This window comes from Peromyscus californicus, unplaced genomic scaffold, assembly GCF_007827085.1.
Source record: "Peromyscus californicus insignis strain IS unplaced genomic scaffold, ASM782708v3 Scaffold_7__1_contigs__length_154581171, whole genome shotgun sequence".
Lineage (NCBI taxonomy): Eukaryota > Metazoa > Chordata > Mammalia > Rodentia > Cricetidae > Peromyscus > Peromyscus californicus.
In genome coordinates, this window is record NW_026294595.1 from 122,156,889 (window position 1) to 122,228,977 (window position 72,089).

The following is a 72,089-nucleotide window of genomic DNA, read 5'->3' on the forward strand; positions in this document are numbered from 1 at the left end:
AATGAGGCCTCTGCAAGTGGCACATTAAGCTACATTGTGGATTTAGCCTTTGCTAGTACAAAACAAAAAAAGAGGTTTCTGGGCTACACGCTGCTTGGCTAAAAGCATAGACCCCCGATAGCTCCCAGAGCTGGCGGTAAACCATGGCCATGTTGGGAAGCTGAGGTGGGTGGAGCTAGCAGCCACAGCTGCTGCAGTTTAAGGCAATAGATTCACAATAAGACAGATTCAGATGTAATAGTTTACAATGTGTGTAAAAGATACGTAGGCTTGAAAGAGACAAAAAAGGTGATATATAGAGTTATAGAAACAAATACATAGTTTTAAAAAAAAAGTCTTTAAAGAGACAGTAAAATTAATATAGAAAATAAGCCACGTAAGATGAATATTACACAGAGAATCTGGATTGTGTTGTCTTTGGGATTTTTAACTGCAGAAAAACATTTGATTGTAAAAGCTGTTGAGTTATGCCGAAATGTATATTTTAAAGGTACCTTGACTTCAAAATTTGGATATAAGGATATGTTGCTTTGGAAAAGAGTCTCTGCTTTTGTTTCCACAGAAAGCCAGAGGCTATGGATTTGCTCAAGATTAAGACACATCAGGTTTGACCAGCCAAGACCACCTGAAAGGTCTCCGATGACACCATGGCCCAGATGATCCAACATCCAGAACCGTTTCAAGGCAACTGGCTCAGATGATACAGCCTCACGGACTACTCCATGATCCTAAAATTTTCTTTGTTTCCCCAGAAGATACAGCGCCCCCCTCCAGCAGGAAGTAGTAAGAGAAGCTACGCCCAAATTCCCAAATATACCAAGCTGACTTTGGAGATGTGTAAAGGTTAAAACCTTCCTTTTTAAGAAAAGAAAAGGGGAGGTGCTGTGGGATGGTCTGTATGTCAAATGTGTTGCTGATTGGTCAATGAATAAATCACTGATTGGCAGTGGCCAGGCAGGAAGTATAGGCGGGACTAACAGAGAGGAAAATTGAGAGAACAGGAAGCTGGGAGGGAGACACTGCCAGCCGCCATCAGGACAAGGAAGATGTAAAGTACCGGTAAGCCACAAGCCACGTGGCAAGGTATAGATTAATAGAAATGGATTAATTTAAGCTGCAAGAACAGTTAGCAAGAAGCCTGCCACGGCCATACAGTTTGTAACCAAAATAAGTCTCTGTGTTTACTTGATCGGGTTTGAGCAGCTTGGGACTGGCGGGTGAGAGAGATTTGCCCTGACTGTGGGCCAGGCAGAAAAACTCTAGCTACAATGGTATTTGTAGTGGTTTGTTGAAAGATGCACACACTCAGCAGTTGTCTTATTATTTACACCAAGAAAATATTTGTTCGCATATATAAAGTGGCCATCTTTCCATTTTTGACAAAACATCTGAAATAATCTACTTAGAAGGAAGAAGGAAGAAATCCTTATTTTGGCTCACTGTTTTGCAGGTTTTAGTTCAGGATGAGTGCTCAGCAGTTTGAGGGTTGTAGTGTTGGGGGTACCATAGTGAGAGTGTTTTCTAAAGGAGTGATGGGAGAATGTCTTTCTGTATGCTGAGAATATGTGTTGCTCTGATTGGTTGATAAATAAAGCCATTTGGCCTATGGCAAGGCAGCTTAGAGGCAGGCAGGAAATTCAAAGAGAGAGACAGGAAGAAGGTGGGGAGAGGTGCCAGCGAGCCACCCAAGGAGCAACATGTAATGGGATGCAGGTAAATCCATGGAACATGTGGCAATATATAGATTAATAGTTATGGGCTAATTTAAGATATAAGAGCTAGCTAGCTAAAAGCTGGAGCCATGGCCATGCAGTTATAATTAATATAAGCCTCTGTGTGTTTACTTGGGGGACACAAGTGGGAGAGATTTGTCCCGACCTCCAGCAGGCCAAGACACAGGAAATCTTCTGGCTACAAAGGAAACTTGGCATCTCATAATGCCCAGGAAGTAATATAGACAGGAAGGGCCAGGGTCCCAGAACCTCCTTTTAGGGCACCTCCCCCAGTGACCTTCCCACCTTCTATAGGTTCCACCACCTCCCAATAACACCACAGGCCGGAGACTAAGTCGGAACTGGAAAGGGCCTTTGAGAACATTCAAGATCTACAGTACAGTAATTCACAAGGAATTACTTGTGTAAAAGGAAGTCCATTATGGCAATATCTAGAATAATATTAAATAGAGACACCTAATTATCTATAAAAGGGTAACAGAAAAATAAACCAATACTGTCCATACAATGGAATACTCTACAGTATTTTTAAAAGAATGAGGCAGGTTGTGAGTAGAAACAGGAAAGGTTTTTGACACATCCTTGAATGAGAAAAGCAATTTTGAAACATTATATCCTGGATGGAAACATTATTAGAAGACACAACCCCCTTCACCAATGTACAAAGCACCTTTACCAGGTGTGTGTGTATGTATGTGTGTGTTTGTGCATGTGCGTGTGCACATGCATGTGTGCCTGAGGTTGTCCCTGGGTGTCTTCCTCAATTACTTTTCACTCTGGTTTTTCTGAGATATATATAAAATATCACCACAGTCTTTCACTAAATCCAGAACTTGGAAATTCTGCTGGACTGGCCAGCAAGCTCCAAGGATCCGTGTGCATGTTTCAATGTCCCAGGGCTGGGATTACAGGTGCACACTGCTGTGCTAGCTGGCTGGCTTGCTTTCCTTTTTAAAAATACCTTTCTTTCTTAAAATATTTTCATTTTATGCCTAAGAGTGTTTTGCTATTTGTACCATGTGCATGCAGTACCTGAAGAGTCCAGTAGAGGGCATAAGATCCCCTGAAACTGTTGTTAAAGGTGGTTTTGAGCAGCCATGTCCCCAGACTTGCTGGCAATTGAACTCTCTGGAAGAGCAGCCAGCTTTCTTAACTGTTGAGCTTTTCTCTAGTCTCTCTCTCTCTCTCTTTTTTTTCCCTATGGGTGTTGTTGAGAGAACTCAGGTCCTCATATTTGGTACCAAACGCTCTATCACCTGAGCTTTCTCTCCAACCCTTAATTGTATGTGATTTCTAAGGGTGTATAATTCACAGAAAATGTTCTTTTTTTCCATAAGTTTTTAAAAAATTGATTCTTTGGGAATTTCACATCATGCATCCCAATCCCACTCATTTCCCAGTCCTTCCATGTCCTCCCTCCTCCCCTGTAGCACCCCCACAAAAGAAAAAATTCTCTCCTCAGTCTTTCCTACCTCTCCATCACATTTGCATTTGTCTTCGTGGCACTGGGAGCTGCGGTGTGCTGTGCAGAGGGCTTTCGAATGTCAGGGACAGCTTTCCCATGCACATGCTATTGGGGTTAGTTCTGGGGGGCTTGGGGGGGAGCTCTCCCTCTGAGGAAGCTTGTGAGGGGTGCCCCGGCCACCAGAGCCACACAGAAATCATTCTTAAGAATAAGCCCCTAATGACAGTAGCTTGTCTAGGTAGGGGAAGAGCAAACAAAATGGTTTATTCAAAGAGGCCTTTAAACCTTTTCCGCAATGCTGGCAGTTTTGATTTTGTTTTTGATATCCAGTGAGGAAGCATCACACATGTCTTGCTTGTATAGAAACTGAATTTTTTTTTTCTCTGAAATACTTGGAACTGGAGCTTTGGATTTCAAAAAATCTTGGAATTTGTTTATAGATAACAGGAAATTCTGGGGATAGGACCCCAGTCTAACAGTAACTTCATTTATCTTTCCTTTCTACCTTACACACACAGGCTGGAGGTCACTCATGCAACGTTCTTAATACATCTTCATTTTGATGGTGACTTGTTACATGAGGTCAGAGGGAAGGAATGCTCAAAAGCTGTAAGATTTGGGGGCATTTCATACCTTGGGTTTTCAGACTGAGGGTGGTGTGGTGGTATTGTGTTCTCCGAAATATTGTGCACCCTAATAAACTTACCTGGGGTCAGAGAACAGAACACCCACAATATTAAACATAGAGGATAGGCAGTGGTAGCATTCCACTAGCATTCCCGAGGCAGAGATCTACCTGGGTCTCTGTGTGTTCAAGGATACAGCCAAGCATGGTGACTCGCTTTTAATCCCAGAAAGTGAGCCTTTAATCCCAGGGAGTGATGGCAGATGGCAGAAAGGTGTGTAAGGCGTGAAGACCAGAAACTAGAAGCTTTTAGCTGGTTAAGCTTTCAGGCTTTGGAGCAGCAGTTCAGCTGAGATTCATTCTGGATGAGGACTCAGAGGTTTCCAGTCTGAGGAAACAGGATCAGCTGAGGAACTGGCGAGGTGAGGTTAGCTGTGACTTGTTCTGCTTCTCTGATCTTCCAGCATTCACCACAATAACTGGCCTTAGGTTTGCTTTTATTAATAAGTACCTTTAAGATTCATGCTACAGGGTGGGTCATCTCCCGCAGCTGTGCCTGTGAGAACCAAGTCTAGGGAAGTTGGAGGAGCAGGGGAGATGGTACCCGGTACAGGCCAAGGCTAGGGGCAAGGCTCCCCAACAGCCAGTGTGACAAGTGATAGGTCTACTTTACCATTGGATCAGGCTGTGCCAGGCCTTGGGGTCCTTGGCCCCGCCACCTCTTAGGAGGTGAGAGGAGATCAAGTTTCAGAATCAAGCCACTTGGGTCTCAGACCCTTCACACACTCCGTCTGTGCTCCAATGGATATGATTCAACTTCTCAGTGCTTTAGCCCCCTCTAGTGGAACATGGCTGTCACAACATGGAATGCTGTGAGGATGAAATGAACTCACCCAATAAAGTCTAGGAGTGTCTCCTGACACAGAAGGATCACCGTGGGAACGTTATAACAACATCATAAACCCTCTGGTTCTCTCCCATCTAGAAGATTTCCCAGCCTCCGAGGTGGTAATCACCATCAAGATATCGCTAGTGTTTGTGGTTTCTGACGGCAGGCTTAGCATTTTCAGTGCTCTAGAGCCTCTTCTTTATTTCAGACCCTTGGTAAGGGAGGTCGCAGGCAGAATTACAAGTGCGGAGAGGAACATTTCGTTGTATAAATGGCGAAATTGAGGCTCGGAAAGGAGAGTCATGTGGTTTGTCGCACCATGACGCTGGCAGCAGAGCCAGCTCCGATTCCCTGTTAGCTCTTCTGAGTCTTCTCAGAGGTCTCTTCTCTTCTGTCTCTTCACACACACCTCGGGCAGAAGAGGGAAAGTGGGGATGGCCTGCAGGACAGCAGAACTGGAAGCGTTGTCAAAAGACTAACTTGCTCCAGTTAGAAAACGTGTTTTCGCCGGGCGGTGGTGGCGCACGCCTTTAATCCCAGCACTCGGGAGGCAGAGCCAGGCGGATCTCTGTGAGTTCGAGGCCAGCCTGGGCTACCAAGCGAGTCCCAGGAAAGGCGCAAAGCTACAAGAGAAACCCTGTCTCGAAAAACCAAAAAAAAAAAAAAAAAAAAAAAAAAGAAAACGTGTTTTCTATGACGTTTTAGTCAGTGGGTGAGTGTATAAATGACAGCATCACCATGAAGACCAAGGGTGGATCAACCACACCGCTGAGATTTGTTTAAATGTACTGCGATGGTGCTAATCATTTTTAAAGTGTGTGTGTGTGTGTGTGTGTGTGTGTGTGTCCGTGCACGCGCACATGTGCACACACACACACACACAGGCACACACACACCTGTGGAGAACAGATGATAACCTCAGGTGTCAATCTCAGGAGTGCTGTCTATCTTCCTTTTGAAATGTTCTCTAGGTAGCCTGGCACTCACCCATTGGGTTAGACTGCTGGACAGCAAGTTCCGGGTTCCTCTTCCTGTCCTAGTCTCCCCAGGGCTGGGATTACCGATCTATGCCACTGCACACAGCTCCTTTTGTTGGGGCACTGAACTCTGCTCCTCATGCTTGTGCGGAGAGCACTTTACCAACTGAGCTATTTCCCCATCCCCACGGCCAATCTTGATTGTTAACCTGTGGGTGTGTAGAGCCACACCTTTGGGCGTATCTGTTATGGTGTTTTCAGAAAAGTTTGTCTGAGATGGGAAGACCCGCTCTGGATGTGGATGGCATCATTTCATGGCTGAGGTTCCAGACTGAATCAGGAGAAAGTGAGCTGAGCACCAGCATTCATTTCTTTCTGCTCCCTGGCTGCAGACCCAACTTGACCGTGCTTTTGTGGCCATGCCTCCCCTGACTCAATGAATTGTCCCCTCAGACTATAAGACTTTCTTTATGTTGCTTTTGCTGAATACTTAGTCACAGCAGTGAGAAAATGAACTGAGACCTCAAACAGCCTGTGATGTTTTCACAAGGACACCAGGTCTACCAACAAATTTCCCAGAACTGATCTTTAAGTGACACACGGCTCTGGAAACACCCCCACATTCTATGGAGGCCACAGTAGAGACACAGATAAGCTTGGCTTTGAGTGGATGCCACAGGACAGGGGCCGTTGAAGCCCAAAGAGCAACAGAAAGGAGACACCTGTGCAGGAGGCTGGAGACGGAGACACGATTTTGAGGCAGGCAGCTGCCCTCCCTCACATGGAAACAGCCCCCACTCTTCTTCAATATTGACCTGCAGAGAAAGAAAAAAAAAAACATCTTAATACTTTTTCAGTGGATCATGAAGCGGTTTATTTAATATTATTTGGATAACAAGCCGCCGCATGAATGGGATTCGAATGTCAATTGTCTTAGGGGAAAAAAGATTTATTGGTTGGTAAATATTGAGAAAGGAAAGCTGATAAAGACCAGCTTCAGCTGCGGCCTCTGCTGGGAACGGGAGAACAGGCCTGTGTTGTATTTTGGGGCCCTGGGAAGGCAAAAACTGGTGAATGTCTGCCTTTGTTGGTGGGTGTAAAAGTGGAGCCCACCACAAATAATTTCTTATTTCTGTTCACATAGATTTTAAATTATGTAGCTCCCCTACCTTGTTAAGTATTAAAGCAGTCTTGTTTAAGGAAAAGGCATTCCAATAATGAAGCTTATGTAGCTTGTTTCCAGACATCAATATCTGGCTTTGAGTGGCACAAAGAGATAAAGGAATGTGGATTCACAGCTCCCTAGGATGTTTGGCAATTCTAATTCAACCCGGCTGCAAATGGACACAAGACTGTTGTGACTTCTCCTGAAGAGAAAGAAGGCTGGGTGAGCACGTGGTTTGGGGAAATTGTATTCTCTTCTTCGAATTCTTCTGTTTCCGAACATTTAATCCTACTGTTCTCCTCTCCGATGAAGGTCTCTTTGGTAAAGAATCTCTTTCCTGAAATGGCTGAGAGTGACTGAAGCTGGATTCAGAAGCTCACAGAGCTGGGGAATGAGAGCTGCAGCAAGACTCGTGAAGGGAAAGGCTGCCATCTTGTGGTCAGATTGGTGCTCTGCATTCCTGCAAACAGTCTCTGCAGAAGCCCAGGAGCCTGGTGGGAAGGAGGCTGCAAGCTGGATTTCTGCAGGACAGTGTGAATGCCTGTAGGAATCACCCACACAGTGGCCAAGTGCCCTCCAAGGTAGGCTCCAGTGGGTATTTTGCATGTATATTGTCATTCGAGAGCCAAGCCTCAGACACTGTAGACTGGGCAAAAATGAGCAGAAACACTGTAAAAACAATTCCACAGTGAGAACAAACAGCCAGACACATATGTACCATGTGCTTACTGTGTTTCTGGAAGACAGCCAGGAATAGACAACCAGGTGAAGAACACCCAGGCCAAGGTAAAGAGATAAGAACTTGAATGTCAGTTTATATGGAAAGAAACAGACAGAAGAGGCCTGTAGCTTTTCATCTAGCAGGACACCTGGTCAACCCCCAGACATAGCCAAACCAGAACAGGCAAAAATCTATGGCCTTGGGATTTATTTATTTTTATAAAATTGTATAAAGATAGTTGTGAAAATGTTACACATGCTGTGAAAAAAGAAAACCAAATAGTACAGAGAGGTTTAGAGAGCAAAGGAAGATTGGAGTCGTGAATACCCTAGTCCCTTCCCGCTTGCACTTAATCAGCTTTCCAGACATCTTGCCACAAATATACTTAAGTGGAAATTCAAAACATAGTTTTATTTAAGTGTAGTCAGACCTTCCATCCCATTGGGTAGTGTTTTGTCACTTAGCACAGTGCAAGATAGAACATTCCAGGTCAATAAGAATTAAGCCAGCATTGTTTTTTTTTTTTTTTTAAATCTGTTGTATGATTAATAGCTAACAGTATTTACTAGCCACTTGGCTTCTGCTATGTGCTGGGCACTGTATTGAATGCTTGGCATAACTGATCTTCTGCAGTCTAACGACAATTGCTTCCAAGCAGAGGTGTTTGTTATGTCCTTCACAGCGACGGTGAGACTGGAGCACAGGATATTAACCAGCACTGTTCTCAGAGCCCGTGCTCTCCTTTATACACTTGTTTTAGACTGTCACACATGAGTACGAGGTTTCTGTCACTGGCATCCCTCCCGCTCTGTGCTTCAACTCCTCCTGTGGCCCTCCATCTCCCTCTCAGGTTCATGACTCCTTCTTTAATTACTGTTTTACACACACACACACACACACACACACACACACACACACACACATACACACACACACACACACACACACACACACGATGGTGCGCACATATATAAATACAGCCTGCTTAGCCCATTAGCATTGTTCATGTGTGTATTTGTTTGGAACTAACCATTTGGGATTTGATAACCATCAAGAAGACTGCCCCTGGAGAATTCTCTCTCTCTCTCTCTCTCTCTCTCTCTCTCTCTCTCTCTCTCTCTCTCTGTCTCTCTCTCTCTCTCACCATTAACATCTGGCGATATAATCTAGGAGCAGAGGCTTGTGAGATTCCCACCATCCATGTTGGCATGTGAACTGGTGTTGCTGTGGTGTTACTGTGGAGTCTTGTTTAGGTGGCCACAGTTTTAATATTGTTCAGCTTCCTTGTCATAAATAGAAGACAGGATCTCGCAGCAGACCTTCTGATTTTCCGACTCTTAAAATGTTTCTACCCCCTTTTCCACGATGTTCCCTGAACTATAGGTATGGCAGTTGTATTGTAAATGTACTAGTTGGGTTTGAACACCCCACAGTCTGCATTTTGACCAGTTGTGGGTTTCTGTTATGGTCTCTGTAAAAAGAAGCTTCTTTGATGAAGGGTGAAAGCTGCACTTACCTGTGGTTATAAGGATAAGTAATTATAGCGCAGAGAGATATTATACTATTATACATGATATAATTTATTATAAATTATATTATGGTTTGGAAAAGTGGCAGTAGTAGATTCTCCTCTAGAGTTCATGACCTTATAGGCCATGGGTAGTTGGCCAAGTTTATAGTATCAGGCATGATTTCTCTCTCGTTTTTAAAAAATTTTTTTAAATTCATTTTACATACCAACCACAGATCCCCCTCTCATCCCTCCTCCCACTCCCTCCACCTCTCCCTCACTCCTCATCCCCTCCTCCACCAGGATCAGTTCTCCCATTGGGGGGGACAGCTAAACATGATACATTTGGTTGAGGCAGGACCAAGCCTCTCCCCACTGCATCAAGGGTGAGCAAGGTGTCTGATCATAGGTAATGGGATCCAGAAAGCAAGCTCATGCATCCAGATCAACTGCCAGCTCCCCCCCACCTCAAACAGATCCAGCTACACAACTGTTTCCCATATGCACAGGGTCTAGTCCGGTCCCGTGCAGGTTCCATAGCTGTTGGTCTAAAGTTTGTGAGTTCCTTTGATCTTGCTTCAGTTGTCTCTGTAGATTTCCCCATCATGATCTTGACCCACCTTGCTCATATACGCCCTCTTCCTTCTCTTCAACTGGACTCCTGGAGCTTGTTCTGGTGCTTGGCTGTGGATCTCTACATCTGCTTCCATCAGTTACTAGATGAAGGCTCTAAGATGACAGGGTATTCACCAATCTGATTACCAGGGTAGGTCAGTTCAGGCACCCTCACAACTATTGCTAGTAGTCTAGTCTGGAGTTGTCCTTATGTGTTCCCAGGAATTTCCCTATCTCCAGGTTTCTCCCTTACCCCATAATGTCCCCTCTATGGAGACATCTCTTTCATTGCTCTCCCACTCTGTTCCTCCCCCAGCTCAACTATCCCGTTCCCTCATGTTCTCATCCCCCACCCCCTCCCCTCTATTGCTCTTTCCCTCACACCCAGTTTACTCATTGTAATCTCCTGTTTCCCCTTTCCAAGGTGATTCATACATCCCTCTTAGGGTTCTCCTTGTTTCCTAGCTTCTCTGGAGCTGTGGGATTGTAGTCTGATTATCCTTTGCCTTACATCCAGTATCCACTTACGAGTGAGTACATACCATGTTTGTCTTCCCGAGTCTGGGTTACCACACTCAGGATGATATTTTCTAGTTCCATCCATTTGCCTGCAAACCTCATGATGTCATTGTTTTTTACTGCTGAGTAGTACTCCATTGTGTATATGTGCCACATTTTCTTTATCCATTCTTTGGTTGAGGGACATCTAGGTTGTTTCCAGTTTCTGGCTATTACGAATAATGCTGTTGTGAACATAGTTGAGCAAGTGTCCTTGTGGTATGATAGAACATCCCTTGGGTAAATGCCCAAGAGTGGTATCATTGGGTCTTGAGGTATATTAATTCCCAATTTTCTGAGAAACAGCCATACTGATTTCCAAAGTGGCATAATTTCTCTCTTATTGAGTCCAATTACAAAACTATTGGTTGTCTTCAAGATATAAATGCCACTTTTGCACTATCTTGCCATACTGGTTTTTGTTGTGGTTCACAGGTTTTATGGTTAGGAACAACTATTGGTTGCTTTTATCCCTTGGGAGTTTACATAAGAGCCTGTGTTTTTGATCAGTAGGCCAGCAATGCACCATCATTCACTTAGCATGTTTCAATGATGGACATTAAATTATTTCCACATTTTCTGGTATTAAACATGAATGGACTGAAGGGTAAACTGTATGTCTCACTGGGCCACACTCCAGCTTCCAGGGCAATATTCTTCTTTTTTGTTACTTTTATTTTTGTTTTGTTTCTTTGTTTTGTTGGGTTTCTGTTTTTTTTCTTTTAAATTTGGTTTTGATTTGGTGGAGGAGGTTGGCAAGGGTGGAGGACAGATTCGAGAAGATGCGAAGATAAGTGGGGTCAGAATGCATGATGTGAAATCCACAAAGAATCAATAACAATTTTAAAAAGATAAGGCTGTAATGAAGCTGCAAGGCATAAAAGTCTTCGCACATTAGTACTCACTAGAGAGTTAATCTGAAAGTGGGGAGTGGGTAATGCACATTTTGATCAGTGCACTCTGTCGTCAGAGAACACAGGCACCATCTGTACCTGAGGAACCCCAGTGCCCATGTCATAATAGGGCATCCCATTCCCTCTCTTCTATTTAAAGAAATGGGAAGCAGAAATCAATGAAAGAGAAACACTGATCATAGGTTGTCGATGGCTGGAATTTTGTTCCCACTTAAGGCTTTTACTAGAATTCATCACATTCAATTCAATTTGTTCTAGCTCAATTAAAAACTAATTCAGGAATATGTCTGTCTAGGCCTCCTTTGTCGTGTGTCCCCTCTAGTGTCTCCTTCTGCTTTTTAGAAAATGGCCTCTGAAAATACTACAGGAACATGTACAATCTGCTCCTGTAAATGGTTCAGCTGTTACAGGTGACCAGTTGTTATCATCATCCTCAGCTGCTTCCTCTTTCTCCCTGCATTCATTTTATATCAAGCTTTAGTGTCTAATTATTCTAGTATATCTCTTAAGAACAAAGACCAGCTGCTTTATTAGTATAGGATAACCATTGTAGTGGGGGTGGGGGTGGTATAGATTTCACATTGATAAACCTAACTAAGACAATCTCCTCTCTTCTCTGGTCAGGCACATAGCCTCGTGAACCCTATGTCCTTTCTATGTCTCTGTCTCACCCCGTCTCCGCTAGACTGAAGTCTCCTTAGGAACAAGGGTTGGGTCTTATTTATGTTAAGATCTTTAGCGTGTGGGCTAGATCTGGGGCACCTGATGACATTCACATTGTTTTAAATTGAGCTAGAACAACCTGAATTGAATATGATGAATCCTAGTAAGAGCTGTAAGAAGGAGCAAAACTCCAGTCACCTACAACCTATGATCAGTGTTGCTCTTTTATTGATGACTGTCTCCCATCCCTTAATGAGAAGAGAGGGAATATAATACCCATTCTTTCCCATCAATGGCCTCATTGAAATGAAGAAGCCTCAATGAAGGGTTAAGGGACGACCCATAGGTGGCCTCAAGTACCCAGTGAGGGAGCCACAGTATGAGACACTTCCAGCAAAAATACATTTCTCAGTCCTCTTCAGTTTAAAACAGAGTTCCTTTTTAACTCCTTGAGTCATAAAAAAGTAAAACTTTAAATATCTTAAATACTATTTGCATCTATGAGATTTAGAGTAACTATTAAACTATTAGTATTAGTGAAGTAACTGATAGATCTAACAGTCAACAGATATTGAGGTTATGTTGTTAAAAACCATCAACAATGTTGATAAGAACATTTATGCCCAACAGGAATGCAAAGTGGAGCCATTGCTCTGGAAAAGGTTTGATGAGTTTTGTTTGGTTTTGAGACAGGGTCTTGCTACATAACCCTTTAACTTTGTGTGTGTGTGTGTGTGTGTGTGTGTGTACAATGTATATGCATACATTCATGATTATGAATGTGGGTGTGCATGTTTCAATAGTGCACTTGTGGATGTCAAGTGGGTATGGTCCTCACCTTCCACCTTATTTGAGACAGGGTATTTTTGTTGTTTTTTTCACTTTGTGTACTAAGCTAGCTGGCCCAGAAGAGCCAAGGGATTCTCCATCTCTGCCCCTAATCTTTCTTTCCATGGGAGTGCTGGGATTACAGATGCTCATGTTACACACCCAGCTTTCACACGGGTTCTGAGGATTTGAACTTGGTCCTCACACTTGCACAGGAAGCACTTTTATACACCAAGCCATCTCCCCAGTCCAAACCTTGGACATTTTTTTAAACTTTCATTTCCTTTATTCTTTGTCTTTTACATCATGCATCTCCATCCCATTCAATTCCCCATCCCTTCGTATCCACCCTCTGCGCTTGCACCCTCCCCCACAAAATAAAATAAAATGTAAGAGAAAAAGAAAAAAAGAGAGAACAAAGAAGGGAACCTCAATCTCTCGTCATGGAAGCTGTAGTGTGACACAGTGGGCCACACAGCAAACCCTTTTATCCACATATCTTTACTTGCAAGTGTTCATTGTAGAGTCATTGGTCTGGTTGGAGGCCTCTGGTCACAAAGGGGAGCACAAACAATGGGTTCAGAGCTTAGAAAGCGAAAGCCAACATGGGTGTGCTCTTCTGTGGAGACTCTGAATAGCTGGATAATTCTACGAGCAGTGAAAACCCAGGCTATTAAAGTTGGTTAGTAATTCAAAATTTATTAGTAATTCTTATGGTGGCCCTTTCACTTGGGGAATTCTCATTAGTTCCACTTTCCCTTTTCTTTCTCTTTCCTCCTCTTCTCTCCCTTCTTTCCCCTTCCTTCCCTCTCCTTTCATCTCTTCCTCCTCCCTTTTCATTTGTGGTTCATTTATAACTGCAAAAAATATAGGCCTCAATTAATCTCTGGGGAAGTTCAGCGTCCTCCAGTTTCTGCTGCTTCAGACTTGGTTCTTCAGGGGATATTTCAAGTCTGGGGGACATCGACAGATATCTAAGTGTTTCAGGCCAAGATTCAAAACATCAGACTCTATCTCTAGGCAAGAATATATGACTTCCTCTGGCTTCAGTTTTCATAAAACGTCAATAAGCATGTGTCCACGTGTGCTGTGAACTCCACAAACCACAGGAAATCTACAGGCTGAGAAACCTGACCACAAGTAACTCTGGAATTAGGGGTGAGAGGAAAGTCTCAGAGAAGATAGGCTAATTGAGAGTCTTTGATGAGCACTCAGGGCCCCACATCTGTGTGGTCAGGTCACAGTTTACCTTATACAACAAAGACTGGTAGGAGATGATAAGTGAGATGCATTCTGCCTGGAGAACATCTGGGCTGCCTAATGAAATAGGAGAAAAGTCACTCTGCATGGTGACATGTCTTAATCTGTGTCCCTGCCTGGCCCCCAAGAACGCTACAACTACTTCTCGCCTTCTAGTTAGGAGATATGGAGAGTATTCTTTGGGCAGTCTGAGTAACTCTAAAAGAAAGATCTCCAGGCGTTGATCTCAGTGGCTCTCCATCCAAGCGGCCAATCCCGGTGGTTCTACAGTGGGACCTGCAGGTGCCTAGCATCCTTGCACTCAGAGCATCCCCTCAGCCTTGAGTTCCTCGCAATGGAATGCAACAGACTGCAAAGAGCTACTGCCAGTATTAGTTCCTCCATGGCTTCTATAACAAATGATCACAAACTTGGTGACTTGAATCAGGATGTATTCATTCCCCTGGAGTCCTGGGGGTGAAAGTCGGTGATCAGTATCATGAGTCAAAGCCAGAGTGTTGGCTAAGTTAGTTCCTTCTGGGTGCTCTAATGAGTAAGTTTCCTTGTCTCCATCTCTAGAGGTGAGTATATTCTGGAACTTGTAACTCTATTTTCTTTCTTCAAAAGCCACCACACCAGTTTCTGCTCCTGTCGTCACATGGCTGGCTTGTCTTTTGACCTTGTCTTCTTATAGGTGGAGCCTTTACGGCTATACTTAAGATTTAATCAGGCAACCCAGGATAATCTCATCTCAAGATCCTGTAAATTCAAGGTCTGAAAAGTTCCTTGTCTTGTCTATAGTTATAGGGATTGGGGAGTGCGTTAGTCAGCCAGCTACAGTGGTCTCAGGAGTAATCAATCAGGATGTCCATCAGAGAAGTAAGCCTAAGACATCCAGAGACATGTGAGATCACATTATTAGATACTATTTGGGGGGTGGGGGGTGGGGGTTGCAATATCCAAATTATTTTCTGTGATTTTTGGTTCAAATGAAGAATGAGACCCAAATAATTCACTTTGATTAAAACACAGAGATTAAATTAATCAAATAGAGGAAGCATGGACTAGTCATGAAGAAGAAAACTTCTAAGAGGATACTATTAGTGCTTTGGGAATTAAAAAATATCCACTGCAATAATTTTAAAAAACAAGATGTTATTTAGAAAAGAGCACTTGGAGCATAAAAATGAACTCAGAAATCAAAATGGTATAGTATCAAAGAGAAACGTGAAACAAAGGGGCAAGAGAATGTGGAGCAGGAGGAAAAAGGAACAGAAATCTGGAGAAGAGAGGGAGAAAAGTTAGAAGCCAGGCCGGGAAATGCCCTGCCTGAACAACAAGTTCCAGGAGTGGGGAGCACAAAAGAGGAGAAATGATGGATCAGAAAAATTCAAAAGCTTTCCAATATTTATAGACACATGTTTCTAGAACAGAACAGTCCCTTGAACTTCCAGGAAATTGGGTGAAAATGAGCTCAGGCCATTGCACAAATCAGTGTCACCTGAGTCAAAAAGAAGATCAAGAGGATAAGAGTGGGAAAACACGACTATGGAAACAGAAAGCATTGGGTTTTCACTGTCAAGGTGAAAGCAGTGATGTGTGTGTATAAACGAGAGCCAGGCAGTGATCCCTAACTGGAACCCCTACTATAGACTGGACAACCCAGTGACCAAGGGTGAAAGACATTTGCATGGAAATAAAATTTCTAAGGTTGTCTTTGTTCCTCCCCAATTAATAAAGAATTATTTCCCTCCACCCCCCAAAAGGGGGAGGCAGGAAGTATAGGAATAAATGAACCAGACCCAGGAGGTCTTAGTGACAGTGGCCTCTAAAAAAGCTATGGCCTCTGAAAGACTGTTACCTTTAGCTGTTCAGGATCACACCACTCCACTCCAAATTCTCATCATTGTCTCTGTGAGTGGCATTGGCACAGAGAGAAATTGGACCAATTTGACTTTTCTTTCTTTTTTTATTATTATGGATTTTTTAATTCATTTTACATACCAACCACAGATCCCCCTCTCTTCCCTCCTCCTGCCCCTCAGCCTTCACCTCCAGCCCCCCCCAGCCCCTCCTCCAACAAGGAATAGCCTCCCATGGGGAGTCAGTAGAGTCTGGTATATTCAGTTGAGGCAGGTCCAAGGCCCTCCCCCTGCATCAAGGCTATGCAAAGTGTCACACCACAGGTAGTGGGCTCCAAAAAGTCTGCTCATGCATCAAGGGATGGATCCTGATCCTATTGCCAGGGGACCCCTTAAGCAAATCAAACTACACAACTCTCTCGATTATGCAGAGGGCCTAGTCCAGTCCCACGGAGGCTCCACAGCTATTGGTCTCAAGTTCATGAGTTCCCACTAGTTTGGTTTGGTTGTCTCTGTAGGTTTCCCCATCATGATCTTGATGCTCCTTGCTCATAGAATCCCTCTTGTCTTTCTTTGACTGGACTCCTGGAGCTCAGCCTGGTGTTTGGCTGTGGATCTCTGCATCTGCTTCCATCAGTTACTGGATGAAGGCTCTATGATGACAGTTAGGGTATTCACTGATCTGATTACTAGGGTAAACCAGTTCAGGCACCCTCTCCACTATTGCTAGTAGTCTAAACTGGGGTCATCCTTGGGGATTCCTGGAAACTTCCCTAGCACCCGGTTCCTCTCTATCCCCATGATGTCTCCCTCTATTATGGTATCTCTTTCATTGCTCTCCCACTCCATCCCTGTTCCAGCTCCACCATCCCATTCCCTTCTGTTCTCATCCCCCCTACCCTACCCTCCATTGCCCCCCCCAGCCCCAGTTTACTCATGGATATGTCATCTATTTCCCCTTCCCAGGGTGATCCATGTGTCCCTCTTAGGGTCCTCCTTGTTAGCTAGCTTCTCTGGAGCTGTGGGTTGTAGTCTGATTATCCTTTGCTTTACATCTAGTATCCACTTATGAGTGAGTGTTTGTTCTTCGAGTCTGGGTTACCTCACTCAGGATGATATTTTCTAGTTCTGTAGCTGGAGAATTTTCCCTCCAGGTCCCGCCAAACCCTGGCAGTCCGACAGCCCACTTATAAAATAAACACACAGACACTTATGTTATTTAAACTGATTGGCCTAATGGATCAGGCTGTTAGCTATCTAGTTCTTATATCTTAAATTAATCCATTTCTATAAATCTATACCTTGCCATGTGGCTCGTGGCTTACCGGTGTCTTCACATGCTGCTTGTCATGGTGATCCATTAGGCCAATCAGTTTAAATAACATAAGTGTCTGTGTGTTTATTTTATAAGTGGGCTGTCGGACTGCCAGGGTTTGGCAGTGTCTCCCTCCGCCTTCCTGTTCTCTCAATTCTCCTCTCTGTTAGTCCCACCTATACTTCCTGCCTGGCTACTGGCCAGTCAGTGTTTTATTTATTGACCAATCAGAGCAACACATTTGACATACAGACCATCCCACAGCATAGTTCCATCCATTTGCCTGCAAATTTCATGATGTCACTGTTTTTTACTGCTGAGTAGTACTCCATTGTGTATATGTGCCACTTTTTCTTTATCCATTCTTCGTTTGAGGGGCATGTAGGTTGTTTCCAGGTTCTGGCTATTACAAATAATGTTGCTATGAACATAATTGAGCATGTGTTCTTGTGGTTTGATTGAGCATTCCTTGCATATATACCCAAGAGTGGTATCATTGGGTCTTGAGGAAGATTGATTTCCAGTTTTCTGAGAAACCACCATACTGATTTCCTACATGGCTGTGCAAGTTTGCACTCCCATCAACAGTGGAGGAATGTTCCCCTTGCTCCACATTCTCTCCAACATAAGCTGTCATCAGTGTTTTTTATCTCAGACATTCTGATAGGTGTAAGATGGTATCTCAGAGTTGTTTTGATTTGCATTTCCCTGATGACTAAGGATGTTGAGCAATTCTTAAAATGTCTTTCAGCCATTTGAGATTCTTCTGTTGAGAATTCTCTGTTTAGCTCTGTAGCCCATTTTTAAATTGAATTGTTTGATATTTTAATGTCTAGTTTCTTGAATTCTTTATATATTTTGGATATCAGCCCTCCATCAGATGTGGGGTTGGTGAAGATCTTTTCCCATTCTGTAGGTTGTTATTTTGTCTTATTTACCATGTTCTTTGCATTACAGAAGCTTCTCAGTTTCAGGAGGTCCCATTTATTAACTGTTGTTCTTAGTGTCTGTGCTACTGGTGTTATATTTAGGAAGTAGTCTCCCGTGCCAATGTGTTAAAGACTGCTTTCTACTTTCTCTTCTATCAGGTTCAGTGTAACTGAATCTATATTGAGGTCTTTGATCAACTTAGACTTGAGTTTTGTGCATGACAATAGATATGGATCTTCTTCTACATGTTGACATCCAGTTATGCCAGCACCATTTGTTGAAAATGCTTTCTTTTTTTCCATTGTACAGTTTTGGTTTCTTTGTCAAAAATTAGGTGTTAATAGGTGTGTGGATTAATGTCAGGGTCTTCAATTTGATTCCATTGGGAAATTGGACCAATTTATAATCCTCTGAAGGCTCCCTGAAAAGTTCTTTAGGATATTGGAATCAATAGGAAACCTTATATACTGAGATTCGTTCAACTGATGAATTTTGGGAGTTAATTAATGAATAGTACATAAAGTCTAAGCAAATCTTTAAAAATGATTTAATTTTGAGGTATTGGTAACTATAAAAATTAAATTATTGTTGTTAAGCTCCAAGCATATTTACATGTTTGCAATAATTTCAGCATGAACTGCTTATCTGTATCAAATCTTGGCATGTTCATCTGGGCTGGTGGAGCTGAGATTTCAGCTAGCCTGAGCTACATATCAAGATAAACATAAACAAAAACAAACCCCACAATAACAGGCACAGTGAAAGAAACCACATGCCCTTTATCTAAAAGCACTAGAAACCAAAAGCTTGAATGGATGTTTCTTCCAGCACAGTGTTGCCTTAGTTTTTGTATCTGGGTCACATACCAGAAGGTGCTGCCCAGTCTGGGGAGAGACTTCCCTTCTCTGTTACTCCTTTCTGGAAATGCCTTCACAAGGCCTACCCAGAGAGGCCTGTCTCTCAGTTGATTCTAGGTCCTGTCAAATCTACAGAGAAAAGGAATAGTCACTCTACCTTCTAACTAATTGCCTATCTATTTCTATCTATATCTATCTATCTATCTATCTATCTATCTATCTATCTATCTATCTTCTATCTACTATCTATCTATCTATCTATCTATCTATCTATCTATCTATCTATCTATCTATCTATCCACCTATCTATCTTTGTTAAATCTCTTTGAGGTATATATACATGGGTGTAGCCCCTCTTTATCTATAAATGTTCAGTGCATCTTCTGAGACCTAAGACGTTTACTTACCTCAAAATTGGGAAAATTCACATTGGTGCAATAATACCTAATATCTGGTCTGTATTCAGATTCTCCTCTTGTGTACCAGTACTATACTTTATAACTTTTCCTGTCTTTTTTTCTTCAATATGATCCAAGATCACCTATTTCAATGGTCTCATTCTCTTTTGCTTCTAAAACATTTCTTAGGTCTTTTTCTCCTACTATACTGACAATTTTGTTAAGTCCAGGCTGTTTGCAGAATATCCTCAGTTTGTACCTCTCTTGTTGTTTCTTCATGAGTGAGTTCAAATTAATAAAACCCTAGCTTTTAAAGCCCTGTTTAAAGGCTTCAAACTTCATGAAATTCACTTCCAATTTGCTTTGACATTGTGTGTGTGTGTGTGGGGGGGGGGGTCCTATGTGGCCATGACAGTCCACTTGAGGAACAGGTTGGAGCAAAGCTAGGTAAGGCTGGCAGCTGACCCTTCAGTGGAGCCTCTGGAAGTCATTGCCACAGCCTTCCTTAAAGGTTTTATTTCCAATGCCTTCCTGGGCCTGGGCTTTGCTCTGCTCATGCTGACTGAGGGCCTCACCTCAAGGAATCACTGAGGTGGTTCCTGGACAAACAGGACAAAATGCTCATTGCCTCAGCTGCTGGAACAAAGGCCAATCTACTAGAAAAGCATGTGGAGTGGGCAAAAAGCAATTTACTGTACTAAGGGCTAGCCAGGAGCTGAGAGGGATAGCTTGCTCCTGAAGTCCCAGCATGGGGTGGGGTGGTGGCAGGAGGATCCTTGGGGCTCACTGAGCAGTCAGTCAGCCTAGCTAAGAGATCTCATCTCAGAAAGTAAGGTGGAGACTGAGGAAAACACCTAACAATGACCTCTGGCCTCCATACATGCACAAATACTTACATGCAATGTGTGCTTGCATATACACTAATGTGCAACACACCTACACATACATGCACAAGAAAGATAGAAAGACAGAAAGGAGGGAAGGAAGGAAAGGAAGGAGAAAGACAGAAATAAAGAAAGTTATTCAGTGACTCACTGCCAGGAGTAGTTTGCCACAAATCTTGAACCACGTACTGAGCCAACAGGGCTACTTCCCTCGGGTTTGGTCCTCACAAGCTCCTGTGGGTCTAGCATCTCATTTATTGATCTGTGATCATGTACTCTGTACCTAGCTAGCACTAGAGGTTTCACTCACCTTTGTATGTCTGGGTTTAAAACACTGAATAAAAAATTCTGGAAGTAAACATTTCATAACTTTTAAATTGTATTTGGAGTAAAGTGATGGAAGCTCAGGCTGTCTTGCTCCATCCCACCAAGCAGACAGAGCACCCCAACTGCCCAGTGCATCCACCTGTACCCAGCCATCAGTCACTGAGCAACTCCTCATTGATCTGATTGATTGTGGCAACACAGCAGGGCTTGTGTTCAGTTCATCCTTACTGGCATTTCACCATGAAGGGCAAGCGCATGATGCAGAGGAGGCCCCAGCAAGTGGAACTTGGAGACCGTATGGCAAAACTTCGGGGCATATATGGCAAGGCAGTTCTACGTAGCATCCGATACTGTCTGAGGTTCAGAGATTTGCTGGGTGACTGGGGTCACGTCCTTCTCGGGTAAGGGGGGGTCTAAACGACCTCACTGCATCTTCAGCCTCTAAGTAGCAGTTGCTACTGGCATTCCTCTGGTAAGGACATCAGCTCAAAGGGGGTGAAACTCGTCCCCAGTACAGTGCAAAGAGAGCACAGGGATGAGTTTCTGTGATGGCCTGTGTGACTGTGTGGAAGATTGTCTTTAAAGATGGCCCAGGACTCCTCCCTGCCATGTAGGCTCATAACCTGTTACCAGGTAGAATTTATTTCCCTCTCTCTGGCATCTGGACTGGACTGGGCCTTGTTGTGACCAGTAGAAGGAAATGAGGTGAACTGACACTCTCATTCCAATTCCAGGCCTAATTTCTATTCTGCTTTGAGACATTATCCTCTCTCCTCTCTCTCTCTCTCTCTCTCTCTCTCTCTCTCTCTCTCTCTCTCTCTCTCTCTCTCTCTCTCTCTCTCCCTCTCCCTCTCCCTCTCCCTCTCCCTCTCCCTCTCCCTCTCCCTCTCCCTCTCCCTCTCCCTCTCCCTCTCCCTCTCCCTCTCCCTCTCCCTCTCCCTCACCCTCACCCAGGCTGGCTTTGAACCTCTGATTTTCTTGCGTCAGACTCCAGAGTACTAAGATTTAGAGATGTGAGCCACCACACTTGGTTCCAGGTTCCTGCTTTTGTTCTCCTAGAATGCGGCTGCCACGTTTTAAGGAAACCCAGGCTGTCCTGACATGTAAGCCATGTTTATTGGCCTTGGAGAGTGCAGCAGCATGTGGAGAGCCCACAGAGTGGAAGCAGGGGACAACTTTACTAAGCACCTGAGTGGCCACAGCAGGTATGGCCTGAAGGGGAGAGCCACCCAGCCAACCCTCAGAATGGTGGGAAACAATGCATTCCCCAGCTAGTCATTTATTTTAATTTACTAATAAATTGGTTTATGCTGCTATATTTTGGGGTGGTCTGTTACATAGCAATAGCTAACTGAAAGAGTTAATCTCCCATTTTTCATTAAAAATTACCTATTTGAGACAAATAATCAACTCTGAAATTTTTCAAAACTGAGAACAAGTGGGCTGTGACCTTCTTGGAGCAGTACCAGCAATGGAATCTGACAAAGGCAGAGAAATAGCTGCCTCATAAACCTGCATTCTGCTGAAACACAGTGCTCAGGAAGATGGGCCCGGGATGGTTTTCTTGGAAGTGGCCGGTTCACTTCAGTATGGCCCTTTTAGGGTGAGGGGAGTACTTCTGTTTGTTTTTAGCACAAACATGCCTGAGATGCTTCAGTCCCGTACGTCAGCTTTGAGAAAAAGTAAGAAGACTGATCCAGGACATGTTTTCCAGAAGCACTTGCCAGGCATCAGATTCTCCACGTGGGTTTTCTTTGTGGTCATCTTCCAGTAGCCAAAAGGTTGTTGGAAATGGAATGAAGGGCGTACTTGTGACTTACTGCTCATTCAGTTGCCTCCAAGCGCCAACAGGTGGTGGTAATGGGCTGGGGAAAAGCACCTGCCAAAGTGGGCGGTGCATCCCAGTTGCCACAGCAACTTTATATGAAAAGTGCTTTCAGAGAAGCCTAGTTAGTTCGTTAGTCTGATTAGTTAGTCTGATGGTATGCTGCAAACTCTAACTTTGCCATCCTACTGACTCGGGGAGGTGCTGGTCTTCAAGGAGCATTCATTGTTTTTAGTTTTAGAATATCTATCCCACTCTCCAGAAGTGAGGCTGTGGATGAGCACTGACATCATGCAATCTCCAGGGGTGGACGGAAACTGTGCTAACTGTGGTTCTTCTTCTGGCAGGGGATGGATGTCCACCATGATGCCACGTACATGCTACAAGCCAGAGGAAGCAGGTCCAGCTGAAGAGAAGAACAATGTGCTAAGAATGGATGGACAGACCCAGACAATCTCTTGTGTGGTGGCCAGAAGGGTTTGTGGAGGCTTGCAGGACGTGAGAGATGTGACTGAAAACTGGGTTTCTGGAAGGCTGGACTGCTCAGGAACGCTGTGGCGAAGGAATCAAAGTCCGGAAGGAATTCAGAGAAAGGAGTTGTCTGGAATGCTCTGTTCCAGATACCTGTCCTGGACTACCTCCCAGTTCTTTAGAACATTATAGATTAATATTTCTTTTTATTACAATCGCATTCACTTATTTTTGTCTGTGTGTATGAGTGTGTGCGCACATGTGGAGGTCAGAGGACAACTTGCAGGAGTCAGTTGTGTTCTCTATCCACTTTGTCTGTCCCTAGGATTAAATTCTGGCCATCAGCCTTGGCAGGAGTCACCCTTACACACTGAACCATCTTGCCAGCCCAGATTAATGTCTCAGTTAGTAAAGGTGGCACCACGAAACATTGCTGCCCCCTGCAATATTTTTTGGGGTTTTTTTTGTTTTGTTTTTTGTTTTTCGAGACAGGGTTTCTCTGTGTAGCTTTGCGCCTTTTCCTGGAACTCACTTGGTAGTCCAGGCTGGCCTCGAACTCACAGAGATCCGCCTGGCTCTGCCTCCCGAGTGCTGGGATTAAAGGCGTGCGCCACCACCGCCCGGCGCGCCCCCTGCAATATTAACATTAATGTTTAGTACCTGAACACATTTTACCTGGCAGATTCTCCTGTGTTCTACAAATGTTTGGTGTGATTTGTTTGGAGAGACAATGAAGAACATCGCTCAGTTGAAAGGACCTCAAGTGTCCCGGATTTAAGGAGATTTAATTATTTTTTGGATTTAATTTCTTTTTAAAGAATAACGCATTTAAAATATTTTTGATGCTATGCCATACCAGAAATACATTTTCAATGTGAGCCAGTATGCACATTATTGTATATAATTTGCAGTTAAAATATTTCATAAAATGGTTTACTTTTTATTGTATTCTACTTTGTTTAAACAATGCTGATAGTGACATAATAAATTATTTTGATGATTGTAGCAATTCATGTTTTGTTTTTTTTTATAGCTTGTGCCCTTTTTTTCCCAGCCAAGATGCCTCTAATTACCTTCCAAAAACAGAGTCTTAGCTGGGAGTGGCATTGTAGTACATGCTTGTAAGTCACCTTTTAATCTCTGCAGTTGGGAGCCAGAAGCAGGATCCAAAGTTTGAGTCGAGCCTGGGCTAACAAGATTCTCTCCTCTCACTGTTCAGCCTCATTTGCCTTTTTGACTAGAGGTTAGGCAAGGGCTTGTCTATGCAGCTTTTATAAGAAAAGAGTCTAAGTATATTAAGAGAACAGATAAGATCCGAGATAAAGCCAGTGGCAGAGTCAAGAAGCACTGTTTTTATGTGCTTCTGGAAGATATCCTGTGTGTCTGTTCATCATTTAATTAATTGCATTGCTTGCTCTCATTAGCCAAATCTTTCTCTCCCTGCCCCCAACTACATTTTAGAATTCCACAGGTCAAGGTGCAGCCAGGTAGAAGGCAGGCTTATGGTACAAATGCCACTAATGCTCTGGAAGCATTCCTGAGGACTATGTGGCTCCCAGGTCCTGCTATCCCACTGAGTTGCCCCAAAAATGATTAAAGAGCCATAATAGAGGCTGGGGGTGTAGCTCAGTGGTAGAGCTTTTGCCTAGTAAGTAAGAAGCCCTGAGCTTCATCCTCAACACAGCAGCGGGCAGAGGAGGCTAGACTTCTACCTTTCCAAGATCAGATTCCAGTTTCCCACTGAAGCTGTATGACCTTGTGTAACAATTCCCTGTGCCTCAATTTTGTCACCCTCATAGGTTAGCAATAGTGCATGCTCCTCAGTTGTGGAGAGCACCAGAGGAGGTAATGTCAAAGCACCTTCGGCTCAGTCCTGTGGCCAGGCACAGCCATGTGCTGATGATAACTAGTAGGGCTCTGGAGGCCTTGGCAGGAAATAGAAATATGTACATATATCTTCTTTTTTTAAAGAACAGATTAGTCTATATATAAGTTCTGAAAGATCTTCCCTTCAGTAGACTGGATTTAGGGATCTAATACATATTTTTTTGGTCTTTGTCTAAGTTTACTTGTTAGTAAGCCAGAGTCCATTAAATAGATAGGGAGCTGGAGTACATGTAGATCAACACGTGTTAGTATTCTCTCTCTCTCTCTCTCTCTCTCTCTCTCTCATTTTTCAAGACAGAGTTTCTCTGTGTAGCCCTGGAGGTTTTGGAACTCACTTTGTAGACCAGGCTGGTCTGGAACTCACAAAAATCTGCCTGGCTCTGCCTCCCGAATTCTGGGACTAAAGGCATTCGCAACCAGACCTAGCATAGTATGGAACTATTTGGAAAGATATGGCCAGGAGACAGTGGCAATAAAATTCCAATTTATTAATAGTCATTTCTTTTGAAAGGACTGGAAGAAAAAAATGTGTATTTTAAAACTCAACACAGGTGGCTGGCAAATTGGCTCAGCAGTTAAGAGCACTGGCTACTCTTGCACAGGATTCAGGTTCAGTTCCCAGCATGCACAGTGGCTTACAACTGTCTACAGTTCCAGCCAAGGAGCTCTTACACCTTCTAGCCTTCATGTGCGCCAGGCACTCACAGGGAGCACATGGACCTATGCTTGCATGCAGGCAAACACTCATCACATAAAACAAAAATAAATAACATCAAAACAAGACAAAAAACAAGCCAGGCAGTGGTGGTGGTAGGGGTGGGGTCACATGCCTTTAATCCCAGTGCTCAGGAGGCAGAGCCATCGGATCTCTGTGAATCTGGTCTACAGAGTGAGTTCTGGGACAGCCAGGTCTGTTACACAGAGAAACCCTGTCTTGAAAAACCAAACCAAACCAAACAAAAAACAAAAATAAAAACAGGAAACCACTCAGCATAGTTTTATGCACTGCATGGGAAAGGTTAGTAGTGCATTTTATTTTCTCTAGCTGGGCACTTTTTCCCTTCTAATAACTGTTGCATGGTGACTACATGAATGTCAGGCATATAAAGTACCCCAACACTGCTGTCTCCCCTAAAATGGAAAGAATGCCAATTTTTTCTTTCTCTCCTGCTCAGCTTCCTAACTGACCCAAAAACCTCTGGCCTGTAGCCTGTCATATGATGTTGTGTGTTTTATTCCATCAGCATTTTTGTGTATGCTCACGTGTTAAGTCAAATCAAACAGCCTCTTGTCTGCTGAGAACGTGCATAGACAAGCCTTTTGGAGGAGCGTGGGTTAGCACAGTGAAGGGGCTTAAATTTGGCTTCATGTACATGACTGTCAGTCAGCCCCAGGAAGCTCAGGACTAGGGGAATGAAAACAGTCCTTTATATATGCTAGAAACACAGAGGCTGAGCAAAATGCAGGCTATCACAAGGAAAGCCACACATGAGACTTCTTGGTCTAACAGTACCAAATACCTAGTATTCCTTTTCAAGACCCCAGGGGTCTAGATACAGCTGGCTTTCTGTATATGAAGATTCTGTGTCCGAGGATTTGAATGATGATGTTTGACTGAACATGTTAAAAAGGATATGTACAGACTGCTTGTCATTATTCCCTAAATGATGCAACAGAACAATTATTCTATTAGGTATTGTTAGGACTCCTTATGTGACTTTATGTGCTCAGGAAACTGTACATAAGCTAAGTATAAACACTTTATTTACTTTTTTGTACGTATATATTCCTGTGGGTATGGGTGCATGTGTGTGTAGATATGCATTCATGTGGAGGCCAGAGGTCAACCTTGGGTGTCATTTCTTCTAATTTTTTGAGTAGGAGCTGTCACCAGGACCCAGGGCTTGCTCGTTATGCTAGGCTAGCTGGCCACTGAGCCCAGAGATCCTCCTGTTTCTATCTCCTCCAAAGCTGAGACTACAGTAATAGATCATCACACCTGGATTTTTCCGTGGGTGCTGAGCATTAGACGTGGGTCCTTAGGCTTGTTCAGAAAGCACTTTCCTGACTCATCCATCTCTCCAGCTCACTGCTGCTGCTGTTTGTATTCATGTAAGGGATTGGAGCACTGGTGCATTTGGGTATCTGTAGCGGGTCCTGGAACAAATCCCCTGCAGATACCAAGGGACTGCTGTACCTGCATATCACATAGGTGCCTGACATAGCCTCCATGCAGGTACCCAAGATTACAGCAATAACTTACCTCTAGTGAGATGCTCAGCATAATCCCATGAATTGGTTTCTTGGGGTTTCTGTGATCACGGATTTCTAGGATGGTAGGAAGCAGCATTTCTCCTTCCCTCTTCTTCGTATCTATTAAACAAGGCTAATCACTTTCTACCCTTCATAGTGTTCCCTGTACCCTCTTCTAGATCAGGCTTACGTTGGTCTTTGCCTGAACTTTGTTGTGTCCCACTCCTGATCCCTGGATTAATTTCCTAACTCTTTTTTCTTTCTGGAATCATAACTATCTTGTGAAATGAGACTCCAAACATGTCACCGTTAGAGGCTTGTCCCTCCGCCTTGGCTTTCAGGGTAATATTTCAACCTTAGCATCACACAGCGTTTGGCCAGTTGTGGCCTCCCACCCAAGCCGCACTTCCCTTGCTACAGCATGCCTCCTGCTTCTTCTGGATTCATGCCTTTTTTTTGGGGGACAAAGTCTCTCTATGTAGTCCTGGCTGTCCTGGAACTCACAGAGATCCACCTGCCTCTGCCTCCCATGTGCTGGGTTTAAAGGTGTGCGCCACCACAGCCACCATGCTTCACTTTCTTTTATGTGTGTCTCCTCTCCTAAGAACTTAGCCTGCTGCCCATCCCATAGCCACTCTACACAGTTCTGTGACAAACTGCTGTGTGTGCTCGGCACCACAGCATTCCTGCTAATTCTCCCCTGGACCTGTCAGCTCCCCACCCATCATGCACACTGTCTCTGTAGACCTCACCTAGGCATGCATGTGTCACCATTGTACTAAGGCTTATATGTTTGACCTCCAAGTTGATTGGCCTTCTTTGAATAAACACTGACATTTTATTTCCTTCAGCACTTGGTATGAAGTCCCACATACAAGGTACCTCAGCACAGGTGTTGTTCCAGATGTCTCCTGCATTCCTTGCTGGGATGTCCCCAGTAATGCCTGGTGCAAAATCAGTACTTCATAAATTTTTACCAAAAAGGCAGCAGAATGGCTGAAAGAGGGAACAAACATATTTATACATCTATTCCCTTTCTAGAGCAAATAAGCTTCCATAGCCTCTGGTCCTTTCCTAGCTGCATACTCTCCCAGGATGATGATGAACACTGTACAATTTTACTACCGGACATTTCAGGAGACTTAATAAATGTCCGGATATATTGTGTTCGTGTATTGGAAGACACTGGAAGATAACAATACGACCCATGATAATCTAGATACAAAGCAATCTTTATCAAAGCCTTACTCTTTGATAAAAGTAAAGATAGTCATCCTAAAGTTCACAGGCAATTTCAAGGAACTAGAATAGTCAGAGTTGCCTTGTTAAAGATGAACAATGTCAAAGGGCACACATGTTCTGATGTCAACTTTACAACCAAGCCAAAGTAATCAAAACAGCATAGTACTGGTATGAAGTGACTTATAGACTAATGAACTAGAAGAGTTTCCTAAATAGACACCAAAAATACAGGCAATGAAAGAAAAGAATAGAAAACCTCAACCTCAAAATTGAAAACTTTCATGTCTCAGAGGACACTATCTATTAACTTTACGAATCAAAAACATCAGGACTGGGAGGCCCATATATTTGGTCTAGAAACACCCAATTAGATTCCCCTTTTTTTTTTTTTTTTTTTTTTTTTTTTTTTTTTTTTTTTTTGGTTTTTTGAGACAGGGTTTCTCTGTGTAGCTTTGCACATTTCCTGGATCTCGCTCTGTAGACCAGGCTGGCCTCGAACTCACAAAGATCCACCTACCTCTGCCTCCTGAGTGCTGGGATTAAAGGCATGCACCACCACCGCCCTGCTTAGATTCCTATTTTAAATGGTCGTGTGAGGCACATTGCCTTCCATAATAAGGGTGGATTTTAGCCAGCCAATTGGAAGTTTGAACAGAACAAAAAGATGGCTTCCCTTTCCCTTCTAGGTAAGGGGAAAATTCCCAGGAGCCTTTTTTTTTTTAAAGTCTCCATCTGCACCTTCACTTCTCCTGGGTCATGAGATCGCCAGCTCCAACTGTAGATTTGACCCCCATGGTCACACAAGCCAGCTTCTTATAATAAGTCTTTCGACATATATAACTAATAATGCGTATAGACTAATAATGCAGATCTATCAGCAGATCAAATGTGTGCCCTCACAAACAAATAAATGTACTAATAAGAACAGCAACACACAGAATGGATGACTGAGAAAGGGACTGTAATCAGAACATATAGAGGACTCCTAAAATTCAGCTAGAAAGGGGTATCGAAAAAGTAGGCAATAAACATTTCTCCAAAGAAGGTACAGAAATAAGCGGTAAGCACAGAGGAAACACAATGGCAAGTCATAAAGGAATCACAGATAAAAACTGCCACAGAGAGATTGCCTCACACCCACTGGAATGGGCACTTAAAAACCTGAAGATGAACAATAGATTGGATGTGGAGAAGACAGAAACCCGTACTTTGCGGATGAAAATGTAAAATGGGGCAGCCACTATGGAGATCAGCAGAGTGGTCACTAAAGGCAAAAGATAAACCCAGAATTATCATTTGATCCAGGATTCTATTTTAGGGTATACTCCCCCAAAAAAAATCAAAGCCAAAGACTCAAGCAGGTATTTTTTCACCAATATTCATACTGGCAATGTTCACAAAAGGCGGAAACAACCCAAGCATCGTCGGCAGATGAACAGACAAGCAAAATGTGATGGACACATACACAGAAACATTATTCAGCCACGAGAAGAAGGGAATTCTGACACACGTTCCAACATCAATGAACATAGAGCCCGCTATACAAAGTGAAATGAATCAGTCACAGGAGAATATGCATTGTATGAGTTCTCTTCTGCAAAGTATGTGGTATAACAATTGATAGAGACAGGCAGTAGATCTAACAGTTACCTGTGGCTAGGGGAGAGGGTAATTAGGAGTTTCTGTTGGAGTGGTGAAACAATATTAGAAACAATGGTGGTAGTTTTAATACTGTGAGTATAGTCAATGCCAAGTGAAGGGTACAATTAAGGATAGTTAAACGGCAAAAAATTTGTCTTATATTCATTTTTACTACAGTTGAAAAATAGTGAAAACAAACTGATATCCTTGACATATAAGTAAAATATTAAAATATTTGGGAAAGAAATGGTAATGAATGCTTGTCTAGTCTTGGAATGGGAAGGTCAGTATGAGGATAAATCTAATAAGGGACTCATAAACGAAAGGTTATTAGATTGTCTAAATAGAAATAAAAACATTTTTTTAATCTCTCAAAGGATAAGTGAGCAAAATGAAAATGGTAATGGGGAGCTGTTGAAAATCTGTAACAGTTGACAAAAGTCCTTTCATGTAGTGTTAAATAATTTCATTGAAAAAAAAAATCACACCACATTCTCCAAAATTCATAGGCAATGGGAAAATAGGCTAATTCACCAGCATGTAGCCACTAGTATTCAATAAATAACTTATTCTATTCAGCTTCATTGGCAAACAAAATAAAGTTTTAAAAATGAAGTTGCATTGCCTACCAATTATCATGAAAATATCCAAGACTGGTGAAAGATTCTCTACCAGATTTTTAAAGCCCTTTGTGCAGAGTGGACCAAAGAATGTTTAATCTTTACAGGCTAGTTTCTAGGAATTAGCTCATGGATTTCCCCTAAAAACAGAAAATGTTTTATGAACAATTATATTCATTTCAGCATTATTTAAAATCGTGGAAAATTGGCAAAAAGGTTGAACAATAGAATAGTATTTTGGTATTTCCTCAAGTTAAGCTAACACTAGTCATGAAACCAGATACTGTGAAAGATCATAGTGAATTGCCAAGTGTGCATAGAAATACACCAAGGTGTTCATGACCGCTATCTCTCTCTCTCTCTCTCTCTCTCTCTCTCTCTCTCTCTCTGTGTGTGTGTGTGTGTGTGTGTGTGTATTCCTAATTCATTTCCCAAGTTGTCCACAATGAATTGTGACTTTTGTGATGAAGAATTTGACCAACATTATATAATAAGAAAATGACAGAATAATAACTGAGTATTCTATTTATCTTGGTTTCCTGGTATAGTCTAAAATCAACACAACACAATTTTCCTTCTAACTAAATTGCCAAGATCTGGGTGAAATTCTGATAAAGTAAGAGAATATAAAAATATTTGTTCAAGAGACTTGATGTCTGAATTTTCTTGAATCACACTTAACCCCATTCATTTGTTTGTGTCTCATGGCTAAGCATAGCAGTTGTCCTTGGGCATGCACAGGGGATGGGTATCAGCACTCCCCTCCATACATATACTAAAATCCAGGGATGCTAAAGTCCCTTGATACAATGGCATTGTAGTTACATGTAATCTGCATACATTCTCATGTATATGTTAAACCATCCCTAGATTGCCCTTACTATCCCATGTAATGTAAATGCTATGTAAGAAATTTTGGTTCTGGAAGGCTCCAGTCCTCCTTGCTTGGGGAGTTCTCAAACTCTCCCAGGCAGATTTGTTTCTTTTTTTTTCCCCACAAATGAATAATTTTTTTAGAGACAAGGTCTCCCAAGGTTTAAAAAAAAAAAAGAAAAGAAAAGAAAAGAAATTTTGGGTCTGTGTCATTTTTGGAAGAAAGACAGGAAGAAAGTCTGTAACTGATCAATACAAACATGATTTTGCTTTAAAATATTCTCTATCTTTATCTATATTCACCAAAAAGACTCAGGGAACAAAGCTGAAGAGGAGATAGGAAAAATGTATGAGTTGGAGGATGGGAGGAGAGCTGTGTGATGCTGAATCCTGGACCTAAAATGGCTGTGAAACTCATGAACTTACAGCAGGTTTATTACCTGTACAAGATCAAGCAAGCCACAATCTCAGTATGGATGATCAATAATCTCCAGGTCCCACCCCCTACTGAGGTGCTATTGGTAGTGCATAGTTGCCAGGGAGAAAAATACTTCCATTTTGAAGATGTGGCACTGGTAGGCTCATCATGCTCTAGTGGATGGACTGGATTTAGTCTGCTATCAGAACAAAATAAGACATGAAATTAGAAGGGGGCATGTTGGAGGGAATATAGGTGGAATTAGAGGTGAGAGATAGGAGATAGAAATGATTGGAGTTAATTACATATACATCTGTGTAGTGGGTAGCCATTCCAGCTTTGGTCTGGAAGTTCCAACCTCCACTGAGGCTTCGGTAACTATCAGCCTGGCTAACTCAGTCGGTAGAACATGGGACTCTTAATCTTAGGGTCGTGGGTTCGAGCCCCACGTTGGGCGCCAGATATTGGTGAAATTATTAAGGCCACTCCACGTAATTAAAAGGGAGATTTATTTAATGGCGTAACTTACAAATGAAGGGATAGGTAGGTGGCAGGTTCTGTGAAAGATGCAGCGCAGTCTAGTGGTGTTCTCTGGAGAACTCTCCTTGGTTTACCTCTAGTGTCCACAGTCCAAGAAGGAAGAGAGTGTGGCGCATCCCGATCTCGGGTCTTCAGGGCCCTCCCTTGGCCCCGCCTTGTAGGCGTGATAGTTACCAAAGCCTCAGTCGGGTTTGGAACTTCCAGACCAAAGCTGGAATGGCTACCCACTACACATGTGAAATTATAAAAAAAATCTCCATCTCCTGTTGGTTGATTATGATGGTATGGAACCTGTGCAGAGAGCTGAGTGTGGATATTCCCTAAGCCCTTACTGTGTGGCTTTTTCTGTTCACAGAGGGATCAGAGAAGTTTAATATAGCAATATGAAATTCTACTGTTGGTTCTGGGGAGATGGCTCACTGGGTAAGAGTATTTGGCTTCACAGATATGAAGACCTGAATTCAAATCCCTAGCACCCGTGTAGAAATCCAGGCCAGGCCTCATGTGCCTGTAACCCCAGCTTTGGAGGGCAGAGACAGGTGGATCCAGAGACCTCCCTGTCCAGCCAGCCTAGCTGAAATGGCAAGCTTCAAGTTCAGTGGGAGATCCTATCTCAAAGCAATAACATGGAGAGCAATAGAGGAAGACACCTGAGCATGCTCTGGGCTCCAAAGGTATGTGCACTCATACATTCGTGTGTATACCTCGAACCCCCACCATGCTGTTTTACTGTTTATTGGGTGACTACATGAGTGCTGAGGATGTGATAATATAAGCAGCCACTATCATCTCCTCTCAATAAGTGAGGTAGCTGAAGACCCAAGAACTTGCTCTGGCTCCATAGTGGGCAGTGGCCCATTCCAGTTTTTCCATTGAGCTACAGTATGATTTTTCCAAAGGTGAAAGTGACCACATTCTGTTTGGGAAAAACAACCATCCTTCTAAGGCTGATCTTGCTTGTGGATTCTGCCCAAAGCTTGGATGTGCTCTCTTCCCTGGGTTGCTGGCTACTATCTATGCCCTTCCCATCTCCAGAGTTCATATATGCTAGTTCAACAAAGCACCCAGAAGCCTCAGAGGGGCACAGGATAGACAGCTTCTCCCTCCTTACACACACACACACACACACACACACACACACACACACACACACACATACACTGTTGGTCCAATAGGTTTGCTTTGGTACCCAGAGTCTACCTAGGAGTTACCACTATGGAAATGAGCAGAGTGGTTACTACAGGAAGAAGATAAGGTCCTCCTACCCCAACCTCTCATTACAGGCCTGTGCCACTACACCTGACATGACTTCTCAACATGGATAACGACAATTATTTTCATGACATGGACTTCCTGCAAAAGCCTCAGGGACCCCAGCCTGAAAAATACTAGAAAGGGGAAATACTCACTAGGCAGAGCCTGAACACAAATTCAAGCACATTTAATTCCAAAGTGCATGGGATATTACTAAAGCCATGATCCTGAGTTGAGTAGCAGCTCCAAGCCCACAGGTTTTTCACTCAGTCTGTAAGTGAGTGCAAAAATTTCATGGTTCAAAGACTTCATGTGGCACAAAGATCCTAGAATAAGAACCATTCATCTGGAAAATATTTCAAAATTTTAGAACTTCTTGAAGTTCTCACAAAAAAAGAAAGAAATTTTCCTAACTCTACTAGTCTGGTTGCTGCTCAGCTTGGAGATTTGTGTTTCTAGCTGCTGTCCCTGATTTCACTGGGCTTCACATTCCACTGACCCATTCTTGGAAGGTCTGCCAGAGGGTACACTCTAGAGCAGTGGTTCTCATCTTTTGGGTCGCAACCTCCTTAGAGGGGTTGAATGACCCTTTCACAGGGGTCACCTAAAACTACTGTAAAACACAGATGATCCATAACAATAGCAAAATTAGACTTATGAAGTAGCAACAAAGATAATTTTGTGGTTTAGGGTCAGCACAACATGAGGAATTGTATTAAAGAGCTGCATCATTAGGAAGGCTGAGAACCACAGCGCTTGAGGCAAGGCTTGCTTGTGGTGGCTTACTCGTGACACATTGCAGGCAGTGGAGAAGTGTTTTGGAAATGAGCTGACCCAGAAGACGTGAACACAGCAGGCACACCAACTATTCCTCCAGCAGCCTAGCTATCAGCCCTGGTGTAACATGAAGTGCAGAGAGGTAACTGGAGGGCACCAACAGAGATAATCTGGTCTCTGTTTGCTGTATTAAATCCACTAAGTTTCCCCATGGTGTATTTCCTCCACCTTGAGTTTCCTTCAAGAATATCATCTTTGATGCTCAGGTGTGGGGTCATGGTTGCAGCTGCAGGTGCAGCTGACCTAGGCACTTACTTTGCCTCACAGTAGGGAAGATAAGGACTCACCTTCTTTTTCAGAGCAGCAGTTCCAGAATCCCCTGCTTAGACTGCACTGTTGTGGCTTCATTACTTCTACCTACTCAACCAGTTACACTGGAAAGGGGATAGAGTAACATCCACCCTGAAAGGGGAAAATGGTAAGAATGTGGGTTTGGGAAGAAGAAAGTTAAAAATCTCAGCAAGGGAGTATCTCCTTTGTATAATGCAGCACCATGCAATATCCACAGACACAGGGGCTCATTTCTAAATAATATGCTTTCTACCATTCTTCTCTGCTGTATTTATACTAGTCTTATCTTTCTTTATATATTCAGATCTGGGAGTTTACTCTTTAGATATACTAGTGACCTTGATGAACTTCTATTTCTTCTCCATTTTTTAACCTACTGTGTGTTATTCCTAGAGGATGTACCTATCTACAGAGTTCACCTTCTAAACTGTTTACAGGACCATCAAGCTTATCAGAGATATTTGCTTCTCTACAGCTCGTTTAAGACATCATCTCTTGTACAGTGTGGTCCAATAGACAGCCCCATATATTACACACCACTGCCAGTTTTCTTGGTTACCATCCAGAATTGATGTTTATACCCTGTTGCTGAAGACAGCAAAAACTTGAATCATAGAACATAGAGAAATCAAGCTGGTACTCCCCCGAAAGCTTCATCGATATGGGCTAGCTTTCATAGGGCAGGAAGGTGCTATCTATGCACACTATCAGAAGAGAAAAGTAATCATCAGTCTTACTTAGTTGTGAACCCTGCATGCTACAAATAATGACTGGCCTGGCGAGACATTCCCACTGGTGCAATGGTGGCATGAACGTCATGGAAGTAACCAATCACTATTTGATTAAATTTAAGGCCTGCTTGACAACTTGAAAACCATACATGGCACTGTGATAGGGAGCAAGAACTTGTGACTCTATGTAGGTTGTAAGCTCCAGAGGGAATCTATTATTATTACTCTGCTAAATGAACACAGCATTAAACTTACTCCTAGTGACTTAGTGTTATACTCAGATTAGTGCATCTCTCCTTCACAGAAAAGTTTCTTTTTGCACTACATAGTAATTAACACAGAGATCCACAACTGGTCAAGGTAGACAGAATAAAAGACCTTGGAATGCTCAGCCCTAAATGGAACATCTCTATCAAGGTTCAGGTATCATTGCAGAAGAGAGGGTGGATGACTCCAAGGAAACAGTGTTCTCTAGACACCAGAGGGCTGTTGTGTATATGAACTCACACCAGTTGTGACAGCATGTGTAAGACCTGAACAACCTCAAGCCAGACTAAATTCCAGCATGGAGGAGTGGAGGCAGGCACAAAGACCTACTTCTAATTGAGGACTTATTGGCAATTGAGAGCTTCAGGGAGAGAGAGAGTTAGTTTTCTTTGAGGGTGTTACTCCTCAACCACGCTTCAGTGGAAGGCCATATATCTAAGAATGTATGGGCAGCACAAGTTGTACTTAATGGGTTTTCAGGGGAAAAAGGACACAAAGTTGAGAGAGTAAGGAAGAGGGATAGATTTGGGAAGAGTTGGAGAGGAGGGTGGATATGATCAAAATATTTTGTGAGAAATTCTCAGCTAATTAAAAATGCAAAGCAAAAAGACACCACCCCTTTTAGAAGCCTTATCTGAATCAGAATCAGACTTCATCTAGATTTCTTGAGTCACTCCTGACCACAAAGAGACCCCAACATAGATAAGAATATGAGAGTGGACACATTTTCTAGGAAAAGATGGAGGAAGCTCCAGTCTGAATCATTGAAACAAAACACGATGTTGTTTGTGCCAAACAATCCACCCAGATGGACTCCGGTCTTCTTTGTATAAATTGACAGCACAAGACTCTGGTACATCTACACTTCATGTTTGCCTCTTAACTTGTTTACAAAGCTTCCAATCTGTTCAACACAATTCATGAGTTGTGTGTCTTCCTAATCAATAATTGTAGTGAATATTTTTCATATTGATACCAACACTGTCGCTCTATGACATTTACCCAATACTTCCTTATGTTGAGTCTTCTGTCTAGTATTTCCTCATCAGCTCCTTGCCACACCCACTCTATGATGACAGTATGGTTGTCTTCAGTGGGAAGGAAGCTGAGACCTAGGGAAGGTAGCTAACTCTGCAGGTGGTGCATTATTTGTGTGTGGAAGAATGAAAGTGTGGCAGTGATTCTGGAAATGGTACCCAAATACACTTCATCCTTTTCTGTGATTGTGTTGTATTCTTTAGCAGATGTACTGTGGTTGACTTAACCGATGAATTGTACATTTCAGTTGGTTCCAGTTTTCACTATTTATAAAGTGTGTTGCAACTATCATCTTTGCGGCCACATTTTTACTCATTATTATGATCTTTTCTTCAGGACGTGTTCAGAAGCCTGCCTTGCCTAGGTTGACATGTATATCAGCCGGTGTTACCAAACCATTCTTCCAAAGACAGTCCACACCCATCTCATTGTATAAATGTGTCCTTTGCTCTCCTCCCTTGACACTGGGTGTCATCCATGTTTAATTGTTGCTGATATGGTAGAAAAATAATGCTGTGGCATTGTTGTTTTAACTTGTGACTTAGAATGTTTCATTGCACGCTTGCTATGTTCTTCAGGTATTCAGGTGTGGGTATGTTTCCTGCATTTTTTCATTGTCTTCTGAAGTTTGACTTTTGGAAATAGAGTCTGGGGCTCTTTCTCTATGTCTTACCTTTATAAAATTAATACATTTATGGAAGGAACCCAATAGTGTCCAGAGTAAACTAATTCTGTGTTTCAACCACACCTTGCACCCTGCCCTCTCTCAATCTTGCTACTGAGCAAAAACTGTCAGGAGGGTAGAGGAGTGATGCCCACTTCAACACAAAGTCACCCGCAAGCATTCACCTTCTTTAGAAGAAGCACCTACCTTTTCTTCCTGCTCATCAGCTTCCTAGAAATGGGAGGTGGTGAGAAAAAGTGTGGAACTTATTTCCTAGAGGGCCACATGATCAGAAGATCCCTCTACAGCAAAGTCATGCCATCTTTTCTTGATAGCTGTGGATAATTCAGAGGGTCTGGGCCAGAATGCTCTTGGATGGGAGTTTGGAACATTCCTAAATATGCTTATGCTGGTTTTCCTTATTATTATATTGTATTCAACTTTGATAATTCTGCAGTGCTGAGATGTTATTTTAGTGGAATTAAACTGAAACTACCCAATTACACACTTGATTACATACTTTCATTTCTAAGTGTCTCAATCTTCTACTGTAGCCAAAGCAGGGGAAGTGGAGAGCACTGATAGGTTCTCACTGACCATCCTACTGGTCCAATGGTTGTAGGGACTTCTGGGAATTCAGATCCTAGGCAAATTGCTATATATTCCACATATAAGGGAATGTGAGATGTTTGTCTGATCTATCTTATTTCACTTAACATGATGATATCCAGTTTCTTTTATTTTCCTATAAGTAAAATAACTTCATTCTTCTTTATAGCTGAATTATACTCTATTTTGTGGTGTGTGTGTGTGTGTGTGTGTGTGTGTGTGTGTGTGTGTGTACAATCTCTCCAGCCCCTAACTTTCTGTTTAGCCTCTATACTAAGCTTGACATTTCCTGGACAAATTGACATTCAGATGGAGTGGTTTATAAGCATAGCCATAACTACCAATCCCTAACCTTTATCCTAGGAAAAGATAGGGTCTACATTTTCCTTAGGGATTAGGTGGGCTATGACTCACTTGTAATTTGTAGAATGTGGTTTCATGGGACTTCCAAGACTCCATGATGATAGGCCAACACAGCTTCTAACTGCTACCCTGAGACAGCAGCCTTGAGTCATTTGTAGGTAGACATGTCAAGGCTGCCATGCTCTGAGGAAGCCCAGATAGAGAGGGGCCTTATGAGGCAGGAACTCCTCATATTTCTGTCATCCCTTTATGTGTGAGTAAAGATGATTCCATGTGGTCCCAAACTCCTGCAGCTAGAGTCAATCACAGTCAAGTGTCCCCCAGCTGAGGCCTCAGACATGGAGAGGCAGTTATAAGCCATTGTTCTTTGCTTTGTGTGAATTCCTGACACTGAGTCCTTGAGCAGAACTGAATGAATATTGTCCTACACCACTGAACTGTGGGGTGGTTTGTTATGTGGTGACAATAAAGAGAAGGACAAGGAGAGCTGTTCTTCTGCTGTGGTCTCAGCCTCATGGGATGGCCAATAAGTATCTGGAAGTTTCAGCCCATCTATAGTTATCAGAACACATAAAAACTTGAGCTGTGTACCTCATTGGAGAACTCCTGCTTAGACTATTGCCTAGGATCTGAATGCATTTATCACCTTAAATTTCCATATTGTGGAGAACATCTACTGACCTTATTGGTAAGTTAGTTTTTTCTTTATTAAAAAATGGGAAGGAAGCTAGGCATGGTGACTGACACCTTTAATCCTAGTACTTATGATGCAGAGGCAGTCATGTCTCTGAGTTTGAGGCTAGCCTGGTCTACACAACAACTCCCAGGACAGCCAGGGCTACACAGTGAGACTCTGTCTCAGAAAACAGGGAAGGGAGGGAGATGTCCAGTGTATACAATGGCATGTACTTCTCATCCACAACTTCTTGTCATCTGGAGAAGCCATTGGATTGTAGGAAGATGTGGGGAGGAATGTGAGTTGTTTTCTAAAGGAAGCATTGAGAGTCCTAGGTCACTCACCCAGAGGAGCCCCCAGAGGCAGAAGGAGCACTCAGCCAGAGGTGACAGCATTGGGAGCCATGAGCAGCAAGGCTGGCAGCTGGACAGAACCATGGAGACCAGATACAGGTAATGGAGACTTCTCTCCAAGATATGAGATCTCATATTAAGCCAAGAACCCAGCATCTCTCTCAGAAGATGCGGACTGCTGCAGCCTCTTGTAGACAGCGAACTTTCTCTTCCAAAAACACATGCATGCAGTTTCCAGTCAAGACCAGTGCTTCTAGGCAGCATAAAGCACCCTGCCTGAGGGACTCCTTGCCACTGAGGCATTCCCTACATAAGGTACATCCTTCCCAGGGACTTTCTTCCTGAGGGGCTCCATGCCTAAGATGCCTGAGGGGTGTCCTGCCTTCCTGAGAGGGACACTCTGCCTGAAAGGAGCATTGCTTGAGGGGAGCCCACCCCTTCTTCCCACTGTAGACTGATGCAATGGGGAAAGAGACATCCCTTGGTGGGTCATTCCTCAGCCCTTTCCTTTCAGTCTGACTCTCCATGAGGCACACTGTGGGCTTATGACTTGTTAACAGTTTTAAAGAGAATGCCCAGTTGGCTTCCTCTCTGCCCTGCAGCAGAAAGCTATTGGGATGTTCTCCACTAACCCTTTCCATTGTCAAGAACTTTCCATTGACAAGCTGCCTTGAAGTCAGTTGCAAACTTACAGTGTTGTTTGCAACATGACCTTAATGGGATCCAGCATATGTATTTGAAACAGAATCCTGGGCACCAAAATAAGTTTTAATGATATGCAAAAGTAATGCAGATATTAATAGTCTACTGACTACCAATCATGTGCTTAAGTTCTTATTTGATCCTTACAATGCCATTATGGATGTGGATGCCATTTTACAGATGAGAAAGCAGAGATACAGAGAGGTGGAGCATTTTACCCTACATTGCACAGCAAGCAATTGATGGAGTACAATTAAGCCAGGACTTTGACACCAATATCCAAACTTTAGCTAAACTAAAGTAATCTGGGGGCTCGTAGGTGCCATCTGTTACAAATTCATATTACAAAATGCTTCCCTTGTTTACTCACAGACTCCCCCATCCCTCATTTTTATTCAGTTGCATTTCTTGTAATCTTATCTGCTTCAACACGAGGCTGGCTGCTCAGAAGACAATAGTCCAGATACTTCTTTGTAACAAAGCAACAAGATCCTCATGCAGCCTGTATTTCCCCAGGTGTAAAATGAATTGAAAGAACATCTAAAGGCGAGCCACAGCCAGGCTTGGATATGTGCATGAAAACTTCTTGAGGGAAAAGAATACATCCAGATTAGGGTTGTGACTACACGGCTATGCATTTGTCAAAACTCACAGAACTAGATAGCCAGAAAATTGAATTTCACTGTATATAAATTTAAAGATTTTTAAAATTAAAATGAGAAGGTGCAAGAATTTGTTCCAGTAATTCAATAGGAGAAAAGAAATCTTTAGTGTCTACCTGAGTGTCAAACGAGAAAACACTTCAAACATCCTCTCAAGAGTCCATAAAAAAATGACCTGTATGCAGCTGATTTTTCTGCCCTATGGCTTCAGCGCTGAAGTAACAAAGAAGCCGAGACTCACTTAGCATGTGTGTTATACTGACTCTGGCCGTACCCTTCCTTGGTACTAAACATTCCCAGAGGAAACAGAGATACAGAGACCTGAAACTCAATCTACTGCTTCAAGGGGTATTAGGAGTCCAAGCGTGGAGGGTGTTACCACATCATTTCAGATGACTGTCTTTAAGCCACCCTTAGATGAATCTCAAAGAAGGAAATATTGCCAACTGAGCAACACATCTCAGAGATTTTGGGAACTACATGAGAAATGGCAAAAATGGGCTGTGTTCACAAAGCCTGCGAACAAGACCTTTTTTAGTGGAAGTTTAGTATGGCCCTCACAGAACATACAACACACGACCATTCACCTGCTAGCAACATGGGTCTCCATATTCTCTTTGAGCAAAATAAGAAATTGAAAGGAGCAACTTCTGGGCTGAAGAGATGGTTCGGTAGTTAAGAGCACTTTCTGCTCTTACAGAGGACTAGGGTTTGGTTCCCAGCAGCCACATGGAGGCTCACAACCAGTCAATCCTGTGCCTCTGGTGCACCAGGCATGTCTGTGGTGCACACACATACATGCAGGCAAATCATTTATATACATAATCATTTTTAAAAAGAAGCAACTTCTAATTATAAATGAATGTGCATTGTGAAAAGCGTGGATGTAAACAAGATGGCTTTTTTTTTTGAGAGTAAACCATGTTAATTTATTGGCATAGTCAATTTATCAACAAGGGTAGTTTTGTCCCCAGGAGGTGAGGTTGATTTCAATCTGCTATAACAGGTACCCACATGTCTTCACCTTGACGATTCAGCAGTTCATGCTTCAGTCAGGGCCGGCTACTCCTTCTTTACTTTCACGATCTTTACACTGCTGCCGGAAGTCTTCTCAGCGTTTGCTTTGAACTCGGTCTTCAGGGCATCCCTCACTGCTTTCTCACAAGATCTGGGAGAACCGGATGTAGCTGAGTCCAGCCTGCCGCCAGTATGCCACCATGGTGTCGCGAGCGGGGCGTGTCGGGCAGAACCGCTGGGTCGCTTCAGAGTCGCCTCACAAGATGGCTATTTTAATAAAAATGATACCAAACACATTTTAACGGCATGAACATCACTAAATTTTCTGTCATCTTGTTCTCTATATTTTCAATGACAACTTTAAAGAGAAAAGTTGAGATTAGAAGCAGGAAAAGGCCTGCATGTCCACAACCTATGTTCTGTAACCAGCCTTTGAGCACATTTGATATTCACTTACTCACTTCTTGTCACTGTTGCTCTCCATTGGTCCATTTTGTTTACAACAGATTGCAAAGGTCCTGGTCCTAAAATTCAGGTTACTTGTAGCTCACAAACACTTATTTCTTACAGTCATGGCAGCTGGGAAGTACCAGTACACTGATGCTCAGAGAGGGCCCACTTTCTGGCTCGTAGATGGTGACTTCTTCCCATATCCCCTTTTGGCGGGAAAGATAACTGCTTTTCTGGAGTGTCCTCTAACAGACCTCAATCACACACGTTTGAGTGCAGAGCTCTCAGACAATCACCTCCCAAATAACCTCCTTTTCAGCACTATCGTATTGAAGATTAGATTTCAATGTGGGAACATGGGGTGGAGGACACAAACATTCAGACTAGAGACCAGGGAAGCTGAAGAAATCGATGTTCTTTACCCCTAAACATCTCAGCATGCATAGAACTAACTGACTAGAAATTGATACTTGATGATCTTTTGCTTAAGAGATATTCACATATAATGGAATGGACAAATCCTCAGTGAATCATTCAAAGGGTTTTGACAGATACATCTATATAATACAAATTGCTAGCAGGGTACAGGACCTTACTATCAACTTACAGGTTATCTCCACCTCCCATCCCCAAGTAAGTGCTGCTGCTCTGAATATTTTCACCACATATTAGTATTCTGAAATGATTTTAATTTTGATTATATATCTATATCTATAGGATGGATGTATCATGGCTTAAATTGCTTCCTATAATTAGATATTTATACTACTTCTATGTTTTCTGAACTATGCTATATGGCTATCCCTGAGGGTGCCCTAAGTGGCCTCTTATGCATTTGAAAATGGTGGTGATGGGAGGATGGCATTCTAGAAAGAGAATCACTAGGGAAACAGGATGCCTATTTTCAAAGCCTTCTGACAGGTTGTCTAGTGTCTCTTCCAAAGGTTGTTCAGTTTTACCTCTAACCAGCAGTGTTTGAGCTTCCTCCTTACCATGACTGAGCAGAAAGCCCAGAAGTTATGTAGCTCCTTGAGCCATAGGACGCCTAGAAGATAGGGTGAATAACCCATTCCCAAAGACTCCAAATATTTCCAAAATTCAGGATTCAACACCAAAAAGACAAATTATTTCATGTACACTGAGGACCTGTATGAATAATGACCCCTTGGGACATTTTAATGGGATAACAGAAGAACAAGTTGGCTTATGGTACAGGCTTATAGGGAAGAGAAGAGAGTGAGGTATGTTTATTGAAAATGAAGGAAATATTGAATATCCCCTGGAGTTTTAGTTCAGCAGAATGAAGCAGACATATGTTCATACCACCATCATGGGAAAGACATTCAAGTCTTTAAATACATTCCATTTATTTATTTTCAAGACTTTGAGCTTGACTCTTAGAAAATCTGGTGTTCTGTCAACAGACTTGGTTTGTGATGATGATAAACCCAGTAAGACATGAATTCCTTGCTGTCAGCGCCTTTTGTAGATGTGGGGTAAAGGTGCCAAGCCGTTAATGGCTTGCTCAGGGACCGTGTGGAAGTGGGTGTCGGGAGTGGGGCTGGCACACTAACTCTATTCCTCCCTCCACTGGACTGCCTCTATCACGCAGGCTAAAATAAGAGGTGGGACCGTCAATAGTCCAACGCCTTCCCTGTGGAGCTGCCTTGGGGACATATGCCCACTCTCTGGAAAAGCCAGAATAGTATAATGTTTTCTACTTTCAGGTACCCTGGGACTCATTCAGAAGCTCACCTGCCCAAGGCTGCAGGGATGACCATCGTGTATCCTAACAGTGAGAAACCTGGCAAGTAAAGAGAGGTGAGCGCCGTGCAGAGGCAACTCCAGCAGCTCTAGATACCAGGTCTCTCTCCCTTCCTTAAAAGCCACACAGAGGCACATGCAAGCTGTTTGTTGAGAAATCCATCTCCAGCCAGGCTGAATTCCAGTCTTCACCATCTTCCGAGGCCTGGAGCTTGAAGGAGCTCCCTGGATGCAGATGTCTAGGATTGCATCCCAGGCAGCTGGCGGAATCTGCTCTCTGGTTATTCCTCACGCCACTATGTCTTGCCCAGGCCAGACAGGAGGCAACCCTCTTTCACTGGCAGAGCGTCTGCTAGGCTGAGATGGTGTGAAATCCAGCCTCCCCCCTAGGCAGTGACAGGCTCTTGGCCCAGTCCACTGGCAGAGGCTGCCTCAGGGTCTCACCAATTCCTCCCTTCTCGAATGTGCAGCTGCCTCACGCAGCGTGATCTCTTGGCGCTTGGCTAAGCTGCTGCATTTGGAAGTGATTTGGGACTCAAAAAAAGCTGTGCATCGAGGAAACTCTCAAGTGCTGTTCTCATCTGTTTCTGGCCACCCACCTTCTCAGCTGAGAAAGTAGGATCGGACCAAACTGTGTTGAAATGCAACTGTCTGAAATCGAGAAAAATGGTAGCCAACATGAGGGTGGTTGGTAGTGAAACTCCTCAGACCTGCCAGACCTGGCATCCATTCTCCGTCCTTGTATGATATCAGTTCATCATGAGCCTTAACAAGGGTCTAATGCAGCCGTCACATCCACGGGTACCAGCCAGGTTTCTCCAGCTGGTCATCAGTGGGATTTGCTCTTGAACTGGAGACCAAGCCAGGTGGTTCCCTCCCTTCTTGTGAGCTCAAGTGTCCGCTTTTCATGCTAACGAGGTCCTCTGTCATTCTCCTCTCCTTAAGCCACTGGTCTTTCTATCCTCCAATACAACCAGATGTTGAACTTTCCCAACGTGTACTTCAGCTGGCCATCACTAACTGCAAGTCAAATGATGAAGTGAGAAGTGGCTTTTTCTAGTGGTCCAGGAAATTTTTTCATGTGTTTGTTTGTTTGTTTATTTAATGCCTGGGACTTGGTTTTACTGGTGACTGTTCTCTATAAAGAGCAAGATTTTAGTTAATCATACCTCTTGTCTGACTTCCCTGTCCCTCAGCCCTCCCCTGTCCTCAACCCTCCCCTGTCCTCAACCCTCCCCTGTCCTCAACCCTCCCCTGTCCTCAGCCCTCCCCTATCCTCAGCCCTCCCCTGTCCTCAGCCCTCCCCTGTCCCTCAACCCTCCCCTGTCCTCAGCCCTCCCCTGTCCCTCAGTCCTCCCCTGCCCCTCAGCCCTTCCCTGCCCCTCAGTCCTTCCCTGCCCCTCAGCCCTCCTCTGCCCCTCAGCCCTTCCCTGCCCCTCAGTCCTCCCCTGCCCCTCAGCCCTCCTCTGCTCCTCAGTCCTCCCCTGCCCCTCAGCCCTCCTCTGCCCCTCAGCCCTCCCCTGTCCCCAGCCCTCCCCTGTCCTCAGCCCTCCTCTGCCCCTCAGCCCTCCCCTGCCCCTCAGCCCTCCCCTGTCCTCAGCCCTCCCCTGCCCCTCAGCCCTCCCCTGCCCCTCAGCCCTCCCCTGTCCCCAGTCCTCCTCTGCTCCTCAGCCCTCCCCTGCCCCTCAGCCCTCCCCTGTCCTCAGCCCTCCCCTGCCCCTCAGCCCTCCCCTGCCCCTCAGCCCTCCCCTGTCCCTCAGCCCTCCCCTGTCCTCAGCCCTCCCCTGCCCCTCAGCCCTCCCCTGCCCCTCAGCCCTCCCCTGTCCTCAGCCCTCCCCTGCCCCTCAGCCCTCCCCTGTCCCTCAACCCTCCCCTGCCCCTCAGCCCTCCCCTGCCCCTCAGCCCTCCCCTGTCCTCAGCCCTCCCCTGCCCCTCAGCCCTCCCCTGCCCCTCAGCCCTCCCCTGTCCTCAGCCCTCCCCTGCCCCTCAGCCCTCCCCTGTCCTCAGCCCTCCCCTGTCCCTCAACCCTCCCCTGTCCTCAGCCCTCCCCTGCCCCTCAGCCCTCCCCTGTCCTCAGCCCTCCCCTGTCCTCAGCCCTCCCCTGTCCTCAGCCCTCCCCTGTCCTCAACCCTCCCCTGCCCCTCAGCCCTCCCCTGTCCTCAACCCTCCCCTGCCCCTCAGCCCTCCCCTGTCCCCAGTCCTCCCCTGTCCCCAGTCCTCCCCTGTCCTCAGCCCTCCCCTGTCCTCAGCCCTCCCCTGTCCTCAGCCCTCCCCTGTCCTCAGCCCTCCTCTGTCCTCTAGCCTCTACCCTGTTATGGGCTGGGCCAACAGTGCAGCGGGAGGAATTTCTGGAAGGAGGCCAAGTTTGGCTTCAGATCATTTCTCTTCAACACACACTGGCCTCTGAGAAGCAGATCCTGTTTGTCATTTGGTGTGCTCTCCCAGCACTGTGCCATTCCGATGGTAATGCTGATGGATTTCAAGCTTGCCTCACAGAGTAACGCACAAGGTTTTCATAAGCACATTAATCTTAAAAGAAAAACTGTCAGATGCAAACAATACCCATATGACTGATGTTGTAAAGACCCAAACTAACTCTTAACATCCATTCTCCAAGAATATTATCTTACAGGGGCTTTGTGTTGCCTTTAACTCCCATCCAACACACGTACCTGCATTGCAGGGCTTCATAGCGCCTAAAAAGCTTGCTTTCCACACCAGAAAGCCATGGATTGATGGCTTGTCTGCTCACTTGCCAACTTTAAATAATAGCCTTGGTCACATGGCCATGTAAATAAAACCATGATTACAAGAAATAAGTAATTTCATTAGTTTTTGCAAAATGTAATATAAGCGGCTCTTATGAAAACCAAATTGGAAAGTCATTATACTCTAAGACGAGAGACTCTGGTCTCTGCAGAACACTAAAAACTCATTAGCAGATGAGACATGCTGCCCAAAGTCTTACCCTCGTGGAAATGTTCCTAGCTCACAAGCGGATTTGTGCAAGACATTTCACAATTTTTGTCGCGAAGTTAGCTAAATGTGTGGTATGAATTAAATATCTGATATTGCTGTCAACGTCATTTGGAAGAATTCCAGGCCACAATCAAGAACAAGCTAGTAGCTTGTTTTAATTTAATGGTGTTGAAGTGTTCCACTGTAATTAAGCATCTGAAAATTAAACAGAAACAGTCATTAGGCTCAGAGATACAAAGCCACCAGACCAAAGGATTGAAACAATTTCAAGGAAAGGCCTCTGAAAAACATTATAGGTTGGTTCTTCAGCTGGGTCTTGGGAAGCCTCTGGGGTTTAGGAACACCAGAATTTATTAAGACAGATAGATAATTTAAGGGGCTAAGACTGTCACTGAAGGAGCCTGAACATGTTTGCCATAGTCATATTTATTTAGCAAATTTCTGGACAAGATTAGGTCCAGAAACTCTGATCCCAACCCCACTCCTACCAAATCCTTAGGAGTCATTACCTGCGATGGAGCTATGCCAAGCTAACAGACCACATTAAAAAAGAAATAATGCGGATAGAGGCCACTAGCCTTCACTATTGTGCCCTGGACCAGCAGCGTGGTCTATCAGCTGGCAACCCAAGAAAGCAATAGTATCTCCCCATTTCCAACCTAAGAATGGATAAGCACATGCCTTTCCTTTCATTGTACTGCCCGCCTGTTGTATATATGAACATTCCTTTGGTTGTTTAGCCAGGCAAGAGGACTGTTGGCCCTGCTAATCATGCCCCAACGCTTAGGAAAATGTTGTGTATAACACTGGTCACTCCCCAGAGTGAAAGAATGCTCCCCCAGATAGTCATACATTTCAAGGCGACAAGTGGAGCCTTACATTCAGCAGCCAGGGCACATCTTGTCATTCTCCTTGAAGAAAAGCCTGCTGAGTCCTTGAAGAAAGCTGGACTTTCTTTGGAACATATGGCTAGTCAATGGCCCAGCTGCCGTAAGGACCAAGGTCTTCTCGTTCCAGCTTCAGCGTGCTTTTCCAAAATGCAAGGCTGGCTGCCAGGAGACGAGGAGTAAGACACTGCGCTGCATTAAGGATGTGTGTTTGTCCCTAAGTTGCCTATCACGTAATAAATTTTTATTTATGCACACTGCCGAAGAACAAAGATGGTAACGATTTTAGAACATTTTTAGTTAAACCCTTTGAAAATCTGATGAAAATGAAAGATGGCTAGCTAAAAAATATGAGAAGCAGAGACTGGTACTCGATTTTTAGAGGATTTGTGGCTCGATGGCCCGTTCATGGGGCTCCTGATTTCTGTGTCAAATGCAGTGGGTAGGGAGCTGGGGCTTAGGCCACTGGTTCCGTGTGTGCTTGATATACACATGTCCTGGATACAGTTCCCAACACCAGAAGAATTTAGTGGATGGATTATTGAAAATTTTAAGTTATATCAATAAACTACCTAGAAGAGTCTCTACCCAGTTTGGAAAGAGTCCTTTACCTTGTTTCATACCAGCTGCGTCCTGATGGGGGCACTAGAGAGTATTTTAAGCTACTGCCACCTGCTGGAAGAGGTAAGCGCCATTCTGAACCCAAATAACCTTGCAGAAATCAGGTCTGGGAAACTAAGTGGGCTGGCAGCATGTTAAACTTTAGTGGAGGGCTGAATGTTCCTAGACTGAGTACTGCAAGTCTCTGCCCACTGTTTTCATCTCCTGACTGGCACAGGGAATAGATGCTTATTCCAGAGCCAGATGCCAGGTTTGAATCCTAACAGCAGCTTTGAGTTACCATTCATGTGCCATTTCCTCATCTGATGTCAGTCTACCGTCTGAGGGTGTTAATAGTACTCAAGCAAAATCTTATGTCTAAATTTGTCACCCAATGCCTGGCCTAGAGAAGGCTCTTATAATCAAGGCCAAGGAAGAGTTTGTCAGTTTGGGGAAGATGGTACCAGAGTGTGACCTATGACATAGGGAGGCAGCTACCACACTTTCTTCTGTAATCAGGCCTGACCTTGAGTGTCCTTTATCAATTGTGTCTAGTCCTTGTAGGCTATAGATATCCAAACTGGCATTTTCCTCCATTTGAGTTTGTATGTGTCCTCAAACGACTGGTAGAATAAAGAATGCCTACCAGGGAAGCACTCTGTTTTCAGAAGCAACCATGTTCTGTGTTCTCCCCCTTTTTATCTCGGCTAGCTGCCTGTGGGCTTTGAATCTGGAGCATTTCAGAGGTCACTTCTGTCCCCTAGAAGTTGACAATTCAATTATAAAATGTTACTTGTCTAAGACATTCAGCACTGGAAAGCTGACTGAGAATGTTAGCGCACATCTCTAAACTCAGGAGGCTCAAGAAGAGGATCATGTGCTCAGGGCCAGCCTGGGCTACTTAGCAAGACTCTTTCCCAAAACAAAACAACAAAGCCTGGTTGGTACTGGAAATGGCTTATCTTTTTGTATGGAGAATGAGTGTTCCCTGTGGGCAGTTTTTAAACTCCTAAGTACTTTGTCTCCATTTTGAATCTTGATTTCGTGTGTGTGTGTGTGTGTGTGTGTGTGTGTGTGTGTGTGTGTGTGAACTATGTGTGCATACTGCTCTCCACAGTTGAGGAAGATCCATGTGCTGCTATAGGTTGAAAGAAAGGATGAAGGAAACCCAGGGCCAAAGACACAGAAGGACACGGTCAGGACCCTGCTGCAACTAGGCTCTACACCACTGATATTCTGAAAGTTTTATTGTGGTCTAGAGAGTTGGCTCAATGTTTAAGAGCACTTGTTGCTCTTGCAGAGGACTCAGGTTCAATTCCCAGGGCCCACATGATGGTTCACAACTATCTGTAACTCCAATCCCAAGAGGTCTGACATCCTCTTTGAGCATCTGTGAGAACCAGGCATGGAGGTAGTACAGATGCAGGCAATACACTCATACACATAAGATAATAAAATAAATAAATCTTTTTTAAAAAAGAAAAAAGATTTTATATTTGTGTGGATATTTTACCTGTATGTTTGTCTGTACAGTGCCCACATGCCTGGTACTCACAGAGGCCAGAAAAGGGAACTGGGTCCCCTGAGACTGGAGTTACAGATAGTAGTGAGCCACCATATGGGTTCTGGGAATTGAGTCTGGATCCTCTGGAAAAGCAGTCAGTGCTCTTAATCACTGAGCCATCTCTTCAGCCTCTACACCATTGAGTTTTATGTTCACTCTAGTCATAAGAAGGACCTACTTGTGGTTTTAGGAATGCCACCAAGAACAGTTGCTGTTCAAAGTGACACACAACAAAAATTCTAAGTCCAACAATGAAGAAAACAAGTGGAATCAAATGGCCAGTGTCCATTCCAGAGGAAAAGACACATTCACAGGTAAAGTGTTTTATGCAGCACAGTTGTCTACCGAGGGGGATCTTCCTCTAAAACTTCATTGGTGAACACCGATCTTCACCTCCTATTGCATCAAACCATGACATTTGGGGCCAGAGAGATGGTGTCCAAGAGCACCAGGCATGCCCATGGTACACACACACACACACACAAACACGGGGTGGGGTGGGGGGAGGGAGAGAGAGGGGGTAAAACACTCTACACACAAAATAAAAAAATAAAAATGTAAGAACTCTGATATTCATCACTGTCATACTCAGTAGCATCTAGTAGCTCCTTCACATGGTAAACTCCTTTTCAAATTACAAATATTTATTTTATTTTTTATTAGCATACTAATATGATTCTACATGAACAAAGCCAATAAACAGAAAAGTCACAAAAAGATAATGCAGTGGGTACTTCAGCAGTGATTTGTGTGGTGAATTTCCATTGTCAACTTGTCTGGATTTCGACTCACCTCTGGATGTGTCTGTGAGAGCATTTTTCCAGAGAGGTTTAACTGTATGGGCAGCACCATCCATGGACAGGAGTTCCACACTACATAAGAAAAGGAAAAAGGAAAAAAAAAAGGAGCTAATCCAGAATAGCAGCATCCATCTTTCTCTGCCTCCTGACTGTGAGAGCACAGGACCAGCCACTTCATGCTCATGGACCATGCTTCCTCCTCATGACAGACTGTATCCCTCGGACCACAAGCCCAAATAACTCATCTCTCCTTAAGTCTCATCGGCAGGTATTCTGTCACAGCAGTGAGAAATATGACTAATACAATATGTTATGCATGTCTGCATCTAATGAGAACATCAATATTAACAGCCCGGTTAGTTAGAGAAGAGAGACAATTTGGAAAGAGGAATTTCATTTTTCCTTTGAGGCAGAGAACACCGAGGAACAAGTTTTTTTAGTGTCCACCCCCCCCCCCAGGAGATTTGGGCCAAGGCTAGAAAGCTGTGCATTGTGTTACATGTGTAGACTTCACCTCACACTGGAGCTATGCATTGTAAGTGAACAGGGCTTGTGGGTCTATAAATTGTATGTGAGCAGGAAGTCACCATTTAGTAAGAGAAAGAGGACAATTGATTCTAGCTTGTCCTTGGAGAGTCAACTATGTTGGAAATAAAACAATAAAAGTCTTAGAAATCGTCTTAAGTTTCTTACATAGTATTTTTTCATACAATATATTTTGATCATGTTTTCCCTCCTCCAGCTTCTCCAAGATCTTCCTCACCTCTATACTCACTCAACTTCATGTTCTTTCTTTTTTTCTAAACAAAAACAAAAAAATCAAAATCAAAGTAAGACAAAAAAAAAAAAAACCAAACCAAACCAAAATAAAATGAAATAAAAAGCCCACAAAACAAACAAGCAAACAAAACAAAACACAGCACAACACATGGAGTTCGTTTTGTGTTGGCCAACTACTCCTGCATATGGGAGCCTGCCCTGGAATATGGTTTATACACCCCATGATATTCCATTAGGGAAAAATCCATTTTCCTCAAATGGGTTTCCCCTTTCCCAGCAGTTATCAACTGTAAATAGCTTCTTCCCCTTCTCCACACCGGGATTTTGTCTGGTCTGAACCTGTGCAGGTCTTCTGTATATGAATATCAGTCCTGTTGTGTCTGGAAGACGCTGTTTCTGTGGAACCATCCACCACCTCAGGCTCTTACGATCTTCCTGTCTCCTCTTCCTCATGGACCCCTGAGCCTTGAAGGGAGGAGTATGATGCAGACTTCCCATTGAGGGCTGGGTATTCTGAAGTCCCTCACTCTGCACATTGTTCAGTTGTGTGTCTCTATGTTAATTCCCATCTACTACAAGAAGAAGCTTCTTTTAGGTGGGTAGAATAATGCAATGATTTGAGTTTCAGCTTAGTAGGACCCCTGGGGGGCCCTGTAGGGAGTGGTTCTGCAGGTGTGCAGGTGTTAAAAAGGAAAGCCTAGAAGGAAAGGCTGAAGGTGGGAGGACAGCTAGGAGGCCCTGGGTCTGTCCTAGTTAGTGTTTTCTTTTCCTGTTTCCTACACAAGAGGGCTTGGATATTGCAATACTGAATCCCTTGCTACCACTGTTTCCAGGCTCTTCTTTGGGGAAGGAGAATAGCTACCGAGATAGGAAGAAGTGTTTGATAGTATTTGAAATGAAAACTAAGAATGCCTATCTTCGCTAGACTACCATCATCTTATCATATTCAGATGATGACCCCACTTACTTGGTGATAACCTTCAAAACAAGGGCCCCTAGAAACCAAGCTGAGCCTCCATGCTGATGCAACTAAGCCCAGGAACTTCAACCCATCCTGAACTCAAGGTGCAAGAGAGTATTCTGACTTGGAGCAGCTTCTGATGTCATAGGCCTGTGTTAAACACACACACACACACACACACACACACACACACACACATACACACACACACACACACACTCTCTCTCTCACACACACACACACACACACACACACACACACACACACACACGCACACCAGTTGTATAGTGGTTTCCCCAGGAGCGGTGAAGAGGTTCATGAGACTCAGAAGGTAAACGTGTCTGGGAAAGTGAAGACTTGGGTGCTTCTCTAAGGGCCCTCCTCACATTTATAGGAGACATACATAAATACTGGGGGAGAAGACTGACCAGGAGAGCTGCAGAGGACAGATCTTTAAATCATCAAGCTGCTTCCATGTTGTGCAGAGCTCTAGTGGTGCAGGTTTTCTGAGTCTTCCCTGGTGTTGGGTGGGTTTTTTTTTTTAGGGATGCTGCTGCCTTTTAAAGTCACCCCTGCTCGTATAATCAACCCCTCACCTATACTACTCTTCGTAACCCCAAAGAAAACTCATTGGTTCACCAAGTTGGACTTTGGTTCAGTCATTACTTTGGTCTGTCATGAGTTCCCTTTCTGGAGTTGATAGATAGGTGTGTGTTGTGGCTGTCCAGGAAAACTCTGTCCCACAACCAAGACATTTACTAGATTTCATCAAGGCAGACCCCAAGTACCTTTAGGAAATACTTCTATGTATTTGACTACGAGATAAAGACTTTTAAAAGACAAAGCCACAATACCGTTATATTCATAAATAATGAATAACAACTTCCTAAAATGTTAATAGTTTACATTTCTATCATTGATCGGTGTTATCAGTTTGCTTTCTGTGATGATAACAAAGTACCAGAGTTGAGTGACTTATGAAGAAAATGATTTATTTCACTCACAATTATGAGGGTTCAGGGGCATGGAACCAGAGTCGTCCTGGCTCATTTCCGTATTTTGGGTTCTATTTACATGTCCTCACAACTGTTTACTGACCACCTTCATTGTATACTGCCTGGAATTTGGACTTGCTGACTCAACCTGAAGTTTTGATCAGATTGATACATCTCCCTTGGTCCGGGCTTTCTTTCTGTGCCTCTATGGGGACCACGATGTTTCTCCTGAGTGCAAATGTCATCAGCTTTACTAACACACAGGATTTCATTTGGGCCATGGAAGGCATGAAGACAAGACATAATCTATTCTAGATATAGCTAATAGACTAGTATCAGAAATACAGACCTTGTTGGGTATGGTGATGCACAGCCTTAATCCCAGAACTTTCGAGGCAGAGGTAGGTGGATCTCAGTGAGTTTTAAGCTGACATTTTCTACGTATTGAGTTCCAGGTCAGCTAGAGCTACATAGTAAGACCCTCTCTCTAAATAGGTTACATGCAGACATGCAGACATACATACTAGAGGCTTCATGAAGGGAAGCAAGGTTAAGTGAAGCCAGAAGTGCCTATCATTTCTTTTAAGCAGATAAAACACAGGCCTGAGACAAATACTTTGCATGTGTGTGAAGTTCTTTCTTAGTTCCGTGTTACACACACAGTAGGACTTGGTCACAAATGGCACAATGACTATTGATAGTTTGATTCTCTTAGTTCTGCTACCAGCTTAAAGCAGCCTGGTGATCTAGTGAAGATTAGCACTCCTTCCTGTGTAGAATGACCCAGGTTTCCAGATCTGAGAGATGGGGGACTTCTTTTCATCTACAACGGCACTGATCCCAGGTAGATGACTTTGACCATAACTACTGCTGAATGGAGATGGAGGAATACTGAAAGTTTTACCTGGAGAATAGCACAGCCAAGAGGCATTTAGATCGAAACTGTGTGTGATCACTGTCTACATGGGAGAAATGACATGGGGCAGCAGGGTTTATGCTACTGGGGCAGGTTGAGAGGCTGTGGTCTGGTTAAACTCAGACCTGCAATTGTACAAGTGATTCTCTTTCCTGGAAGTCCCTGGTGAAAAAGAGATCCACACCTCACACCACATATTTGGATTAACTTCAGCATACTTCGGATAATGAAAAATCACAAAAATGCCCGATGGATACATGGGAGGACTGTACATCGTGAAGGGAAGAAAGGTTGCCTAGACGTGATATGAAATGCAGACTCCAGCAAATGAATAAATAAAAAGTCCATTCTCACTGATATTATTTTTCTTTTTATGACAGGGTCTCATGGGCTGGCCAACAAACTCACTACATATCAGAGGGTGACCTTGAACTTCTGATCCTTTTGTTTTTAATAATGAATGCTGGAATTACAGGTTTATGCCACTATACTCAGTTGATGTGGTGTTGGGGATTGAACCCATGCATACTAGCTAAGCATTCTACCAACTGAGCTACCCCCCCAGCCCATCACTGAAACTCTTTGGGGCTTATGATGTCTACACACAAAAAGAATCATCTTAAGCAAAGTCAAAGACAAAGACAATTAATAAATGCTTATACAACACGAGTTTGCATTTACTAGAGATTTTTTTGCTATCAATTTTAAATTTTATTGCATTGTGCTCAAATAGGTTATAAAGGTTGATTTCAATTTTTTTGACTTTGTAAATATTCGGTTTTCTTCCCAGGATGTGGTCTATTCTAGAAAAGCTTCCATGTACTGCAAAGGAGAATGGATATTCTTTCATGTTTGGGTGGAATGTTCTGCAGATATCTGTTAAATTCATTTGATTTATGAGGTCAATTAATTCTGATGTTTTTATCTTTTTATTCAGATGACCTTTCTATTGGAGAAAGTGGGATGCTGAAATCACCTACTATTAATAGATTGATATTCATCTGTCTTAATTCCAGCAGTATTATTTTTTTTATGAAATTGGGTGCAGCAGAGTTTGGTACATATGTGTTCAGGACAGTTTTCTTGATTAATTGGTCCTTTGATTAGAATGAAGTGCCCCTCTTTATCTCTTCTGATTAATTTAAGTTTGAAGTAAATTTTGTTAGGTCATTCTCCGTTCTTCCAGGCCCCTGGAGGACTTGCAGCATTTGAGGGACTATGTGTACAGTGGAAATATAGAATCACTAGGCTTTGGGGAGAAACAGCAGTTGCGACATAAGGTTGGGAACCAGTAGAAGCACCAAAGATCACTGGAGGAGCGAATAAGGAGATATTGGGAACAATTACATTGTTTTAGTATAGTGACCCAAAGAAGGCGTTAATGAAAAAATAGAAAATTACAAGATTCAGTAATGAAGACGAGTACAGGCAAGATGGATCAGTGAGTAGAAGAAGCCTGATGACATGAATGTAATACTCAAAAGCTGTGGCAGAAGGAGGGTCAGACTCCAGAAAGCTGTCCTCTGACCTCCATGTGTGGGCTGCGGCACAATGGTGCAGTCACACGACATCATAAACACGCGCTAATAAATAAAACAAGAAAGCTGAGACATCTCACCTCAGAGAGTAAGGAAAGGGGGAGGGATGGAAGAGAGGCTATTTTCAATCATATGGATGTGGGATGATGATCAAAGTGAGGAGGGGAAATCTCAAGCAAACACTGGTCAAGCCAGTGTCTTCTGGACAACAGAAGAGATGATGATGGGAAAAGAAGAAAAGAAGGGAAGCAAGAGGGAAGACTGAAGTGGGAAACCACAGGTCAAGGGTCTGTAGATAGTAGGATCAAAATCTTAGGGCAGATCTGAAAACAGCTCTCAGAACATCGCAGGGCCGATGCCACACTCACACCGCCTGTAGTCTGGGCTCAGCCTTTCCCTCTCTGAATCCCAGGTTCTCACTGTTGGTCTGACAATTGGAAGGCATGTTTTGGTGGAGAAGCTCATGCCTGTGAAAGCTGAAGGCGAACAAAGGGGATTCTGTGAACAAAGTGGTACTTTGCTTTCCTGTGACTGTTCCCAAGGCTGTTTTCAGGACAGAAGTAGGCCAAGGAAGGAGAGGATTATGAAAGTACAAACTTAACTCAAAGGAGATGTTTAAAAAAGTGAGGTCCAGCCATTCTTCAGGGATAAATACAGTGGAGACCAGCAAGCTGTAACTTGCACAAATTCTGTCCTAGTGAATAATTGAGATCGTTTTACAGTTGGACAAACAGAACTCCTGCCAGGGCATCTTTCTCTTCTGCCATTCTCAGCTCCAGCTCCTCTGGCTCCCTCTTAATTTCTCACGGCCTTAGTATTTAGTGTTGAAAACCGTACAGTGATACAGCATGGCATACTTCAATGACCTATTGTTGGCATGATACAAGAACAACCACTTACTGAGCGTTTGCTGTGCTGCTGGCGTTGTGCTAAACACCTTACCTTCCTCAGCAGGTTTAGTCCTCGGATATCCCTGTGAAACAAACTCTAGGGAGAAAACTGAGATGCAGAGTTTAGATGACCCTGAGATGAGGTAGGTGGGGTTGGAATCTTCTTCAGTCAGGTCAGTTTCTGGGCTGATATCAACTTCTAGCCCTGGACCAAGGGCCTGAGTACCCAAGTCTCTCAGCCCCTCTACCCAGTAGCTCCTCCCTTGGCTTGCCTTTCTGGCCTTACAAGGTCTTCAACCTTCTTCCCTGCTTCCTCGGCCACCACTTCCTGTTCCCCTCCCAAGCCAAGTAGTTGACTTTTCAGTCACATTGTTCCTTGGCTCAGCACTTTTTCTCCCAGAGAGGCACTTATTGCCCCTCCCTTTGCCCTCCGGACTGCCACTTGTCAGCATCCACCCACTCACTCTTCAAGATCCATCTGGGATACAAGCACCCACCTGCAATGGCCTGTGGTCCTCCCACCTCAGATCTGTGATGTTGCCTCTGATGGGCTCTGCTTATGGAGCTGACAGTGTGCTTCAAAGGTTCACGCCACAGCATCCCTCTTGACGCCTACCTCTTGTATTTACTCCGATGTGCTCTGCTTACAGAGTTGATGGTGCAGTTCAAAGTTTTCTGCCATAGCACCTCTCTTGACACCAAAGGGCATACGCCTTGACACTCCAGAATAGGAGTTAAGCACAGACTTCAGGTAACTAGGGTGGCGTTGACACATTCTATTTTGTCCTTCCAATATACAAAGACAAAATGTTCTATCCCATGCCCTGAAGAATCTATGCATGCTTTGATATAAAGATAACATTATTTTTCCAAAATCATTAGGTGAGACTGGGACTCCAGAGAAATGAGTATTCCCATGGCTGGAAGCCTCCTCCATCCCTTGCTAAGCCCCAGGAAAATCTGCAAGTCCAGCTTCAGAAGCAGGCAACCAGAACATGAAGTCCTCAAGAGCAAAACCTGCTTCTCCAATCCTTGTCTCACAGGCCGTGTGCTCACTGTAGAAAGAACTTTCTTCTGTTTGCTCAGATGAATTACAAGTTAACACAACCACTGAAAGGGTCTGAAAGTCATTTTCCCCTCAGTAGGTATGTTTCCCTTGTAATCAAAACTACTTGATTAATTTGCTCAATGAAGCTATTTTGTAGAGTTGGTAAAAGCCCACCAACACGGTTCATGTTCCATGCTCTAATTTGTGGAGTGCCTCGGAGGTCCTGTGTATTTCCATTTCAGAAATTTGCCCTTGTTGGAAACAAAGCCAGACCACATTTTCAAATCCCTGCATTTGTCCCGAAGCCCTCCCACCTTCGTACATGGTGCCTTTCTCTGGCTTCTCAGAGTCTAAGAGCCTAAAGGCTAATCTGATAACAGTCACTGCATGCCAGCCCCTTTCAGACCCTCCTTGCCCTTGGGGTACCACAAGCCAAATCATTTTCTTTCAGTGAGAACCCCCACCTGCTTAGAACATGTCTCTCAGCTAAGACCAAGAGGAACGACTCCGAGCCACCCTGGCTTCAAAGTTCGTGATTCTGTGGCAATGACATGTGCTTACACCTCCATCCTTACAGCAAAGAAGCCCCCTAAGTGAATTCACATGACTGGCAAAGCAGACAGTGTTCACAGCCTGCAGACTCAGCTCAGCTTCTTGGTTGGGATCAAGACCAGGAAGGAGGACACGTAGGATGATGGTATAGTCCCTGCAAAGTCACTTGGTGCTCTGATACTGGGAAGGCCCTTCCAAGCTGTCCTCCAATCCATGTCTTGCAGGCTTTTATACCCCAACAATGAGCATCAGTGGATGTGGGGTAAGTATTTTCTTGGGCACATTGGCTCTTTTTTTTTTTTTTTTTTTTTTTTGGTTTTTCGAGACAGGGTTTCTCTGTGTAGCTTTGCGCCTCTCCTGGAACTCACTTGGTAGCCCAGGCTGGCCTCGAACTCACAGAGATCCGCCTGGCTCTGTCTCCCGAGTGCTGGGATTAAAGGCATGTGCCACCACCGCCCGGCCGGCACATTGGCTCTTTAGCATCCACTGTGAATTGTCGACATCAGTTTCTACAGTCTTAGCCCATAGCAAGGAGCTTACCGTACTGGGTAGGAGATTTGGACAGTGACTGACAGTGTCCACAGCGGTACAGGAGTGACTGAAACCCCAGTTGGTGAAGAGATTATGCTGTGGGATGGTCTGTATGTCAAATGTGTTACTGATTGGTCAATGAATAAATCACTGATTGGCAGTGGCCAGACAGAAAGTATAGGCGGGACTAACAAAAAAATAAAACAAAAAAATAAAAGACTAAATAAAAAACACGGCCAGCCGCCATCAAGATAAAAAAAATATAAAGTACCGGTAAGCCACAAGCCACATGACAAGATATAGATTAATAAAAATAGATTAATTTAAACTATAAAAACAGTTAACAAAAAGCCTGCCACGGCCATACAGTTTATAACCAATATAAATGTCTGTGTTTACTTGATCGGGTTTGAGCGGCTTGGGACTGGCGGGTGAGAGAGATTTGTCCTAACTATGGGCCAGGCAAGAAAACTCTAACAACAAGATTACTAAGGTGGTCTGCCTAGCTAATGAGGCATAAGTGATTGTGTGATGCTTGTCCTAAGGTTATAGCCATTTGATTATAGAAGATGCCACTTAACTAACACTTTGGATTTAAGGCATTTCTTGAAATGGGGAAAAGTTAAAAATGTGTGGCAGACTAAGAGAGGTGTAAGTTTTTGGAGGAAGAGGTAATTCATGAAGGAGGGCTAGTCAAACTCCATTCTCCGGCTGGAACACCATGTAGAATGCAGGAGCTGCTAGAAGCAAGAGTCCCTGAGCCCTAAGCTTGCTTCTCTGGGGACTGAGCCCAGTGACTGAACCCCAAGGGAGTTCTTGGTGGTAGAACACATTCTAAGGGTAAAGAAGGAAGTGAGGGACTCCACTTGGGCAAAAAAAAAAAAAAAAAATCCGAGAGAATAAATATAGAAATCAGTATAGAAGTAGATAAATATAGAAGTAAAATCACCTGGCAGAGCTTGATGTGACGCTAGGCAAAACCAGGTTCCTGTTTAGATTAGGGCCCAGCATGTCTAGCCAACAAGAAAGAAATACAAAAAGGAAGAACTACAACCCTCCCATGTCACTGGAAAATTCTGTGCAAACAGAGGCTTTCCTTCATCCTCAGTTTGCTTAAACTGCAGAAGGTAGAGTCACGCTTCTGCCACTCACCTCTTTAAAGTAGATACTGTGATTCTGTCTTCCCAAGATGTCATTTCGGTGTGTTGAACCAACCCCGTGAGGGATACAGCAAGTAAGTGAAAAGTTAGGAAACTGCCTTAGAGCCACCTTCTCCACAAGTCACATGGTGATGCAGCTTTCTTTATAAACATGTCTATCAGCAAATCATCCCCTGAGCATCCAACAGACAGTCATCAAAGCCTAAGGTTGTCAATATTCTGTGTAAGGTGTATATGCCATTCGGACTAATTGATACTAAGTTTTAAAAGGAGTGTTTGAGCTCCACAATGGTACACGCACATCCACATACCCCACCCTTAACCCCACTTCTGCACCCCAACACACTTTTGCCATGCATAATCATCAGTCACCTCTTGTCACACACACCCCCAAATTTTCCCATCAGCTTTAAATGCAAAGAGATCTTCTGAAGGCACAATGAAACCAGTACAATTCAGCCTCCAATTCCATGACCCAAGGACCTTAAGCCCAGAGCTGTGCTACAACACCACCAAACCCCATCTAAGGCTATTCATCCAAATTGAAGCTCTGCTGCATGCCAGCGCCAGCCAGCTCCACAGCCCTTCTTGCAGAGTTACCTATGCCCCAGTTTAAAGAGAAACTAAGATGAAAGTGCCAGATTCGTTCTGCTCAAATCAGACATCGCAAACGCAAACACATGTCCCACACATGCACCCAGCAGCCCCGCTTCACACGACCTAGGTTGCATTTTGTGTAACGTAATTGCAGAAGAGAGATTAAACTAAAGAGAGTTTTGGTTCAACGAGAGGTTTTATTACATAAAATGGAATGGACAGCATCCTCTGACGCTCCCCATGAGAGGGAAGCAAACCCTTTTTCTGCTGGCCTGTCAAGAAGTAATAATACAAATTCTGAGTATGTTCCCAGGCTGGCGGATATTAACTCATGCGCTTTGCCAGTGTCTACATGCCTAGGAGTCCTGTCAAAACTCATTTGCTCAGCGTATCTGTTCATGCAGTCCACCACCTTGCAGCCCTGCTAGCATCTGTCGGGGCATTTCAAACCATCCTTCAACCTTGAGCTTCTACTTGCTATTTTGAGAAACCTCAAACAATTTTAAGGGCATTTTATTTTTCCTGTTGTCATTATTGTTAACAATTTTCATATATCATTGAATTATTTTTCATATCATCTTATAGCAATTTTTGTAACTTTATCAAATAATCCGAACATCAAGTATTTTTTACAGAATATTTGAAGTAATTGATAGAGTTTATAGAATATATAATTCTAGAGATAGCCTCAACAGAGGTCTATGTAATGTTTTAAAACACACACACAGCCGGGCGGTGGTGGCGCACGCCTTTAATCCCAGCACTCGGGAGGCAGAGCCAGGCGGATCTCTGTGAGTTCGAGGCCAGCCTGGACTACCAAGTGAGTTCCAGGAAAGGCGCAAAGCTACACAGAGAAACCCTGTCTCGAAAAACAAAAACAAAAACAAAAAACCCCACACACGCGCGCACACACACACACACGAGCTGTGTGTATAGCTCAGTGGTAGAATGCTTGCCTAGCATGGTCAAGATTATAGGTTCCAAACCCAGACACTATTATCCCCAAACTCCAGCTGAATTATCATCTTTATTCTTTTAGTTTTACTAATGGTTTACATTTTACAGCTAGAAAGGATTTTTTAAATCATTGCATGCAGCCCTGTATGTTCAAAGTCAAAGGATTTGCAGTGACAGTGAATTGAGAATTTTGTTGAAACTTGTTCACAAAATTGAAGAAAAGCCAATGGTGGCTAGCACTCAGAAAGATTTCGAGTTCAAGACCAGAAAGGACTCCATAGTTTGTCTCAAAAAAGCAAAGTTAAAAACAACACAAAGCAGAAACAGGGAAAAACAAACCTGAGTGATACTTGTAGTTTGTAACACACACAAGTCCTAAGACAATTAAAAACAAAAAACAAACAAACAAACAAACAAAAAAACCAAAAAACGAGTTAAAAGTAGCTTGGGTTTTAACCGTATCCAGCTAACCTAATAAAAATGGGCAGTTACTTAATTTTATTTCTGAGACATCAGAGATTTATAAAGCATTTTTGGGGGGCTTTTCTTTACCTCCTCTCCTTTGGCCAAGATATCCACAGATGGTTCCACCATTATCCAAGTCTGCGTGTGTTCTCTAGCATACAAGCAGCCCGCCACCGCCACCATGGAAAGGCTTCCCTCTTCCATCTAAGGTACACAGCACAAGAGTAACAATGACGACCACAAACAAAAATCTAAAATTATGTCAAACTTTCAGAGGATTCAATATTTCTCAGATGACCTCAGAAGCTTGAGGGCTGTACTGCCTTGCCACACCACCTGCCTATTGTTTAAGCCATGTTGGAGTGTTAAGAAGACAAGGTAAGCTCCCAGCTTCTGGGATGACCCAATACTCTGACTCCCCTAGAGTGGGGGTGCTTATGATTCATTTCCACATCCTTTCTAGCCAAACTGTGTTGATGCTCCTGAGCTAACTCGGTGCACTCTGAAGATGTTTACACGTAACCAGGATCCCAGGATCACCTGTCCGAGGCTGGGAAGACAGGGATGGGATCCTTAAAGACAGAAACCTCAGCAGCCAGAGTGACTGAAAAAGAGGCATGGTCTCTGCCCTGCTGTTTCCAAGAGGGTCAGAGTACCACAGAAGTAAAATTCATAGGGAGGCCATTTCAGACAAGGATTTGAACTCATATTTAAGTGTCCTCATAGGGCATGAGCACAGAGAGGGCCAGTTGGCTGCCAGGCTTTTGTTTCACCTCTCAGAACCTTGCTATAGAGCAGGAAGCATCATGGCATACCCCTTCCCTCTACCTTCCTCCAAAAGCACAGTCTCCAATTTAAATACACCCGAAAACAACCTAAATGTTTCTTTAAAATTCTGATTCCCGGGCTGCAGCCCTAACCATTTCAAACCCGACCCGTCTCTGGGTGTCAACGCGGTCTAGAGTGCCTTGGTGATTGCAGCGACGGTGGAGAGTCAATACTTTTTCTGAAACCCTTTGCAAAGGCAGGGCAGACTGCAGGAGTCTCCATTTGATGACATAAAACCTACTACACTGTGGTTAGAGCCAGCTGTGCGGGTGTGTTATTATAGGGCTGGAGAAGGGCACTCACCCCACAATGGTGATTCAGGTCTTTTCCTGTGTACAATCTGCAGACCCTGTCTAATATTTTCCATACTGGGCAATGAGATCACAAACTCCAAAACACTAAATCAAAACCGGAGGCATTACGGGTCTTCAATAAAACTCCATAGCCCCGTACTCCAGGGGGAGGGAGAGGAAAATTAAAACCATCACTGAACAGCGGAGATACTTTATATATACATAAATATATGTGTATGTACGTGTGTGTGTGTGTGTGTGTGTGTGTGTGTGTGTGTGTGTGTGTATGTAGCATCACTGGGATGTGGCAATGACTCTAGAGGAAAAGATAACCAAGAGCGATTAGTTCAAAGAAATGGGGCAGACAAGCGGTAAAAAGTCATGTCAAAAATCCCATCTGTGTCCTAGAGAAACCTCACCATAAAGGACACTTGATTTCTGGTCAAGGAAAGTGATTCCATGTGGGAAGAGATTACAGAGGCATGCATGTGAAAAAGTAAATGAATGTGAAGGGGAGCATGTGTTGGTGAGACTATGCAACACAGAGGGAGGCTTTGAGACCTTGGAGCTGCCGCTAAGGAAACTGACCCAGGACCTCAGAGCAAAGGCTTTATTTCCACTTATCAATATTTCCTGGTCCTATGTGTCTATAGAAATAAAACAATGGACTTCTAATTATGAATCATTATGCTAATTATAGAAGAAATAGATCACTGAAGAGGGGCAGTGCTCCCCTCTTCCCGCCCTGTTCGGTTTGTAGGAAGAGGATCTGGGCAGTGTCCTCCTGAAAGTTTAGTGTCCTGTGGGACGATGATGACACAATCACTCTGCAAACCTAACTACCACGTTTCCAGTGCATAAATGATCCTTCCTGTGCTGATGAGTGGAGAAGACTGATCGCTAATAAGAAATCAGAGAAATCTAAGCAAATGAGGTCTGGCAGGCACTGTCTCAATTTAGACAAAAAGCTCCAATAAGTAACTTCCAGTTCCCATGTCCATCCTCTGGTCTAAGTCTGTGCAGAAGCAGAAATCTCTAAAGCGTTGCCCTTGAGTTCACAGGAGCACACTTCAAGCTGTTTCCTATTAGGTTGGGCCAGTGTGGATTCGGCTCACATGTCAGTCTTTGCAGCTGAGTGAGTCTGATCAGCAGGGGCATCCTTTAGGCAGTAGGAGACCCTCATCCACCCCTGCTTTTTAAGAAGTCCTTTCCAACACTGGCACACCACCACTCTCTCAGTTCCCTTTGTAAATGCCACTTTTGTCCTGTATGCTCCCCTCCCCCATGGCTATTCTTAGATTCCCCACTTTTCTAAGTACTCAGGAGATATGCCCCACGCACAGCTGAAGTTCCCCCAATGTTTCCAATTTTAATGTTGCCATTTGGATGTTTAGCACTGACACATAAACATTTTTAAGAGATTTCTGCAAAGGTGGATTTTGACCATGGCTTGAGCCTTCTGCAATTTGATGTAAGTGGTGTGTGTGTGTGTGTGTGTGTGTGTGTGTGTGTGTGTGTGTGTGATGTAATGAGATGAAATACATCTAATTGTACAATGTAGGTAACTATACACAGAGGAAAATTGAGGTTCATGTGACATGCTCATTGCCAGGGAAGCTGGGGAGGCATACAATAGAAAAACTCAGGATTTTGGTCAGGTTAGGATTTCCATAAACCAAGGACAAGAAGACAGGCTCCCTCAAAAGCTCAGAGAAACTATCCCTCCCCCGCAAAAACAAAAACAAAAACAAAAACAAAAACAACAACAAAAAAACCCTGCTGACTTTCAGTTATTTTTTATCACCCAAATGCAAACTTGGATGCTTCCACTCTGAAACTCCGAAAGCTAAGTGACAAATATAGTAGTCAGAGCCCTGCGTTTCAAAGCAGGAAGTATCTTAGATCTTCACTGGTCATGCCCAATTTCCCCCTGTTTGTTTCTAATGGACTTGAACAGCGAATCTATTTTCTGCTATTTTCCGTCTAGTCTCCGAACCTAATGGAAGACCCAAGGTTGCTTTTATTCTGCCAAATAGTTATCTGTTCTTATTTACTCCTTTCATTTGAAGAAACTGGAAAAAAAAATAATTTTCTTTTCTTCGCTTCTCTCATCCTGCATTTCCAAGGACACTGTGAGCGGCCACAGTTGGTTGAAACAATTTCTGTCGACTCAGGCCTGCTGCCCCTACTTTTCCAGTCTAGCCGAGGTAAAGCGAGCCTCCCTCCGCAAAGAGCCGGGCAACACTAGCAGGTCAGGTGAAAACCAGCCTTGGGAATCAGTCACTGGGAACTGGGGGACGGAGCCTGCGGCTCTCTCTCGGGGATGGGTTTTGTGCTTTTTGGCATTTGTCGTCATGGGTTTTGTGCTTTTTGGCATTTGTCGTCAGCTCCTTACTCTTTGAAAGCTCGGAAGCGTGCGTTCCAGCCGGGAAAGCAGGTGCTGTGGCCTCTGGTGGCTAAGGTGGGGAGGGGGCACGGGCCTCCTGCCGGCTTGACTGACGGTGTCAAGTAATCTGTGAGTTCCCCTTCTTCCCATCCTCTCCTCTCCCACCCCAGTCACTTTCCCGGCTGGAACTTTCGTTGCACTCTACAGGCTCTCACTTCCCGCGAGCTAGTTTTCAGTTCGGAGCGGTCCCCGAGGATTTGCAGCCTTCCCGCCTTTTCAGACTTTTTTTTGCACCTGGCCACATCTCATACTTAATAATAATAATAATAATAATAATAATAATAATAATAAATAATCTATGTTCTTAGTTTTAAGTATTGTGCAGTGGTAAAATTGTCCTTTGTAAAATTGTCCCTGTAGAGTAAGGTGGGCTGTCCTTACGAGTCCTCCTTATACAAAGAATTCTGCAATTTGCATGGTCTTTTTTAAAAAGTGAATTTTAAAAGAAAAGAGATTCGGTTTGTTTGAGTTTAATTTCGAACCGTGCGACGCACCGCCGAGTGTCCATAGAACAGCGAAAGCGCAGGGTCTGAGCTAAGAGAGACTGGCGCTGCGAAACCCACCTCCACCAGTTCCCGGCGGGCCGGGCGGACGGGGCGGCTGGAAAGCCAAAGCGCGAGGTTCCACCCGGGCTAGTCCGAGCTTCTCTGCGAACGCAGCAGCGTGTGTGCTCTGCTCAAGGTTTCTTCCCAGCAGCATCAAATCGCGCACCCGCGGGGCCAGAATCAAACTTCATCTGCTTATTTAGTTTTTCTCCCGGAGACCTTGAAATGCATGGGTCCCGGGGAACAATCAGCCTGTTACACGCTTCGTTTGCCCCCAAATAACTACCCCACACAATCCCATCAAAAATCAAGACGATGCGGAGAAGTGACGTAGGGCGGCTGATTCACGCAGCCTGAACATTCGGGTCCCGCATTCACGGCTCTGGTGACAAATGGGCAGAATATTTACTAGGGACTTTTTCAGCAGCCAGCCCCCAGTCCCCAGAAAGACAATCACTTTTCTTTTTGGCCTCCTCTTTAACTTGCAACGCCTAGCAAGTCGCTGGCCTCGTCTACTCACCCCGCCTTGGGATACCTGGGCCACGTCTTAGAATCTTCTTAAAGACCCTCACCTTGGTCCTCTGTCCCTGCGTGAGTCCAGCACCAGGTGGACGAGCTTTCGCTGCGCTGGATTCTCCAGCCCGGTGACTTCCGCGCTCCTGGAAACCACTGCTCACTTCGTTGCACGCTGCGTTTAGCACAGGCAATACTATTTTACCACGCTCAAATGAGGAGTCTACAAGCTTTCTTACCTCTGCACGCGCCTCATGGACTGTTGTTAGCTGCCCCGGAGCAGTGGAGATGACCAAGGAAAGTTGAGGAGACACTTTGCCTTGTGCAGTCCAATCTTTCAGCCACCTCGTCCAGCCCGCCGCCGCTCGGGAACTTACGCAGCCAAGCCGGGACCCGACCCGACAGGGGGCGACAAACTGTAAGGTTTTCCCCGCAAAGCCTAGCGGGATTGACCGCTGTGTAGTCCAGACCGGCTCAGCTGGCTTTTGGGGAGGGACCCCAGGTGAAGGGAAGGCTGGCAGGTTCTGTTACGCCCGCCCGAGAGCCCCCTCCGAACCCCAAAAGTGCGATCCCTTAAGTCTCACCTCCACCTTCTCCTCTCCCGCACCACGGGGCCGCCTTCCCCTAGGGAGTTTGTTGCTGTCTGGATCACACCTTTTTGCCAGCGAAGTGTGCGCGGGTCGAGCAACCTTACAAATGGGAAACTGGGTTCAAGTAGCTTTCATAGTGGCAAGGCTAGCTTTAGCTTCTCTTTGATGGTGCCTACCGACTCCCTACCTGCAGCTTTTAGCTACTTTAATAAATTTCTGGGATGCACTTGGCTCAGAGATGGAAGCCCTCTTTTTCACACCTGAGAGAGTCCACAGGACGATTACACATTTCTTGGTATCTCTTGCCTGTCTAGAAATCCAGGAATGATGAGGATGAGCTTTTGGAGTATTTAAACGCTGAGAATGAGCCTCTAGATTAGAGGGTATCAGATCTCAAGCCATCCAGAAAGAATTGAAGGTGAGGTATCCTGACACCCCCCAAGCCTCAAAGAAGTGCTCTGTGCGTTCATCTTCCTCTGCTTGGTTCCCCCCCTCCCCAAGCTGAAAGCTCCTGCACCCAGCATGCCCACCTAGATCTTTAGGGGAAGACTGTTCTGTTCTGGACAGGCCTGGTATTCCAAGTAGGTTTACTGTTCTCATGGGGAAGGGGGCACCTTTCAGCGTGCACTGATCCCTTAAACCTCTTCCACACCCCAGCAACCTCTTTGATACTCTTAGGGCCTGGGGCTGCTCTGTGTTCTATGGGCTGCTAGGCAGAGCAGTGGCTTCAACTCTTTAGAAGCTGACTCTTCTCTCTCTCTCTCTCTCCTCTCTCTGTCTGTAATTTTATTTTATTTGCCACGGCTCCAACCCCATTCTACTGAGTGTTGTACAGTTCCCTGGAAGAGCCCAGAATTTATGACTCAGGTTCTTCTGACACACATTTAGGTAGGTTGACTGAGGCCCATCAAAGATCTCCCCACCCAGAAAATGAGGAAGGAAAGGGGTCAGGGCTTCCAAAGAGGCTCCTGAAGCTATGCTGACAGGGTCAATTTGTGGGAGCTTGAACAGCATCATTGCATTTGTGCAGTGAGCAGTTTCCAGGCAGCTTGGAAGCGCTAGAGCAGGGAGGGACCTGTTTTGGCGAAGAGGGGGTGTTTTCTTGATTTCTGAGGAAGTTCCAGGAATTGTGGCTGTTTCTGAGTTCCCACCAGGGCCCCCTTTCCTGCTATTTTGTGACCATCTGAAAGCTCTGGGTTTCTACTGGCCTCACCTGGAGACTTTCAGGTCTTGGCCCAGTGGCACCAGTTTAGGTGCAACACTACACGGTCCCCACCACCACCTTGTTGCTTTCTTTGGGATTGTTGCAGATATCAAGGCCTGCTGGGAGGCCCAGAACTGTGCACTGATGCGCGAACTGTGCATTGATGCGCGGAGTAGAAGAGTTGGTTTTTAATGCCAGAACCAAAGACTCAGGGGCTGGCAAACTGCTGCTTAGCCGGGGAAACGACTGCTGGGTGGTTTAGCAGAGCTGCTGGGGGGTTTAGCCGAGCTGCTAGTTCTGGGAAAAGACAAGGGCAGACTGATGAGGACGGAGGGGTGCAGGACTGCATAGCCTGCCTGAACGGGACTGTCTGGACTTAATATAGGAGCTCAGCAGCCATTAGGCCTTCTGTAGATTACCAGATTGTTGGGGGCCTGAAGCAGCAAGTCTGATTCTTTCCTGCCTGCTCCTTGTGTCAGTTCTTGGAGAGGAAGGAGTTCTGGTGGGTGGGCTTTGTCATTAAAGACAGAACCTGAAATGTGCCCCTCTTGGGTCATTGAACTCACCCCATATTACTACAAAGGCACTATTGCTATTGGGATTTCTTGAGAACAGGATAGACAGAGTAAGACAGAAATAAACTGTGGGAGAGTCAGTTCCATAAGCCACCATGAACCATCTTTCTCAGGTGCCCCAACCAAGCTGGATCTCCTTTTTTCATCTTGGCAGTTCCCTGAAGGCCGCATCCACCAGACTTGTTTCTTCTGCTCAGGGCAGCAGGTGGTGGAGACAGTCACATACTAAAACACCTTGCCAGGATCTACTTCTATCCTCAGAAAGGTTATTAGGAACGGTGGTAGAGGTGATTGTAAAACTAATGTGTGATCAATTTGAAATGACTTCCCTACCATTCATTCCTAAAGTATGTTAGAGAGGCGGCAAAAGGCAATGAAGACTGGATGGTCCCAGGATCTGGCTCAGCTAGGTTTAGGATGGTGTGTGTTCCGTGTGTGTGTGTGTGTGTGTGTGTGTGTGTGTGTGTGTGTGTGTGTGTGTGTAGGGGTGGGGGGGAGGGATGGGTTACCGGAGGGGGTGGAGAAAGGCGGAGGGGGAAGCCAGGAACTAGGGGGGAGGGGTAGAGTTTCTGGGCGGGGAGGGGGACGCCAGGGCGCGGTGACGGGAACCAATGAGCTGCCAATTCGTGAGTCTCCGGCGTGACTGCAGAGATTGACGTGGAGGACACGTCAAATTGATTCTCGCACCCCACAGCTTCCCGGTCAGACGAATTTCTCCCAATCGGATGAAGTTCACCTTGGGCCTGGGGTCGCGGGCCTGGAGAGTGTCCTGGGAGCAGGCGGCGGCGGCGGCGGCTGCGGCGGTGGGCCCTGGGGCGGGCGGCGCGCTGGGCAGCGGCTCACTGCGCGTCTCCAGCCGCCGCGGCCCTCGGCTCGCGCGCGCCCTCCCTCTATGCCTCTCCGGCGGTGGCGGCGCCCGAGCTCTCCCGGACTGCGCCGGGCCCAGCCCCCGCCGCTCCGGCGCCAGGCAGCTGGCCGGCCGGCGCGCGATGGGTAAGGGGCGAGCCTAAGGCAGGGCGCGGGCGGGTGCGAAGCTGGGTTGAGACTCTCTGCCTCCTTTCCTTCCCCATGATCCCCTTTCCCCGGGCAAAAGGCTCTGCACCCTCAGGAGCCGCGTTGTCTGACGTCTCCAGGTCCTCGAGGGGACAGTCTCTTAAGTTCAGGAAGGAGGTGAGGACGCGACCAAAGTCGCGAGAAGTCGGGGAGGGCTGAAGTGCACCTTGCTTGCCTCTTGTCCTGATTCTTGCTAGCATGTACCCCTCTCTTCCCTCAGGATCTGAGCTGTCGAGGGTGGTGGGTGGACGTACAGGTTACCTTAGAGCCGCGCTAGGGTGCAGTGCATCGGCCCTCGAGGACACCTTTGGCTAACCTGCGGGTGTTTTCTCCTCTGCCTGCTCACTCCTATCCGGCGCGTCCGCAGAGCAGACGTATGGCGAAGTGAACCAGCTCGGTGGCGTGTTCGTCAACGGCCGTCCCCTGCCCAATGCCATCCGCCTGCGCATCGTGGAGCTAGCACAGCTGGGTATCCGACCCTGTGACATCAGTAGGCAACTGCGGGTTTCACACGGCTGTGTGAGCAAGATCCTGGCACGCTATAACGAGACCGGCTCCATCCTGCCCGGGGCCATTGGGGGCAGTAAACCCCGAGTCACCACCCCCAACGTAGTGAAGCACATCCGGGACTACAAGCAGGGAGACCCTGGCATCTTTGCCTGGGAGATTCGTGACCGGCTCCTGGCTGATGGCGTCTGTGACAAGTACAACGTGCCCTCTGTGAGCTCCATTAGTCGCATCCTGCGAAACAAGATTGGCAGCCTGGCGCAGCCAGGGCCCTACGAAGCAAGTAAGCAGCCGCCGCCGCAGCCTGCGCTGCCCTACAATCACATCTACCAGTACCCCTACCCCAGCCCAGTGTCGCCCACGGGAACCAAGATGGGCAGCCATCCCGGGGTCCCCGGCTCCGCGGGCCACGTCAGCATCCCGCGTTCATGGCCCTCAGCACATTCAGTCAGCAACATCCTGGGCATCCGGACGTTTATGGAGCAAACAGGTCAGTCGTGGTGTCTTCTGTAATTCTCTACAAACGGGCAGAATTGGGGGCGGGAAGACGAGCAAGGGGGTTGCATGCCCTTCTGCTAGGACTGATTTCGGCTCAGAGAATAGTTCAGGACTGGTCGTGGAAGCTGGGGGTCCAGAACCTTCTGTGGGAGTCTTCGGACATCTTGAACTTTTTATGACAAATATGGAAAATATTTCCCAAATAGAAGAGCAGACGCAGACCACAAAATCGGAGGCCTGAAATTGCACTTTTTCATTCTTGCAAAAAGAATGCAAATGCCTATCGCCAAATCTAAGCCAAACAAACCGCTCTGGCCATTCTGCAGGACCCTTTTCTCTAGCTTTCAGGTTCCTTCAGGAGCTTATGCAGGCCCAGAAGCTCTTTTGAGTAAAAGAAAAAGAGCCTCTGTGGTCAGTTTTTCCTTGAAGTGTGGCCCAGATCTCTGTCAGGTTCAGAGGCCTTGCAAGCCCTGCCGTTAGAATAGAGGTAATGGTGCCCCATTCTCTTCAGAGACACTCAGTAGAACTTGGGCTTTGATTGTCATTAAAATTCCGTCAAATGTTGATAATTTCTGTTGGATGGAAAAGGCTGGAAATTTCAGGCACCTTTGCTGCCCTGCCTAGGACGATACATGCGGGTGTTTTCTGGAAGCATTGGTACCCTTTCCCAAGCAGCTAGTGTTTCTTCCTTCCTTAGGCTAGCAGACTCAGGATGACATTAAGCAGTCTAGGAGAAACAAGTCGAGGAAAGAGGAAGACTTGGCCCTGGTTTCCCGGGCCTAGCACACTGCTCATCTGGGTGGATCTGTATCAAAACAGCACCTACCAAAACTTCCCATGGAGCAGCAGAGAGCAGGTGGTTGGGAGGTGACTACCATGCCTGTGACTATATCT

At 44.6% G+C, this 72,089-nt stretch overlaps 1 protein-coding gene, 1 long non-coding RNA gene and 1 pseudogene across 2 annotated transcripts in view; 2 read left to right on the top strand and 1 right to left on the bottom strand.

Moving 5' to 3' along the window:
- Nucleotides 1–6,793: 6,793 nt before the first annotated feature.
- LOC128101981 (uncharacterized) lies at nt 6,794–23,746 on the top strand. Its single transcript, XR_008215288.1, has 3 exons — nt 6,794–7,435; nt 21,535–21,680; nt 22,648–23,746. It is a non-coding gene; the product is annotated as an uncharacterized LOC128101981 (long non-coding RNA).
- Nucleotides 23,747–41,607: 17,861 nt separating this feature from the next.
- Nucleotides 41,608–41,920, bottom strand: LOC128101554 (ATP synthase subunit epsilon, mitochondrial-like; annotated as a pseudogene).
- Nucleotides 41,921–69,862: 27,942 nt separating this feature from the next.
- Nucleotides 69,863–72,089, top strand: part of Pax1 (paired box 1) — an 8,103-nt gene continuing 5,876 nt past the window's right edge. The window contains exons 1-2 of the mRNA XM_052726211.1: nt 69,863–70,130; nt 70,558–71,187. Coding sequence (XP_052582171.1) covers nt 69,863–70,130; nt 70,558–71,187 — 898 coding nt within the window. The remainder of the gene's footprint in view (nt 70,131–70,557; nt 71,188–72,089) is intronic.